Here is a 62515-nt window from a genome sequence, read left to right as displayed (position 1 = left end):
TGTTGTTTGGAAAATTGTGAAATCCTCAGACATGGTTTTGAATGCGGTCTGGTTGGTGACATTCGCGCCCTTTAGCTCCTCCAACTTGGGCTGTGTAAACTCCAAAATGTGTTTAAATTCCATTTAATCCTTAAACAGATCATCAACACTTTTATTGGTAGAATTCATAAAGTGTTGCAGGAAGAAATTACAATAATTTTCCTGCAGATCTATTAGATCATAATATAACTATTTTTGTTGATCGAGTAGTTCATGGAGTGTAGTGCTTGATACGTATTCCTCTTCCGTATTGAGCTTTGCAGCGTTTTTCTGTTTAGTATTAGCCATGCTACAAGCTTGTTGTGAGCTACAATGAGTTCACTAACACAATTCACACCCCGCCTCTCGAAAACAAACTCCGCCAGTGAAATGGCAAACACACACAAGCAACACAGACTTGATCACACATGCACCAGTACGATAAACAGAGAGAAGGCAGAGGACTTAGTCACTGTGTGGATCCTGGCAGCACTTCACTAAACGAGCGGGAGATCACCAACCAATGTACCCTTTGGGCCAGGTTATAACATGAAAAGAAACTACTGAAAACAACCTGTAGTTAATGGCAAGGTGTGCCTTACAAGTGTTCTTACCAGGTCGTAGTCTTTTAAGATCCACATATCAAAACCATACCAACCCTGGGAGTACCTAGGTTTTTTATTATACTGGCCCTGTGTAGTTACATGTAACAACAACACAATTTGTTATTAGCATGGGAGTACCTAGGTTTTTTATTATACTGGCCCTGTGTAGTTACATGTAACAACAACACAATTTGTTATTAACATGGTAATTACAGACAACTTTCAATGTGTAATTACAAAACATATTAGTTACATAGTGGAACAAGAAAAAAATCAGTAGTAATTGCACAAGTGGAATAACCTCTAGCAAGTGGATGTGTAATTGCACAGTCCTTGTTCCAATTGTGTAATAACTGATACCGCTAGACATTTACATTGACATTTTAGTAATTTAGCAGACGCTCTTATCCAGAGCGACTTACAGTTAGTGAGTGCATACATTTTTTTTCATAATATACCCTATTACCATGTAGTTACATAGCAATAGGTATGTAACTACTGTCATTAGTACAGTTATTACTGCGTAGTTACATGGTAATAGGAGAAACCTAATGTACAGTGTTACCAAATCATTTGGTTGCAAAAGTGAATGGCTCTGCCTTACACCATAGAACTATAATTACTATTGTGATGTATATGGTAATTTGGACTGTTCAGTTGAAATACAATTACTGTTGTGATGCATAAATCCCATGGTGTATATTTAAATATTTGAGAAAACAACAAAATGTATGACAATCTGTATATGTATGTAGAGACAGAGAGACAGAGAGTTAAAACAATATGTGAGAAGATGCTTGGTAAAGCAATGAGAGAGATCACCAAGGCAGCTTTTCTCCTGGCTCTTCTAATCAATGATGCCAATGGCTGGACTTTTGAGAACGGCAAAAACGTGTTTTACTTATTGCCAGAAGGAGAAGATATTGTTTTCACAATCTCAGCAGGACATGATTTATGTACTTTTGGCATGCCTACTTTGATTAAATTTAGCATTTGTGGAACTCATGGGGCCCCTTCTAACAACCCATTAGCGGAAAAGCTGGTGCAGGAGAAACGACTAGTAGTGGATAAGGACATGGCCAAGATCACTTGGAAGAACTTCAAGAACAGCGGTGCAGAACAAACAACAAGGTCTCACATTGGATGTCATACCATATTAGATCTTGCGGGGATACACTATCGGACATATCAGAGAGGATGGAAATTGCAACTAAATCGAGAGCGCTCAACATTCAGTGTGAGAGTGAAACCTTCAGTGAAGAAACATCAATCCAATGGCACTATGCACTTCCACAGTTTGGTTATAGCACGTTCATTCACCCAGCCTTATCCAAGGAACTATTCCAAAATGACCAGAGGAGCAATCTCTTCGTGATGAACGATGGACAGTCTTTCCTCATAACCAACCTCACCACTCAAGACAGCGTCACTTTCATCTGTGAGGTGTACAACTAAAGAAAATGCTCCAAAACTGATATTATCAGTTATTCCTCCATGTTTGTGATGCGTTCAGAAGGGGGAAGACACTGTGCTGCCCTGCATTCAACCAAACATGAATGGGACCAAGGTAGGCTGGGATGTCCCTGAGAAGGCTGGCCAACCAGTGTCACCACTTCTTGACCATCTGGGCCAGATGTACATGGTGGAGGGAGGATCTTCAGGGAACTCTCTGGTCATTCTGTTTCTGACTTTTTCCACATTTTGTTGTGTTACAAAGTGTACTTTTTTTTTGGTCATTTTTTTGTCAACTACTTAAACAAAATAATCTGTAATGTCAAAGTGTAAGAAAAAATTTATGAAAAATAAAACACTAATATATCTTGATTAGATAAGTATTCAACCCCCTGAGTCAATACATGTTAGAATCACCTTTGGCAGCGATTACAGCTGTGAGTGTTTCTGGGTAAGTCTCTAAGAGCTTTCCACACATGGATTGTGCAACATTTCCCCATTATTATTTTAAAAATTCTTCAAGCTCTGTCAAATTGGTTGTTGATCATCGCTAGACAACCATTTTCAGGTCTTGCCATAGATTTTCATGCAGATTTAAGTCAAAACTGTAACTCGGCCACTCTAGTGTAGATTTGGCCTTGTGTTTTAGGTTATTGGCCTGCTGAAATGTGAATTCATCTCCCAGTGTCTGGTGGAAAGCAGACTGAACCAGGTTTTCCTCTAGGATTTTGCCTGTGCTTAGCTCCATTCCATTTCTTTTTTATCCTGAAAAATTCCCCAGTCTTTAACAATTACAAGCATACCCATAACATGATGCAGCCACCACTATGCTTGAAAATATGGAGAGTGCTGCTCAGTAATGTGTTGTATTTGATTTGCCCCAAACATAACACAGCCTCCAGAATGGCGCAGTGGTCTAAGGCCACTAGAGATCCTGGTTCGAATCCAGGCTCTGTCGTAGCCGGCCGCGACTGGGAGACCCATGGGGCGGCGCATAATTGGCCCTGCGTCGTCCAGGGTAGGGGATGGAATGGCCGGCAGGGATGTAGCTCAGTTGGTAGAGCATGGTGTTTGAAACGTCAGGGTTGTGGGTTCAATTCCCATGGGGGGGCCAGTATGAAATTTTTAAAATAATGTATGCATAAGATAAGATAAGAGCGTCTGCTAAATGACTGAAATGTAAATTTATTCAGGACAAAAAGTGAATTGCTTAGCCACATTTTTTGCAGTATTACTTTAGTGCCTTGTTGCAAACAGGATGCTTGTTTTGGAATATTTGTATTCTGTACAGGCTTCCTTCTTTTCACTCAATTAGGTTAGTATTGTGGAATAACTACAATGTTGTTGATCCATCCTAAGTTTTTGTCACGACTTCCTCCGAAGCTGCCTCCCCTCCTTGTTCGGGCAGGCTTCGGCGTTCGTCGTCACCGGCTTTCTAGCCACTGCCGCTCCATATCTCATCATTTCATTTGTCTTGTCTTGTCAATGACACACACCTGGTTCATATTCCCCTCATTAGTACATGGAGTGGGCCAACGCGGCTCTTCTTTAGTTCCAGACCGCGTTGGCCCACTCCAGGGCTTTCCCCGAGAGGCAGGAGACGAGGGCGGACACCTTCTCCTGCTCCGATGGGGCCGGCCTGATGCTGGAGAAGTAGAGTTCCAGTTGGAGGAGGAATCCTTGGCAGAGAGCAGCTGTCCCGTCGAACTCCCGTGGTCGGGATATATATGGATCCCTCTGGGTGCTGGTGTGTGGGACAACTATGGGGAGTTCGCTCGCCTCTTTCGGGCTGTCTTCAATCACCCACCCGAAGGTCGAGAGGCGGGCGAGCGGCTGGTCCACCTGAGGCAGAACTGCACAGGACTTCGCCTTGGAGTTTCGGACTCTAGCAGCTGGGTCCGGGTGGAACGAGCGGGCTCTTATCGACCCCTTCCGGTGCCATCTGCGGGAGGATGTCCGAAGGGAGCTAGCCTGCCGGGACAGCATGTTGTCCTTCACGCAACTGGTGGACATGGCCATCCGTTTGAACAGCCTGCTGGCAGTCAGAGGACGTCCTGGAGGGTAACTGCCACCCTGGCCATCTCGAATCCCGAGCTGATGGAACTGGGTGGAACCGCGATCCGAGAGAGCGAAGGACGACAGCGCCAGTGTCACTCTGGTGGCACGAAGGGACATTACACCGCACGTTGTCGTCAGCGTTCTTTTGGGTTTGGAGGCGGAAGGCAGGGCACTCTCGCATCACCCTAGGTACCGAACACCCACACTCGTTCAGAGCCCTCTGCTGCGCACTGTACCCTACCCATCTACTTTCCTGATCACATGGTAGTTCCCCAGTGTTAGGCGTTAGTCGATTCAGGCGCAGCTGGGAACTTTATGGACAGGGCATTCTCACACAGTCTAGGCATTTCATTGGTTCCCCTATCCATTTCACTCCCCATCAGAGCACTTGATAGTCGACCATTATGGTCCGGGTTTGTTAAGGAAGTTACAGCACCAGTCACCATGATTACCCACGAGACTCATTGCGAGCAAGTCACTTTATTTTATTATTGAGTCTCCTGCTTTCCCTGTGGTATTAGTCACCGAGTCCCTGCGCCAGGGGTATATAGGAGTATATACGTCCCTCCACTTCACCTGCCTCCTCTAGTTTATTTTTTGTGAAGAAGAAAGACGGCGGTCTGCGCCCTTGCATTGATTATCGACCACTGAACAAGGAGACGATAATATTTAGTTATCCTCTCTGTTATGATGAGTTTCTCAGGTATCAAAGAATCAAGGATGCAAGGATATACTTAGACACTTTGTAGACAGGTAATGCAAATATTTAATGATCGGTACCGGGTTCGTTACAACAATGACCAGAGCTTTGCCCTTGATGTTACGAACTAACTTGAACAAAGAAGACACTCTACCTTATATACCCTTTATTACCCTCTTACTGGAATACATCTGGCAAGTCTCCATGGGCACTGCCTATCTTTGATGTTCATCACTCTTTACCCCAAGTCACTATCCTAAACATCACTCATGCTATCCTAAACATCACTAATCTCCTTTGACATAATGGAATGTAGACTTCATGGCCCCAAACCCCTTATATAGTAACGCTACCTCTGTCCTAACAATACTATGACATGACATCATTATACCATAAAAACATCATATCACTCTCCCCCTCATTCCTTCAGTGATCGAGTCAATGCATGGGGCGCGCTTCTTCACCAAATTAGATTACAGGAGTGCGTACAACCCGGTGCGTGTCCGAGAGGGGGATGAGTGGAAGACAGCATTCAGCACAACCACGGGGCATTATGAATATCTGGTGATGCCCTACGGTTTGATGAATGCTCCATCCGTCTTCCAGTCCTTTGTGAACGAGGTGTTTCGGGACATGCTTGGTCACGGTGTAGTGGTCTACATCTATGACATTCTGGTGTATTTTGCTACGCGCGCTGAGTATGTGTCCCTGGTTCGCAAAGTGCTGGCCCGACTGTTGGAAAATTACCTTTATGCCAAGGCAGAGAAGTGCATGTTTTTCCAGCAGTCCGTCTCCTTCCTCGGATACCGCATTGTCACCTCAGGTGTGGAGATGGAGGGAGATCGCATTTCAGCCATGCGTAATTGGCCGACTCCCACCACGGTTAAGGAGGTGCAGCACCTTCTTGGCTTCGCCAACTACTATCGGAGGTTTATCCGGGGCTTTGGCAAGGTCGCAGCTCCCATTACATCTCTGTTGAAGGGTGGGCCGTCCCAGCTCCGCTGGTCTGCTGAGGCTGACAGGGCCTTCAGTAACCTGAGGGGTCTGTTCACCTCAGCCCCGGTACTTGCCCACCCCGATCCATCACTACCGTTCGTAGTGGAGGTGGATGTTTCCGAGGTTGGGATAGGAGCTGTCCTGTCTCAACGCTCGGGCACACCACCCAAGCTCCGCCCCTGTGCCTTCTTCTCTAAGAAGCTCAGCCCGGCGGAGCAGAACTACGACATTGGTGATCGGGAGCTGTTGGCTGTTCTCCGAGCCCTGACCTTGTGGAGGCATTGGCTCGAAGGGGCGAAACACCCTTTCCTCATCTGGACGGACCACCGTAACCTGGAGTACATCCGGGCAGCGAGGAGGCGGAATCCTCGCCAGGCCAGGTGGGCCCTATTCTTCACCCGGTTTGATTTCACACTATCATACATCCCGGGTACGAAGAACGTGAAGGCAGACGCATTGTCACAGCTGTATGACACAGAGGAGAGGCCCAGAGACAACACCCCCATATTCCCGGCCTCCTGCATTGTGGCGCCGGTAGTATGGGCGATGGATGTGCCTGCTCTTATCCGTGATCGTCTGATCTACTTGGCACACACGTCACCCTCCTCTGGTCACCCAGGTATCAGTCATACAGTGCGCTGCCTGACCGGAAAGTACTGGTGGCCTACTTTGGCTAAGGACGTGAGGTTGTATGTCTCCTCCTGCTTGGTGTGCACCCAGAGTAAGGCACCTAGGCACCTCCCTGCGGGTAAGTTACAGCCTTTACCAGTTCCACAACGACCATGATCTCACCTGAGTGTTGATTTCCTGACTGATCTTCCCCTCTCCCAAGATAACACCACCATCCTGGTTGTTGTGGACCGCTTTTCCAAGGCCTGCCGCCTCCCTCCTCTGCCCGGTCTCCCCACGGCCCTACAAACTGCGGAGGCCCTGTTTACGCACGTCTTCCGGGCACTACGGGGTACCAGAGGATATAGTGTCTGAACGAGGTCCCCAGTTCACATCCAAGGTCTGGAAGGCGTTCATGGAACGCATGGGGGTCTCGGTCAGCCTGACCTCTGGTTTCCACCCCAAGTCTAATGGGCAGGTGGAACGGGTAAATCAGGATGTGGGTAGGTTCCTGCGGTCCTACTGCCAGGACCGGCCAGGGGAGTGGTCTGTGTTCTTGCCATGGACCGAAAATGCCCAGAACTCTCTCCGTCACTCCTCCACTAACCTAATGCCATTCAAATGTGTTTTAGGTTGCCAACCAGTTCTGGCACCGTGGCACCAGAGCCAGACCGAGGCTCCTGCGGTGGATGACTGGTTTCGGCGCGCGGAGGAGACGTGGGATGCTGCCCACGTCCACCTCCAATGCGCCATGCGTCGTCAGAAGGCCAACTCTGACTGCCACCGCAGTGAGGCCCCGGTCTTCGTACTGGGTGATCGGGTCTGGCTCTCGACCCGGAATCTGCCCCTCCGCCTGCCCTGTCGGAAGATGAGCCCGCGGTTTGTGGGGCTGTTCAAAGTCCTGAGGAGAATCAACGAGGTTACCTATAGGTTATTACTCCCCCTGATTACCGTATTAACCCCTCGTTTCATGTGTCTCTCCTCAGGCCGGTGGTGGCTGGTCTGCTCCAGGATTCTGAGGTGCAGGAGGTCCCTCCGCCTTCTCTGGACATCGAGGGGGCCCCGGCGTATTCCATCCGTTCCATCCTGGATTCGAGGCGTCGGGTGGGGGGCCTTCAGTACCTCATGGAGTGGTAGGGGTACGGAACGGTGCTTGGTCCCGGTGAGGGATATCCTCGATCCCTCCCTGTTGCGGTATTTCCACCGTCGCCATCCAGCTCGCCCTGCTCCGCCTCCTCCTGGCCGTCCCCGAGGCCGAGGTCGGCACACTGCTGGAGCTGCGCTTCAAGGGGGGGGGGGGGGGGGGGGTGCTGTCACGACTTCCTCCGAAGCTGCCTCCCCTCCTTGTTCGGGCAGGCTTCAGCGTTCGTCGTCACTGGCTTTCTAGCCACTGCTCCATATCTCATCATTCCATTTGTCTTGTCTTGGCAATTACACAAACCTGGTTCATATTCCCCTCATTAGTACATGTATAAGTGTTCCCTCTGCCCCCTTGTCCTTGTGGGTGATTGTTTCATGTGAGATGAGTGTAGCTCGGTGGAGTTACCTGTACGTTGTATTGCGGGGGGATATTTTCCCTGTGTGCCTGTATTTGTTCCAATAACAGGTTTTTGCTAATTTACTGTATATGGAAAATAAATCTTAAATATGACTTTTACATAAGTATTCAGACCCTTTACTCAGTACTTTGTTGAAGCACCATTGGCAGCGATTACAGCCTCGAGTCTTCTTGGGTATGATGCTACATGCTTGGAACACCTGTATTTGGGGAGTTTCTCTACCCTCTAAAATTGACTGAACATCAAATTTCCCTAATTTCTATCCCATGTGTGATCAAAGGTGTGATCATTGAAGACATCTTTCACAATGTAATCAAATAAAATAAATGAAAGAAACATAATGTTTAGCAGGCACTAGTTTGCATCAAGCAAGTCTTAAGCATTTGGCTATAGATCGCAGTAAATATCCAAATTGTTCATGTACCTGGGGGAAAACCTTTTGGCATGGCGAATCCAAGCCTGACATACTGTAGGTCTGGATTGAAATCAGTTCATGCCTCATCCATGGCCTGGAGGAGGGTGGTACGCTCATGGGGACGGCATTCATACATCTTCCATCTGTGTTGTAATTGTTTATTGTATTTGACAGTATTGTATTATGTGTGGACTGTTGTCACTTTGGATAAAAGTGTCTGCTATGTAAATGTCATATATTACGGTATTACAGTACTGTATTGGCCACTGCAATTTTAGTAAAGCAGACGATTTGTTACATACAGTACATCTCTGATCTTGTCAATATCAGATTTATTTTTTATTTACTGTGAAGTAAAATCATAATAGTCATCATCATCGTAATACATTTGAGTATGTATATAAACTTAGCAAAAAAAGAAACATCCTTTTTTCAGGACCCTGTCTTTCAAAGATAATTAGTAAAAATCCAAATAACTTCACAGATCTTAATTGTAAAGGGTTAAACACTGTTTCCCATGCTTGTTCAAAGAACCATAAACAATTAATGAACATGCACCTGTGGAACGGTTGTTAAGACACTAACAGCTTACAGAAGGTAGGCAATTAAGGTCACAGTTATGAAAACTTAGGACATCTCACAGCAAGAACTGGCAAATCGATGCTGTCCATAAGGAGATGCATTGCAGTACTTAATGCAGCTGGTGGCCACACCAGATAGTGACTGTTACTTTTGATTTTGCCCCCCCTTTGTTCAGGGACACATTATTCCATTTCTGTTAGTCACATGTGTCACGACTTCCTCCGAAGCTGCCTCCTCTCCTTGTTCGGGCAGGCTTCGGCGTTCGTCGTCACCGGCCTTCTAGCCACTGCCGCTCCTCATCTCATCATTCCATTTGTTTTGTCTTGTTTATTACACACACCTGGTTCATGTCCCCTCATCAGTACCTGTATAAGTGTTCCCTCTGCCCCTTGTCTTTGTGTGTGATTGTTTATTGTGGAGGTTAGTTTAGCTCAGTGGGATATTTCACCCGTGTGCCTTGTTGTTTCCCAGTGCGCCTGATTTACGCACTGGAGTGTTTGACGCATTGCTGCGGACCTCTGTTTTCGGAATAAACCCTTTTATTCTGTGATTTACCCTCCTGCGCCTGAATCACTCACCACAACATGTCTGTGGAACTTGTTCAGTTTATGTCTGTTGTTGAATCTTGTTATGTTCATACAAATATTTTCACATGTTAAGTTTGCTGAAAATAAACGCAGTTGACAGTGAGAGGACGTTTCTTTTTTTGCTGAGTTTATACATAATACTTTTTGTTTCTGCTTTACAGACATACATTTCATTATGTAGTTCTCAAAATCTGCAGTAGACAAATCAGTTTACATGTCAAATCTATAGGTTTACCAAACGGTTAAGTGATTATCAATTAAGAGCAGTCGGATTAAGTAATAGTAAGATGTATTTTAACAAATTAGAAAACAATCATATCAAAAGTAATTTGAGCATTGCATTGTGAAAAGCAATGACTTTATATGAACATGTATTGCAATGTGAAAGATGTATTTCTAGATTAAACTAATTAAGTTTGGTGAAAAAGTTACTGTATGATTTTGTGTGTTGTACTTAGTCAATTGAACATGTGCTTTGAGTTTTGAAACAACTGCCTTTTTGATTATCTGTTTTGAGTGAAAATGTACCACATACTTGTGAAAATTGCACCAAGGCTATAAAAAAACTGTAATCAAACTGAAATACTTGAATTCATCAATCCCAGTGTTGCTTCATTTAAGAAAAGTATGCTCTTCTTCAATACCATTCCTATCTCCTATGACATATATTCAGTGCAAATAGTAAGTAGGGAGGCCTACTATTGGTTATGAGAAGAAAAAAAAGAAATGTAACCCGTGTGTTTATTTTGTACAGTTAAAATGTTGTTGAGAAATAAGATGAGTCCCTCACTCTAAACATCAAATAAAACCCATGTATACAGTACATTATGAATGAGCCACAGATGGCGTGTCGAGGGAGGGAGGTGACAAAACCCATAGAACAGCCCTATAACATGACGAACAACATAAAAACGAGTCTGTTCGAAACGTACAGGAAACTCGAGAGAGCAGCAACTGACAAGCGTTCACATGACTTGTGTAGCCTAACGTGGATATTTCTGTGATAGCGCACCAGTCCAAAGACACAGGTAGGCTTTCACAAACGATAACGTTTTATAAACTTTTTCATAGTCACTAACCAGAACGATTTGATCTAGCTCCGCTACAGAAATTAAGGTAGGCGAAATTTATGCTGCTGTAAAATGAGATTGACAAGAAATGTCATGTGGTAGGCTTAACGTTACTTGACAGACGGTCACTAGTCGACGAGCATCAGTAATATATGTTCCTTATTGGGCGCAGAATAAGATCGATCTATATTATTAATTACTCCGAATATATTGTATTATTGGATAACGACAGACATAAACAGCTTAATAATACTTAATATATATATATATATATATATATATATGTATGTATATGCAGTGTGATACGTCATTGAAACGCGATATGCGTCACATTTTTAAAATAGGTAGGCCTAGAGTATGCTCTTTTTGAATAGTCTACTTTATCATAAACTATTATATTACTGTACCTGGACAAAAACTCTACAAGCACTGATCCTTCAGTCACTCTCACAGATGTGTAATTGATTTGGCTATTGTTATTTGCTTTGGGCTGTTGGAATTGTTCCACAGCATGAGTCAATGGAAACAAATTCAACAGCTCGAGATCAAATACCTGGAGCAGGTGGACTACCTTTATGATGACAACTTCCCTATGGACATACGGCAGGTGCTCTCCAACTGGATTGAGAGCCAGGACTGGTGAGTGTGTGTGTGTGTGTGTGTGTGTGTGTGTGTGTGAAAGAGAGTGTGTCTTTGTCTGTGTGTGTCTGTGTGTGTCTATCTGTATGTGTGCATGTCTGTGTGTATGTGTGTGTCTGTATGTGTGTGTCTGTGTGTGTCTGTCTGTATGCATGTCTGTGTGTGTGTGTATCTGTATGTGTGTTGGTGCGTGTGTGTTACTGTACAGTAATAATAATAGATATCAAGTTGGGTTTCCAGTGAGCATGTTCAAGAACTAAAACACAGCATGTAGGGGCCCCGTGTAGCTCAGTTGGTAGAGCATGGTGCTTGCGACGCCAGGGTTGTGGGTTCAATTCCCACGGGGGGCCAGTATGAAAATGTATGCACTCACTAACTGTAACTCGCTCTGGATAAGAGCGTCTGCAAAATGACTAAAATGTAAATGTGGCTACCATAACTGGTAGCACTTTACTTGAAGGGGCTATACATAAGGCATTCATAACACCTTTATGAGACCAGCCATGACACCTTAATGAATGTTGAAGTATTGTGCTGTATTAATTCATTATGGTAATCCAGCTCTGACTGACATGTAGCCTATTCATGTATTGGTTCGTTCCATTAAATGAGTCCCTTTGATATTTTAAATATAAATTGTGCACCAATATTAGATTTTAAATGCCTGTTATATTAAATTAATTGCCCTTTAATATAGACCACATGGACAATTCAATTTATCTGATTTTTAATTTGAATAAAAATGTATTATACATTTTGACATGTCCCTCTCTGTACTCTCTGTGACTTCTCTGAAGATTTTAACCCAGTTAACCATTAAATGTTTTCACCATCATTGTAAAGCCCTTTTTATTTTGTTGCTTTGATGGAAGATTATTATTTATTACATGTGATTAGGGATTAATTTTAAGGTAAAAAAATAAAAAAAATAAAAAATAAAAGAGTTTTGGTGAAACGATTCCTTAAAAAAATAATGTTTTTCAAAATAAACATTGAACATCTAATAGTCAAATCATAGTGTTAAGGCAGGTGAGCTGGTTCTACTCTCTTTGGGCATTTTCTGGTGTTTTGTGGTGGAAAACTGAGTGGGTCGAGCATAACACGACATAGATAGATAGCTTTTTTGTGAAGCTTGCATGTAGCTACCCTTTTCCTGCAGTCGAATTACCAAAGCACCCTCTAGTGGCCTCATGGGTGGAATGTTATTAATATTTTTCATAATTTCATAATTAATAAACATTTATTATTTCTACTGCCGAAAAAGTGTAATATTGGGATGCAAACTCAAAATGTAATACATTTAATCTCTATGTCTGACATGGTACAGGTGTCTTCTTTTTTATAAGCTATAACCATGTGTGTTAGGTGTATACTTTTGTTTCAAAGTAGATTTGTTTAAGACTACCAAGAAACACTATGTGTGTCCCTGATTTAGCCAACTGCAGAAATTAATTTCCCCTCCCTGTTACACACAACAAGCTTCCATTCCCCCTGTCACAAGAGGATTTATGGCGGATTTAAGATGAAATCGTCAACCCTGTTACGGTCAACCCTATTACTTTATTTGGCACTTAATAGGCACTTAGTATAGTCTTTTTCGCCACCAACTTACACTAGCCAAAAGGGACTCATTTCGTGGAACCACCCTATTGCACTTGTACAAAACAGCAAAATAAGCATTTGATGATATGACATGCTGAAAAATATGAATGGGTGATTCACCTTTTCCCTTGTACATTATAACATGATATGTACAGTATGTTCTACATGTTCTTATTAATAACTTTTTGATTGAGCACTGAAAACTGTTAAATTAGATACAAAGCTAAGACAAAGTGTGTGTGTTTTTTCCAGGGATACTGCCGCAAACCATGAGTCCATGGCGACAGTTCTCCTCAGCAATCTCCTGTCTCAGCTGGACAGGCAGTGTTCTCAGGAACAAAACTTCCTACAAAGACACAACCTGAAGATCATCAACCAGCAGTTACAGGTGCCACAATAACCTCCCTTACAATATCATACACCTAACCTGGTTAAAACCAGAATGAACTCTGCGCTAAATCAGTTTGCCAGGCAACCATATACACTGCGTATCCAACATTGATAACATTAAACAGTCTCTCCTTGTCATTGATGCATTTAAGCATTGAGGTGATTTAGTACAACCAACCCACAACTTCCCGTAAATGGGGAGTGGCACTGTGTAGTATGTTGTGACAGTGTGTATGTGTGTGTGTGCGTATGTGTCACGCCCTGGCTCTGGGGACTATGTTATGTTGAGCCAGGGTGTGTAATTCTATGTTTGATTTTCTATGTTGGGCTGAGTGACTCCCAATCAGAGGCAACGAGTGTCCGCTGGGTGTCTCTGATTGGGAGCCATATTTAACTGTCTGTCTTTCACTTTGTGTTTGTGGTTTCTTGTTCATTTCGGTTTGTGTTAAACTGTAGACGTCACGTTATCGTTTATTGTTTTGATCGTGTGATCAGTAATAAAAGGATATGTTCACCTTCAACGCTGCGCCTTGGTCCTCATCTCTAACCAACGAGCGTGACAGAAGAAACCACCATAACAGGACCAAGCAGTATGAAGAAGAGAGAGGATGGACTTGGGAGCAGTTGAGTAGGAGTCTCGACTGGGCCAAGCCAAGAGAAGAGGAGAGAGGTTGGAGTTTGGAGCAGTGGGGTGAGAGTCTGGCGAGAATGATGGAGGCCTGGCCCACGGGGAGGAGAGACCCCCAGAAATTTTTTAGGGGGGGGCTCACGACGTCGGGGCAGCAGGAGGCCGCTATGGAGCGGTCCAGCGGGGTTGCAGAGGAGGCCGCCAGGTTACGGGGGCCACTGGTAGAAGAGGGGATGGAGGGTGTAGAGGCACGGCGAGAGGTACTGGCGTGTGTTGCCAGTCCGGTCCGGCCCGTTCCAGATCCCGGTGTAGAGCCAGTGGTGTGTGTCCCCAGTACGGTCCGGTCTATTCCTGCTCCCCGCACCAAACCTACGGTGTGCGTCGACAGCCCAGCCCGGCCCGTTCCTGCGCTCCGCACCAAGTCTGTGGTGCGCGTCGCCAGCCCAGTCCGGCCCATCCAAGCTTCCCGCACCAAGCCAGTGGTGTGCGTCGTCAGTCCGGCACGGCCCGTGCCTGCTCTCCGCACCAAGTCTATGGTGCGTTTCGTCAGCCCTGTCCGGCCCGTTCCTGCTCTCCGCACCAAGTCTGTGGTGCGCGTCGCCAGCCCAGTCCGGCCCATCCAAGCTTCCCGCACCAAGCCAGTGGTGTGCGTCGTCAGTCCGGCACGGCCCGTGCCTGCTCTCCGCACCAAGTCAATGGTGCGTTTCGTCAGCCCTGTCCGGCCCGTTCCTGCTCTCCGCACCAAGTCTGTGGTGCGCGTCGCCAGCCCGGTCCGGCCCGTCCAAGCTCCCCGCACCGGGTCAGTGGTGCGCGTCGTCAGCCCGGTCCGGCTCATTCCTGCTCCCCGCACCAAGTCAGGGGTGCGCTTCGTCAGCCCGGTCCGGCCTGTTCCTCCTCCACGCATCAAGCCAGGGGTGTGCGTCGTCAGTCCAGCACAACCCGTGCCTGGGTCATGTCCGGAGCCGGATCCGCCGCCGAGGCGGAGTGCCCACCCGGTCCCTCCCCTGTTGTGGTTGTTTGGCGTGGCCGGAGTCCGCGCCTTTGGGGGGGGGTACTGTCACGCCCTGGCTCTGGGGACTATGTTATGTTGAGCCAGGGTGTGTAATTCTATGTTTGATTTTCTATGTTGGGCTGAGTGACTCCCAATCAGAGGCAACGAGTGTCCGCTGGGTGTCTCTGATTGGGAGCCATATTTAACTGTCTGTCTTTCACTTTGTGTTTGTGGTTTCTTGTTCATTTCGGTTTGTGTTAAACTGTAGACGTCACGTTATCGTTTATTGTTTTGATCGTGTGATCAGTAATAAAAGGATATGTTCACCTTCAACGCTGCGCCTTGGTCCTCATCTCTAACCAACGAGCGTGACAGTATGTGTTCTGTGTGGAAAAGGAAACGAAAGACAAGATCTGTTCATTTGTTTTTTTTTGTCACCTTTAGGGATTGGCTTATGGGTTTGTCGGCGTTCCTCAAACTGAGCATCCTTTCACTTGTAATAAGTGTTGTATGTCATTTTTTTCACAGACAATTTCACCTCTTACCCTATTCAGGGGAATCAAAATTATATGATGCTCTCTGAGGTCTCAGGACATTGACTGGCAGTATATTTATTAGACTCTCTGAGAATTGTACCTTAAAACACATTAACAGGAACAGGAAATAGCTGTTTGAGGCTGATGACTGGGGCCGGCTAGGCCATATTTCTGTATAACACAACTGATGTAGGAAAGACACATATCTAATCGGAACCTTGTGGTTTCCAGAATCTCCCTTTTGAGTGTATGTGACTGTGTGTGTGTGTGTGTGTGTGTGTGTGTGTGTGTGTGTGTGTGTTTGTGTGTGCAGATGGTGTGATGTTTCTCAGAGGAAGTAGTAGCTCAAAACAAGAGGGGAACATCAAGAGGTTTGTTTGGGGTGGCGCTTGGAGATGTGCGTTTTGTTGTTGTTTAGGTGTGCTGTCTATTATGCACAGAGGACAGATGGAAAGTGTCTCTTTCCATGCAATCATTTGTGCTGAGTCTACCTTGAAGGTATACAAGCATTGTTTAAGGTCCATTTTTTTGAACTCAGTCAATTTAGGGAATTCAATGGAAATGCATTTCATGAATTGAATAAACCCTCCTCCAGTGGTTCATACCTGAATTGCATTTTGTTGTGAGGGATCTGACCCTAAACTGACCCTAAAAATATGGCACTAAATGAAGAAAATGTTCAACCCACTATGCGAATACATTAGTACTTAGTACTGGAAATAAAGATTGCAGTGCTTATGTCTCATCTAATGCTAGGAAAGGCTGAGTGGTTGGGGATTTCTCAGTCCGAGGGAGGATCTGAATACAGTGGACCAAATGACGCTGCTGAATGCTGCTGAACTGACGCTGTTTGTTTGTGATGTAGTCGTCATTGTGATGGTGTTAAAGGGTATCGCGTAGGTTTTCAAGATTGAATCACCCTTCTTCTGTCTTTGGTCGCACACTCAAATCAGTAGTCACAGACAAACACTGAAAGAGAAATCAGGTTTCACATGTTCACATCAGAACTTTCCCTTGTGTCACAGAGGCTTAGACAGAATCTGTGGCATTTCGTCAAAAACAGACAAATATGTCAAGATGCACGTGGTGTTTGAGACACATGTTTTGCACAGAACTGGGTTCAGATCCCAGAGACAGACAAAACGCTAACTAAAGGGACAAATTATGGGTTCAGAGGGCAAGTCCATCCATGGTTGTATTCCTTAGGGATCATCGTAGCAAACAAGGACTTCTTATTGGGGTTCGTGTAGTACCACACCGTTTCACTCAGTTTTCTTCATTTTTTTTGCCTAATAAACATGTTCCATGTCTGTAGGCCTTTTTACACTGAATGTCTCCTTGTTTGGACTGTCATAGTAAATTACTTTTGGTTTTGTTTTCATACTGAGTCTGTACCTGGTTCAGCCGCATTCTTTACTATGGAATGATTTTTTATTTTATTTATTTATTTATTTCACCTTTATTTAACCAGGTAAGCCAGTTGAGAACAGGTTCTCATTTACAACTGCGACCTGGCCAAGATAAAGCAAAGTAGTGCAATAAAAACAACACAGAGTTACATATGGGGTAAAAAAAAAACATAAAGTCAGAAATACAACAGAAAATATATATACAGTGTGTGCAAATGTAGCAAGTTATGGAGGTAAGGCAATAAATAGGCTATAGTGCAGAATAATTACAATAGTATTAACACTGGAATGCTAGATGTGCAAGAGATTATGTGCAAATAGAGATACTGGGGTGCAAAATAGCAAAATAAATAACAATATAGGGATGAGGTAGTTGGGTGGGCTAATTTCAGATGGGCTGTGTACAGGTGCAGTGATCGGTAAGGTGCTCTGACAACTGATGCTTAAAGTTATTGAGGGAGATAAGAGTCTCCAGCTTCAGAGATTTTTGCAATTCGTTCCAGTCATTGGCAGCAGAGAACTGGAAGGAATGGCGGCCAAAGGAGGTGTTGGCTTTGGGAATGACCAGAGAGATATACCTGCTGGAGCGCAGACTACGGGTGGGTGCTGCTATGGTGACCAATGAGCTAAGATAAGGCGGGGATTTGCCTAGCAGTGATTTATAGATGGCCTGGAGCCAGTGGGTTTGACGACGAACATGTAGTGAGGACCAGCCAACAAGAGCGTACAGGTCACAGTGGTGGGTAGTGTATGGGGCTTTGGAGACAAAACGGATGGCACTGTGATAGACTACATCCAATTTGCTGAGTAGAGTGTTGGAGGCTATTTTGTAAATGACATCGCCGAAGTCAAGGATCGGTAGGATAGTCAGTTTTACGAGGGCATGTTTGGCAGCATGAGTGAAGGAGGCTTTGTTGCGAAAAAGGAAGCCGATTCATGTTGTTTCTTCACACACCTGATGGCATACTTTCTCTGTGTGGTGTGTCGGTGGAGAGGTTGGAGAGAAATGACAGTGTGTTCAGGTTACTCAAGAAGGTACAGTGTCTGAAAAACACCTTTCAATGCTTCCTTATTGGCAAATTTACACCATACATTATAAGGAGAAAGTAGAGCAAACCTAAGCCTCCCTGTTCTCCCCAAACTCTTTTGCATTTCCGAGAAACCATCTAACTTGAGAGAACAAGCTTTCAAAGAGCTCTTAGAAACTCACACAATTCGCACAATTCAGTAGACAGACACTCATACAGGCAGGTCAGTTAAAATGTTGTTGTTTTTTAAAATATATTTTAAAAGTATTTTCTGCTTTTATTGACAGGGATAGACATTAAATGAAGAGGGAGACAGATGGTGGGCATAATGTTTAGAAGTGCGCTGGGACCAGGATTCGATCGCACGCAGGCAGGGGACTGCATATGTCAAAAGGTGCAGACAGCAGCAGCATAATATTGCAGCGATTTCGGGGGGGTAGCCAGGACCAGGACTCGAACTCAGGTCCTGCGACTGTCAACCCAACACATTAACCGTTTCACAGAGAGATTCAAGTCTCTTGATAAGGTCTCTAGGTGTTTGACATCTCCATGCCTGCCTGTACGCATGTGTCTGTGTGTTCATATGCAGTGGCGTAAAGTACTTAAATATAAATACTTTAAAGTACTACTTAAGGAATTTTTTTGGGTATCTGTACTTTACTTTACTATTTATATTTTTGACAACTTTTACTTTTACTTCACTACAATCCTAAAGAAAATAATGTACTTTTTACTCCCTACATTTTCCTTGACACCCAAAAGTACTCAAAATCAAATCAAATCAAATCAAACTTTATTTACAGTGAAATGCTTACTTACAAGCCCTTAACCAACAATGCAGTTCAAGAAAAAATATTTACCAAATAAACTAAAGTAAAAAATTATAAAAAGTAACACAATAAAATAACAATAACGAGGCTATATACAGGGGGTACCGGTACCGAGTCAATGTGCGGGGGTACAGGTTAGTTGAGGTAATTTGTACATGTAGGTAGGGGTAAAGTGACTATGTATAGATAATAGACGGTGGGTAGCAGCAGTGTAAAAACAAATGGGGGGGGGGGGGGGGGGTCAATGTAAATAGTCATGGTGGCCATTTGATTAATTGTTCAGCAGTCTTATGGCTTGGTGGTAGAATCTGTTAAGGAGCATTTTTGTCCTAGACTTGGCGCTCCTGTACCGCTTGCCGTGCGGTAGCAGAGAGAACAGTCTATGACTTAGGTGACTGGAGTATTTAACAATTTTTTTGGCTTTCCTCTGACACCACCTATTATATCGGTCCTGGATGGCAGGAAGCTTGGCCCCAGTGATGTACTGGGCCGTATGTACTACCCTCTGTAGTGCCTTATGGTCAGATGCCAAGCAGTTGCCATACCAGGCGGTGATGCAACCGGTCAGGATGCTCTCGATGGTGCAGCTGTAGAACTACTCGTTACATTTTGAATGCAAAGCAGGACAGGAAAATGGTCCAATTCACACACTTGTCAAGAGAATACGTGGTCATCCCTACTTCCGCTGACCTGGCGGACTCACTAAAAACAAAACATTGTGTGTTGGAGTGTGCCCCTGGCTAAATTTTTTTAACAAGAAAATGGTGCCGTCTGCTTTGCTTAATATAAGGAATTTCAAATGATTTATACTTTTACTTTTACATTTGATACTTAAGTATATTTTATCAATTATATTTACTTTTGATACTTAAGTATATTTAGAACCAAACACTTTTACTTTTACTCAAGTATTATTTTACTGGGTAACTTTCACTTTTACTTGAGTAACTTTCTATTAAGGTATCTTTACTTTTACTCAAGTATGACAATTGGGTATTTTTTCCACCACTGTTCATAAATCCATGTTCTTTTTCAGATTAAATACAAAGCCAACCCTCTGCTGATGGCCGGGGTCATTTCCACTTGCCTCAGAGAGGAGCGTCGTATCATCTCCACAGCCAGCATTCAGGAACAGGTGAGTCTCTCTGACTCTGTTATGTCATCAGGAAAGTCCCTTCAGAAAGGTCTCTGTGTGTGTGTGTGTGTGTATGCATATGTGTGTGTGGTTTACTTCACCTTATCATCATCTTGACAGGGCCCATTGGAGAAGTCAATGCAGAATTCGGTGGCCTTCGAGAGACAGAAGAACATGGACAACAGGGTGGCGGTGATCAGGAGTAGTGTGCAGATGATGGACCAGGCAGTGAAATATCTAGAAGACATGCAAGATGACTTTGACTTCCGCTATAAAACTCTCCAGTCTCGAGGTGAGCCATACACCCAATCTGAAATCCAATTGCAGCCCCTACCCTTATGGACTCCCCTAAGATCTGAGATGATTTGACAGCTGTCATATAATATTGGATAGCTGTAAGTAATATGGCAATAGCTGCACCTTGCCATCTGATGGCCTTATTATTGAATAACTATCTTAGTTTGTAGTATCTTTGCTTAAACCCTGCAGGTATAATGCAATATGATGTGCTTATAATGCATTGTAAGACTTGTCATAAGCATGTATGACCCCTTTTTAATGTCTTCTTATCATCTCATTATGATCCTGACTGAATAACAACCATAGGCTTTAAAGGGGCAATAACATTTAAAAAAAACTATGTTTTATTTCACCAAATTGTAACATTCTGTCATGATGAGCACATGTTCAACTTAAAGGTCCAATGCAGCCATTTTTATCTTAATATCAAATTATTTCTGGGTAATAATTAAGTACCTTACTGTGATTGTTTTCAATTAAAATTGTCAAAAACAAACAACAATTGCTTCTTAGCAAGAGCAATTTCTCAAGCAAGAATTCTGCTAGGACCATCTGGGAGTGGTCTGAGTGGGGAGGGGAAAACGGAACACTAGCTGTTATTGACAGAGAGGTTTGGAACGCTCTTTATTGTTAGCATAGTAACCAATTTACCGTCTGGTGATGTCGCCAGGCAGGCCAAAACTCCATCCCACCAAAACAGGCCGAAATTTCAGGCGGTCTTTTCAAACATCTTTTCAAACAATCATAATTTTCACAATGTCACAGTATTATTCCAACCTCATAGTGTGGAAATATATATAAAACACAGGAAAATCTAGTTTTTGACTGCACTGGGCCTTTAATAAAAAACATGTTTTCCCATTTCAAGAGGTTGAATACAAAAATTACTATAGTAAGTGGTAATGGAGTTGACCATACCAGGGTTGACGATTTCATCTTAAATCAGCCAAAAATCGTCAGAAATTACTTTGTCGAAGCAACAAAATAACTAAGGCTTTACAATAATGGTGAAAACTTTTGGGATTAAAGGGGTTAAAATCTTCTGAGAGGTCACAGGCAGTGGATTTATTTAGCAAATCTATATTCAAATAAAAAATCTGATTTATTGAATTGTCCATGTGGTCTATTAAAGGGCACCACATTTAATATAACAGGCTTTTAAAATCCGATATTGGTGCACAATTTCTACTTACAATTTCAAAGGGATGCAAAAGGGACTCATTTCATGGAACGACCCATGTACCAATCCCAGATTGCACCTTTTATAGTGTTACCACTATGTTTTATCCTCTGTCATGCTGGATGTATTTTTGTCCCTCAGATCCAGCGGACAGGAACACAGCGGTGATGAAACAGGAAGTGACCCGACTGCAGGAGATGCTCAACAACCTGGACTTTAAGAGGAAGGTGTGGGAACACTACATACATTAGATAAACCAGCTATCAGCTATGGTTGTTACTACAGGCCTAAGCTTTGTGTGAAGCGTGTAAACAGTTGAAGCCCTTATCTGTGATGCCTTATCTTTGAGTTTATATGCATTTATTTGAATTGGGGCCACCGTTTCTGTCATGCAGTTGCTGTCTTACACAATTTTAGTCTATACAATTCTATATGAATATTTACTATATAGATACAATGGTTAAAACGTTTCCTTTTTTGGGGCCTGCGACGTGTGGAGAGCACCGTGGCATCCAACACGATATTGCAAATTAGATTTTCGTCTGACACTGCAAGACAGTCGAGTGAGTTTAGATATCAAAGTCGTGAGGATATTTATTGAATTCGCTTCAGGGACTACACAACAAAACACACTTTGATGTATAATATTAAAATATTTGGCATTTAACAGACACTTTTATCCAATGTAACTTATATCAATAGTACAGGGGTTCCCAACCAATGTTTTGTGGGGGGGTGTGGGACCTTCCTTGATTTGAGGGTAAAAAAAAAACTATAATTGTATATATTTTTTTTTTTTTTACAATTCGTGATTGTTTATACCAATCTAAAATGACACATACATCCGCGTTGCTTCAGGCTAGAAACAAGCAGTAAAATGCCAGAGGAAGACGCAACTCTGATGCAAAGGGGAATTTCTTTGGTTTTTCTCTATGACATTCAGAAGCTGAGCTACAACCTTCTAAAGTCGAGGAGTCGAAGACATTGGACTGGCTTGGAAAGTAAACTCATACAATGTGTGGCTCTGTCGCTATGAATTGATCTAATCACTTTCTGTAAAAGAGAATATGTACAGTATAATTAAATTGAGGGTTCATATAAATTATCCTAATAAAACATATTTGGTAGCGGAATAGCATTTGGGGAAATCGGGTCTAGACTATTTTCCCTATCCATTATTGATGGGATTATCATTAAATAACCTACCTAAAAGATGTCATGAGTCTTGTTAAACCACATATAATTGCATGAAATGAGCATTAAAAAAAAAACAAGGTCAATCATATTAAAGCAAAATCAATCTGGTGGTGTATTTAATATAGCCTATCTCAATAAACAATAATACATTTAAAAAGGATTGGGAGCCCCTGTTCTAAGCCAACCCTGCCTTTTTTGCTCCACGGTTGTGCATGCATCAGTTTTGTTCAGGGCCGTGCAGACCTTTTGGGGGGCATGTGCTCAAACTAAAAAAGGGCATCCCAACAAAAAAATATTCCCACAACCCTGGTCACAGACTCCTTGAGCAATTATTGCAAGAACAGTGGAAAGCAGCACTATCCGATTAGTAAAGTATTTTGCTAAATTGTTTTGAACTGGAATAAATGCTGCACTTACAGTAATAACAATGACCAACACAATTCCAGTCAAATTAGAAGATTGTAAGAAATACTGTAGCCTACCATTACTATATCCAACCCAACTCCATTTGTTGCCATTATCATGTATCCAAGTTGTTTTCAACGTTTTTGACCTGCGACCCCCAAAAAGAAGTGGCACAAAACTTGCAACCACTCGCACATGCACATATTATTATTATTATTATTATTATTATTATTATTATTATTATTATTATTATTATTATTATTATTATTAAATAGCCTACCTAAAAGATTACATGAGTCTTGTTAAACTATGTAGAATTGCAGGAAATGAGCTTCAAAACAACAACATTTTCAAATGTGAAAAAGCGGGCCCTGGGGAAAAAAGATTGTCAAACCCTGAATTAATGCATAACTATTCGTATGAGTGGCCCCAGTGGGAATTGAGCCCACAACCCTGGTGTTGCTAGCATCATGCTCTTACCAACTGAGCCACACAGGACCAGCAGTGAGTTGTTGTTATTGTTCCCCCACAGGAGAACCTATCTAAGATGAGTGACGTGATAAAAGAGATTGATGGTCTGATAGTCTCCCAGCTGAACCCAGAGCTGATGGAGTGGAAACGCAGGCAGCAGATCAACTGTATAGGTGGCCCACTGCTCACTGGACTAGACCAGCTCCAGAACTGGTAATGCAACCAATCATGCTTACACACACACACACACACACACACACACACACACACACACACACATTCCTCATAACTCTATCTTATAAGTTATAACTATATCCCAAAATATAGGTAAACCTCAATTAATGCGCTCACCCTCTCTCTCTCCCAGGTTTACTCTGATAGCCCAAAGTCTGTTCCAGATGAAGCGTCAACTGGACAAACTGGGGGAGCTTATATTAAAGGTGACGTATGAGAGAGATCCCATCCCCCTGCAGAGACCGCAGATGGAGGAGCAGGTCAAATATCTCATCTACCACCTCATCAAAAGGTACTGACCTCAACAAAACTGAACACCTACTCTAACCAAATGCATGAAATATCCATATCACAAAGTGATTTCCCAAAGAACTGCAAGCATAGGGAAGCATGAATGGGAAGTCATGGGAAGTCTTGATGACAGTGAAATGGACTTGACTGTTATGTTGCCTCCATCCAAAACTAGGTGGTATACACAACTGCTATTATGCTATTGTAATTCTCTTGTGTGCCATCGTTGTGTCATCCTTTGTACAATGTCCACAGCTCCTTTGTGGTGGAGAAGCAGCCATGTATGCCAACCCATCCCCAGAAACCTCTTATCATCAAGACTGGGGTGCAGTTCACCACCAAAGTCAGGTATGTGTATTAAGATGCAACACAACTCAATACATGGTGCTTATCAATCCGTTGTGTGTGTGTGTGTGTGTGTGTACATCATAAATATACACTCACCAGACAATTTATTAGGTACACCCATCTAGTACCGGGTCGGACCCCCCTTTGCCTCCAGAACAGCCTGAATTCTTCGGGGAATTCTACAAGGTGTCGGAAACGTTCCACAGGGATGTTGGTCCATGCTGACGTGATGGCACCATGCAGTTGCTGCAGATTGGACGGCGGTGCATTCATGCTGCGAACAGCCGGTTGCAACTAATTCCAAAGATGTTCTATTGGGTTGAGGTCTGGGGACTGCGCAGGCTACCCAAGTAAACTAAACTCACTGTCATGTTCCAGGCAATGTTTTTCCACTCCTGAATTGTCCAGTGTTGGTGATCGCGTGCCCACTGGAGCCACTACTTCTTGTTTTTAGCTGATAAGCGTGAACCCGGTGTGGTCATCTGCTGCAATAGCCCATCCGTGACAAGGATCGACAAGTTGTGCGTTCCGAGATGCCGTTCTGCACACCACTGTTGTACTGCACCGTTATCTGTCTGTTTGTGGCCCGCCTGTTAGCTTGCACGGTTCTTGCGATTCTCCTTCACCTATCTCACCACCAAGCTGTTTTCGCCTACAGGACTGCCGCGGACTGGATATTTTTTGTTTGTCACACCATTCTCTGTAAACCTTAGACACTGTCGTGTGTGAAAAGCCCAGGAGGGTGGCCGTTTCTGAGATACTGGATCCAGCGCGCCTGGCACCGACGATCATACCACGCTCAAAGTTGCTTAGGTCACTCGTTTTGCCCATTCTAACCTTAAATCGAACAGTAATTGAATGCCTCGATGCCTGTGTGCCTGATTTATATAGCAAGCCAAGGCCAAGTGACTCACTATCTGTACCTAATAAACTGTCAGGGGAGTGTATGTTTTTGCTAAATATTTATGTTTGGTCACTTTTCTGTCTAGATTGCTGGTCAAACTTCCAGAGGTGGATTACCAACTAAAAGTGAAGACAATATTTGACAAGTGAGTATTAGTGTAATGGAACACAGCAATATGTGGCACATTTACCTCAAAGTGGTCGCTCTTTGCAAGCTCTGTTACACAAACTGACAACATTGTGTGAACATGAATATATTTCAGAAACGTAATGTTTCATAGACATCAAGATATGCTTCATTGACATTTATAATCAAGCTAGCACTACATTACTGAGTAATGTAACGTATTCTCTTCCCTGTGTGTAGGGACCTCCCCCCTGGCAGAGTGTGAGTATACCCATGCAACCTCAATGTGGGATGTTTGTGGGGATTTCCTGTTGTTGTTATTTAAGCCAATATCGAAGCTTCTCATGTGGCATGTGTGTACATGAGGGTTCCTCAATGGTTCTTTGGGAAGGGTGATGGTTCTATGTGGAACCATACTGACCCAAAGAACCCTTTGAGCCCTTCAAAAGTTCTTTGCAGTTCAAAAAAGGGTTCATTCCTCTTTTATTGATAATTAAAATGTAGGGTCGGTGGCTCATTAGAATATTTTGGGGCATGGTTTTTGCACAGCTCTTTTTGTGCAACCATGAGTGAGAGTGTCATTCTAGTTTATCTCATCTGTTGTGTTATGCTCTTTCATGTTATACAGTGCTGTAAAAAAGTATTTCTGATTTTCTAAATGTTTGTATATTTTTTATACTGAATGTTATCAGATCTTCAACCAAAACCTAATATTAGATAAAGGTAACCTGAGTTTACAAATAACAAAAAAAAATGGGTGCTTATTTTATTTATTTTATTAACAAAGTTATGCAACACCCAATTCCCCTGTGTGAAAAAGTAATTGCCCCCTTACACTCAATAACTGGTTGTGCCACCTTTCGCTACAATGACTGCAACCAAACGCTTCCTGTAGTTGTTGATCAGATCTCTCACGTCGCTGTGGAGGAATTTTGGCCCACTCTTGCATGGAGAACTGCTTTAACTCAGCGACATTTGTGGGTTTTCTAGCATGAACTGCTCGTTTCAAGTCCTGCCACAACATCTCAATTGGGATTAGGTCTGGACTTTGACTGGGCCATTCCAAAACTTCAAATGTGTTGCTTTTTAGTCTTTTTCATGTAGACTTGATTGTGTGTTTTGGATCATTTTCTTGCTGCATAACCCAGCTGCGCTTCAGCTTCAGCTCACAGATGGATGGCCTGACATTCTCCAGTAAAATTCTCAGATACAGAGCAGAATTCATGGTTCTATTAAGGCAAGTCGTCCAGGTCCTGAGGCAGCAAAGCATCCCCAAAGCATCACATTACCATCGCTACGCTTGACCGTTGGTATAAGGTTCTTACTGTGGAATGTTTGGTTTTCTCCAGACACAATGGGACCCATCTCATCCAAAACGTTGACTCAAGTTTGCCAGAAAGCACCTGGAAGCACCTGGATGATCATCAAGGATCTTGGAAGAATGTTCTATAGACAGATGAGTCAAAAGCATAACTTTTGAAAATGGCTAAAAATCAACTAATTTGACGTTTTGGAATGGCCTAGTCAAAGTCCAGACCTAATTCCAATTGAGATGTTGTGGCAGGACTTGAAACGAGCAGTTCATGCTTGAAAACCCACAAATGTGGCTGAGTTAAAGCAGTTCTGCTTGGAAGAGTGGGCCAAGATTCCTCCACAGCGACGTGAGAGACTGGTAAAAAACTACAGGAAGCGTTTGGTTGTAGTCATTGCAGCTAAAGGTGGCACAACCAGTTATTGAGTGTAAGGGGGCAATTACTTTTTCAAAGCACTGTATATGACTATGGCCAGTGACGGTGTCTTGTGAAAGACTCACGTATGGCCTTGTGTCAGTTGAGAATGGTTGACTAAGTCAGTAGTTCTCAATTCTCTCCTCAGGGACCCCCAGCTGTTCCAGAGCTAGCACACCTGATTAAACTTGTTAATAAACACAATAATAAAACTATGGAATTTCGACAGTATAATATGGCTCTTAAACCAGAATAATCTTTATAGAACCATTCTCCTTAAAGGTTCTATAAAGAACCATAAAAAAGGGTTATTTCTATATAGCCCCAAAAAGGGTTGGAACCATAGCGGAACTCTTTTTTGGTGCTATATCGAATATTTTTTAATGGTTATTTATAGAATCTTAGGAAAGCCCCATACATGTTCCATTTAGAACCTTATGAGCATGGTTATTTTTATAGAGCCTTCAAAAAAAGGTTCCATATAGCACCAAAAAGGGTTCCGCTATGCTTACAAGCCAAATAACCTGTATTTGGCACTATGTAGAACCATTTGTTTTTAGTGTGTAGGGAGAACAGTGACAAAGAGAGAAATATGAGAAGTCATGTTTGATTACAAATCAGATGACACAGTTTAAGTGAGCAGACTAATTCCCTTTTTAGCTGCCTGGAATCCAACTTGAATTTGAGTTGTTTCTACCACCACATGTGTTTGCCATGTACAGTATCTTAGTTCATTTTGTTGTTGTTGCTGTGCTATGTTTGTGCGTGTGTGTGCTTAGTTCAGACTACTAACTATGGCTTTGCCCCGTCCATCTCCATTCAGAAATCGTCAGTTCTTCATCCTAACTACCAACACCAAAGTAATGGACGTGGAGGAATCATCCAATGGCTGTCTGTCTGTGGAGTTCAGACACTTGGTAAACTCTCACTTTCACTGTCCCCACTAACACACCAACATTTTAATAATAATTCAACCTCAATCTGTTAATCCACAGGTTTAGTGAAACATTTTAGTGGAATCAAACTAATTTGGTTCAATGGGGCTGGCTGGCAACAGCCATATTGGAAATAACACACAACTGTTTGCAATGACCCTATTAAATAGCAAAACTGTTTTATTGAGATCACCCTGCCCTAGCTGTACATTACGTTGTGTGAATAGTTCATTTGATATTAATGTAAGTATATTTATTATGCATTGATTTAATATTTCTATCTTCTTCAGCAGCTGAAAGAGAAGAAATATGTTAATGGGACCAAGGTGAACGAGGTGAGAGAAGTAATATGAAAGTTGAACAAAACTTTTAGTTTTTCCATGGTTAAGGGTCAGTGATGCATGCCTATCTAAGATTACACTTTAGCAAAGTGACCTTTAGTAAACCTTCACCTTTGAAACATGAACTTCAGATTTATTTGCCATGGTAGAACTGCTTTGTCGAGCCAAAGATGGTGGATAAATGAAGATGTCCCGCTCAGGCCGTTTACCATTGAAAAAAATTGTCAGTTCCAGTCTGCTTAACGGGTTGGCTCTCCCATAGGCTCCAATGCATTAGCAGCTGGGTCTGCTCTGCTTAGTTTATTGACTGTAATGTAACCAGAAAGAATTAGGGAGTGGGATGTCTTACTTCTTCTTCTGTCTCTTTGTAACAACTTCAAAAGAGATTAATTCTGGTCAACCAGAGATCATTTGATTAGAAGTCATTGGACACAGAGGTGAATTAAGAGTTTAATAATTATGATTTATTTAGAGGTAAATCCTTTGTTTTACTTTGCTTGAGGTTATATATTTTTAAAAGATGAACTCAAAAACACTTCCATTAAGAAAGAGGTAGCTGCTTTCTTAAAACAGTAGAGGGCAACATTGCCAAGGATTTACAACGTTTTCCCCTTAATTTGAAGTTTGAACTCCTTTTCAGGACAATGGCTTTTGTTTGCTTACGTTTTCAATCACAGATGGAAAACCTTGTTAACTCCCTAGTAAACTCCTAATTGAAATAACATGTGCTCTTTCTGAGAAAGTTTGATCATAGATTAACTTTTGAATATAAGAAAGGAGTTTATTTTGCCTTTTTATTCACGTAGCTCAACAAAAGTCATGGCAAGTCTTCATTGACATGCTTTAGACACTTGGATACAGGATCCTTATCTTATCACAGAAAATGACTGAATGAATACTGCTATCAAACTTCCCCATATTGCTCATATACTGTAGAGGGAATATAATTACTTCAGTGCCGATTTTAGCATGTAAATCTTGGAGGGGCAAAAAAAACAAAATGTGGGATGCACGCCAGCAAAGCCACTACACAAAACTAAACAACACATTAATTGCATTATAATGGTGACAAACGGTGCCCACAAACTGTTAGGGCCTATATAAAGCTGTCCCAACAGCAGAGTCCCAACAGCAGTCCCAACACCTTACCACTGCTACACCTGGCTATCAGCGGAGCCTTGTCTGGCAGTGAAACAGTTCATTCAGCCACATTTACTGCCTTAAAAAAAAAACATAGCTGATATGGCTGACTTGCTTAAACAAATGTGGTTTCTACTGACAATTGAGATGTACAAACTATGGCATAAGGGGACGACAAGCGAAAAAAAGGCAATCCGTAATTTCGATTAAGACATTAATGAGCGAGCTAGGACGGACGTAGTTAATATAACTATTTGTTCAGCACTTTTGAAATGTACAGCGACAGAATTCAGAACATGAGCCGTTCTTACAGTGTTCTCCCTGTACACCAAGTCAGAACCGTAGGATAAAGGGGGCTTATAAGCAGACAATGAAAGCTCTTACAATATTCGCTGATTATATTTCTCTAAAACAGGCTATAGGCTACATGTGCACCACCAAGTCAGAACAGTAGGCGAAAGTATACCAAATTATTAGGGTGAGGCACATGGGCTACTAACAGTTTACTACATACACTTAGTATTACTTTCTTAGCTACAGTATACATATCTCCCTGGCATATTACATAATTTATGCAGCAGCATACAATACATTTTTGGACTCACCTTGTGATGTGCTCACTTGAACAGGAAGGTGGTGCGGCGGTCCTTCGTGGGCAAATTTTGTCATCAAAGTCTGGCATTCTCTGGATTTATGGTGCTTTCAAGACATTTACATGACATTTACGTCATTTAGCAGACACTCTTATCCAGAGCGACTTACATTTACATTATTCTTTTTAATTTTCATACCCCATGGGAATCGAACCCACAACCCTGGCGTTGCAAACGCCATGCTCTACCAACTGAGCTACCTCCCTAAGACAACTGGGAACTCGGAAAAAAGCAAGGTTGAATCATGATGATGTCAGTGATCTTCAGGTCGTAGCTCTAGAAAGAGGCCCGAGTTCAATTCCGAGTTGGATGACCGTTCAAAACGTATTTTTCCCAGTCTAAGCTCGTTTTTTCAGAGTTTCCAGTTGTCTTGAACTCACTGAAGTCAGATTTCACAGTTCCGAGTTAACAGTTGTTTTGAGCGCGGCACAAATCATCCTTCATTGACAGCATGGCCAATGTTGAATGTTTATAATTTTAAGCTTGGAAAAGAGACCCTTAATCCCAGATATGGGACAACATAGCCACTCCACTGAATAGCAGGCTAGTGATTGATTTGAAATGCTTGCAGTTAGCCACTGATTCCTTCCAAACCACTCATTGTTGAATTTGCGAGTTCCAACTTGTTGTGTAATGTTTATGTCCAATGGCCGATGAGCACCGATACATTTTATCTATAATTTCTCTTCATAATTTCTCTTCATATGACAAGGATTAAAAAAGGATTTGCCAGTAGATTGTCGACTTGATTCATGATGATGACTGCTTGCTAAGATTTTGAAAGTATGATTCTGACATGATCAGTCCAATCAAAGCTACTGTAGATATAATGTGATTTGATGTCATTTTATCTGTGGCCTATGACCTTGAGCCTTCTTGGATGGGCTCTTCTAATGTAACTCTATGGCAGCACCCAAGGTGCTTGAATTCTCGAGCTCTACCCTTAGACTTGGTGGTGACGTAGTGTACCCATGAGTGACAGAACACTGAGCCAATCACGGCGCAACTAGAGAACATTACCAACACCTAAGCTCCGTATTTTCTGCTGGCTGCCCCACCACCACAGAAAGCACTGAGCTAGGCTGAAACACCTGCATTTTGGAGCTGCCTTACTCAAGAAAGCAAAAAAGCGGCTTTATTAACTCAATTACTTTATTTTTAATGTTTTATTTATTGCTTGCAAACTGATATGTGACACGTATTAATGCCATTTCTTAGCTAAAAATGTGGGGCTCAAAACAGGTGGGGCTCTTGCCCTGAATGACTAGTCGCCACTGAATTACTTCCTTGAAGATCGGGTCCTTATATTTTTCCCAGCCTTGTTATGGAATGCTGTTCTTTGGTAAATAGGGCAAATTCCTTGGTGGGTCACTCACTGCACAAAAAAGTTTTTGTAGCCCTCTGCTACTGTATTTAATGTGTTCTGAGAAAAAGGTTTAGTGAAGTGTGGTGTAGTAGAGTGTTTGTAAGAGGAAGGCATTTAGTAAAGTGTGTGTGTGTCTTGTGTGTCATGTGTCTGTGTGTGTGTGTGTGTGTGTATTCTGCTGGTTCCAGGGTCCTCTCTCTGTGACGGAGGAGCTCCACTCCCTCAGCTTTGAGGCCCAGTTCAACATACAGGGCATTAACATCGACCTGGAGGTCAGTCAATTTCTACACTCTCCTTCACATTTTCTTTACATTTACATTTTAGTCATTTAGCAGACGCTCTTATCCAGAGCGACTTACAGGAGCAATTAGGGTTAAGTGCCTTGCAGATTTTTCACCTAGTCTCCTATATAAGACACACACTCTCCCACACACACCACACATATTCTTACAATACTCCACACCGTCCCACACCACATATAACCCCCACACAGTCTTCCTGGCATACATTGTCAGTCATTATTAGTCATTGTGTAAGCATATACTGTATGCGTGTGTGTGTGTGACTGTGTGTATGTGTGCATGCATATGTGTCTCTCTCTCTGCAGACCTGCTCCTTTCCTCTGGTGGTCATCTCCAACGTTAGCCAGCTGCCTGGAGGCTGGGCATCTGTCATGTGGTACAACCTGCTGACTGACGAACCCAGGGTGAGCTGAACACACACACACACACACACACACTACCACCATTCTTTTAGGTGTTTTATCTTTTATCTCTCTCTCTTTCCTCTGTGCCGCTCCCTTTTTTAGAACCTGGGCTTCTTTGCCAGTCCTCAGCGGGCCAGTTGGGGCCAGCTCTCTGAGGTACTGAGTTGGCAGTTCTCCACCTTCACTGGGCGGGGCCTCAACAGGGAACAGCTGTGCATGCTAGGAGAGAAACTCTTGGGTATGGTGGCCTAGTGGAACTCTTTTCATGAGGGCATAACAGTGTTGGAACAGCATACCTACATCATTTATTTGCACAGGTCATGAGGAAAAGCGCTCCCGTCCTTCACAAGTATTTTCAATTATGAGAGAACAGGAATGTGAATTGTCATGCGATTGTTCACAATCTGTCTTTGGCTTCCAACCACCACAATAGTATGGACTCTCTCTATATTATCTAAGGTGGTGCTATTTCTGTCCAAGAATACTTTAATATTCATTCTTAGTGTATGAATTTGTAATGTTTTTTTTTAAATAATCATAAATCTATTAATCATCTTCACTGTAGGTCAGCAAGCCTCCCAAAATGAATGTCAGGTATCCTGGTCCAAATTCTGCAAGGTAGGTCCTACTGCTTCCTATAGTCCTACTACTACAAGTCTTAAACACAAGATGAAGGATGTCATGTCTTACTAACAAATTGCACCACTTCCCCTCAGCCTACTTCCAGTGGTCAAATTAAATTGATAATTTGAGGCTGTCTTTTTACTGAAAGATGCCATGAAAACTTTTAAGGGTAATTCTCATCTCTCTTTCCCATTCCGTCTGCTTTTTCCAGGAGAATATTCCTGGGAAGAATTTCAGTTTCTGGATGTGGCTGGATTACATCCTGGAGCTCATCAAGAAGCACCTACTTCCCATCTGGAACGACAAGTGAGACTTAAGGCCTGGTCAGAAACAACCCCCACCCTAGGGGATACCCTTTCCCCTAGGCACTATGCCATATGTGGACAATTATTAGGGGGACAGATGGAGTTATTACCATGTTGCTTCTACAATATTCTCAGATCTACATAAATGCTTAGGGGATAGATGCTAGGGGCTACAGGTTGCTTTGTGTACCCCCTGCTGATCCTCAAGCTACCCTTTGCTAAACTACAATGTTGGGTTCAGTTCCATTTCATCTCAGTTGTAAATCAAGAAGTGAATCATTAGGTTCAGTTCCATTTGAATTGATCTAATGGACTGGATTGATCTATTCACTGATGAGGGCTATAGACCACAGTGTACTGTTAAATCAGTGGGTGTAAATAAGTAATGTAACGGTGGTGTAACTGATGATGTGGTTTGGGTGTGCTTCCTTCAGCTGCATCATGGGCTTTGTCAGTAAGGAGACGGAGAGGGCCCGTCTGAAGGACAAGGAGCCTGGGACTTTCCTTCTGCGCTTCAGCGAGAGCCACCTGGGCGGGATCACCTTCACCTGGGTGGAGCAGTCCGACAGTGGTGAGGCCTGCTCGCCTGTCAATTACTGTGGTGTCGTGAAAAAATTATCTTCACTATATGGAATTTTTGCATCTCCTCTTGAGCCAAAGGGGGTCCCCTACATGGAGAGAAATATTGTCCAGAAATTACCTGATTAGACATAAAGGGTCACACCTCTCCACACCCATTAGTAAAGTGATATTGTTTGCCTAAAACGAATTATTTGTTTGGTTTCATAAGATAATAAATTGATTCATATTTGATCTGAACCATGCAGTCAACATTGAAATCCACAAAACAATTAGCACCTAAACTTCCACAGTGTCTTTAACATTGATTCTGTAAACATTCAACTCTGATTGGCGCTATGGTTGTGTCTGTGTCAGCAGGAGAGGCCAAGTTCATCTCGGTGGAGCCGTACACCAAATCTCGCCTCAGCGCTCTCCCATTTGCCGACATTATCCGTGACTACAAGGTCATCGCAGACGGAGAGGTCCCTGAGAACCCTCTAAAGTTCCTCTACCCAGACAAACCCAAAGACGAGGCCTTCGGACGACATTACAACAGCCAGCAGAGCAAAGGCAAGATGTCTGCCAAGACATGTTTATGATAGAAAGGGTTTTGGCTTGTACTGTATATAAAATAATTCTGACCACCTAGGTCTACCTGTGTGTTACCTAGTTACTGGGGGTTGGTGCACAACATGCAATTATCGCTCATAACCAATCCAGCAAACCGGGAACATTCCCAGAACATTAGCTAAGATTCACATTAGGATAATAACATCCCAAAAACATTCAAATATAGTTTTTGATAAGAAAATTTATTTTTTATAAAAATAAAAATAAAGAACTATCCTTGGAACGTTCTCCTAACAACCACCTCAGAACATTCCCCAAAAGTTCTCATTATGTTTCCAGGTAATGTAATAACACAATGTACCAGTAATGTTTTTAGAACATACTGTTGCAACAAAATGTGAGAGCAATAGAAATGGTTCTGAGAAAACATGGGAACGTTTTGCTAATGTTGATGGAGATGTTATTAAAAACACCCATAACAACACGCAGGGAATATTCCCACAATGCTAAAGTTATAGTTTGATGTTAAGGTATGATTGTTCCAATAACGTTCCCTAAACATTCTTCAGCAATTATGTCTGGATTCAATTAAATTGGTTCTGAGAAAACATTACTGGAACGTTTCGCTAACATTAATGGAGATGACATCCGAGACACCTAGTATAGGATCTTAAATTCACCAATTTCTCACAGCAGGAAAATAATCCTGCAGCAAAAGGAAATTTGAATTACTATGTGGATTATAATGAATACATTTTTAGTATGGATTGATAAATATTTCGTTAGGGCAAATTAAGTCTGACATTTAAAAGTTGAAATTACAAACTTTAGAAGCATTTTTAAACCTCAAATACGCTACAAGTTTACATTTCCTATGGCACAGGAACATTTATCCTGCAATAGGTGGTCAAATTAAGATCCTGTATAGGCCTAACAACCAATGATGTGTATTGATAACAACCAGCAGCCCAGCAAACCGGGAACATTCCCACAACATCAGCTAACATTCCCATGAAGTTCTAGTTAGGGTTTGAGCTAACATTAGGATGATAACGTCCCACAAACATTCAAAGAATGTTTTTGATCAGCAAATATTTTTTTATATAAAAAGGTTTGAAATGAATTATCCTTGGAATGTTCTCCTAACATTCACTAAAATGTTCTTCACGATATCTGTAAAAACTACATTTACATTTTACATTTTAGTCATTTAGCAGACGCTCTTATCCAGAGCAACTTACAGTTAGTGAATACATTTTTTTTTTTTTTTATACTGTCCCCCGTGGGAATCGAACCCACAACCCTGGCGTTGCAAACGCCATGCTCTATCAACTGAGCTACATCCCTGCCGGCCATTCCCTCCCCTACCCTGGACGACGCTGGGCCAATTGTGCGCCGCCCATGAGTCTCCCGGTCGCGGCCGGCTGCGACAGAGCCTGGATTCGAACCAGGATCTAGTGGCACAGTTAGCACTGCGATGCAGTGCCTTAGACCACTGCGCCACTCAGGCCACAGAACATTCCCCTAAGTTTCCCATTAGGATGCCAGGGAATGTAATAACACAATGTTCCGGTAATATTCATAGAATATACTACCGCAACAAAATGTGGGAGCAATAGAAGTGGTTCTGAGGAAACATTACAGGAATGTTCTGCTAATGTTGATGGATATGTTATTCAAAACACCCATAACAACAAGCAGGGAATATTCCTACAATGGTCTCATAAAGTTATAGTGTGACATTATGACATGTTGGTTCTACTAATGTTCCCTGAACATACTTCAGCAATAAAATGTTGGAGCAATAGAAGTTGTTCAAAAAAACATTCCTGGAATATTCAGTTAATGTTGATGGATTGTCATGTGATTCTGAATAATTGTCATATGTGTTTCCACATGGGTTGTTGTACAACTAATTTCCTCAACAGTAAGATAACACAAACACATGAAAGAAACCTCCATGGACTGTTCAAAACGTAATTTTATAATTCTGGGAAAATACTAATACAATTCAAAGAACATTGAGGGGATGTTTTGTGCACCCTGATACAAACATTCTAAGAATGTCATCACAATTGGACATTCTAAGAATGTCATCACAATTTTGTGTTTTGGGAACCTATCTCTTGTCATATCCCCACAATGTTCCCACAACCTAAAGAAATGTTTTAGAAACTTTTAAAGAAGTACAAAAAATGTGTTCTGGGAATGTTCTTGCAACATCAGGATAATGTATTTTCAACCTAATAGAAACATTGTAATCATTAGCACAACTGGACGATTTTTTTGTTTTGGGAAATATCTCTTGTCATGTCCCCGCAATGTTACAAACAACCTACAGAAATATGTTAGGAACTTTTAAAGAACATAAAAAATGTGTTTCTTGTAACAACAGGTGAATGTTTTTTGCACCCTAAAAGAAACATTGTATAATCACCCGCACAACTGGAAAAGGTTTTTGTGTTTTGGGAACAAATATTTTGTGATGTCCCAACAATGTTCCCACCAGACTGTTCCCAGAACCTAATGAAACATTCTGGGAACCTTTAAAGAAAAGACTAAATGTGTTCTGGGAATGTTCTTCCAACATCAGGTGAATGTTTTATACAAACATTGTATAATCATCAGCACAACTGGACAGTCAAATGTTCGGGGAACTGGGAAGCAGGATTGATATTGTCAACAATTTGAATGGTTGTTTACTAACATGCCCATAATCTCCAATTTTTTTAATCTTCTTGCAGTCTTTCCATACATATCATCTATGCTGATCCCCATCTCCACTTTGTAGTGAGTACTTAACAGTTTAAGTTTGTTAAGATCTTATAATATGTGCATACCAGGAGTTGCATGCAGACCTGCGCTGAAGATGTGTATCTGAAATATTAGGCTATATTAGGCTAATTAGATATCCTTTGTTTCTATAGTCTAAACCATTCCCTTGACTTATATCTCTCTCTCTCTCTCTCTCTCTCCACTCCTGCCGCCCCCGCCCTTAGTACCACGCCTCCCCCCTGCTCCTCCCCAGAACCTCCCATGTCCCCTGGGATGTTTGACATGCTCAACCAGCACCTCAGCCCCTTGGAGATTGAGACTGCCGTGAGTACAGTAACCGCCCAACCTAAACAGACACACTGCATCTAGCCTAGTCCCAAACTGTAGACCTATCTAATGGAGCCAACTCTTCCATTGCAGAGACGCAGTTGCCTCTCTAAGCCAGTAGGTGCTGGTATACAATAACTGTTGTCTCAATTTTGGTGATAATACAAGAAATGCATTTTCAACTCTGTTACACTTGTATCAGTGGAGGCTCCTCAGAGGAGGAAGCCGAACGAAATGGGGCTAAACCTACCTGAATTTGTCCAATAAAAACTATTGTCTGCAACTGTTTTGACTAGTGTTTACACCCTAGATCAGCTAGATGCAGGCAAGAGTGTGCAATGCGGTATTGAATGTGTCACTGTCTGCCACCTTGATTACTCCAATTTGTCTTTCGACCTGTGCACCTACGTTATAAACTTTAATTCGTAGGCTAGGTTGTAGCAACCTCATGATGGGTATAGGGAACATTTGAGTATCATGTAGTAGCCTAAACCTATCGATGTTCATTGAGCTGGGTGAATGGAATATGAAGGACATTCATCCAATATGCTGTAATAGAAATAAGGCGATGCGCATAAAAAAGTCTTAAACAGCACTGACCGCCACTGACTTGCATGGTGTATAGTAATGATAGAAGAGTTGGCTATAGAACACATAATATACAGTATGGGAGTAGGCTACACCACAGCAAGGTATTAAAACACTCTGGAGATGAACTAGGTTCAGAAGCCTAGGTTGACTTTATCTCTGCTCTGGCCTTGACCTTAAATAAGTATTGTAAGATGAAGTGCCTTTGTAAAATAAATGAGTTGTCGTGAAGACTCCTTGTAATTCTCTGTGGTGATTGGACTGAACCTGCAGAAACAATCTTTAACTTTTACAGATGAGTTCTCCGTACTCCGAGTAACACAAGATGACCTGCAGAGTATGCCAAGTAACTCACTCTTCTCTGACTAGTGGCCTACAATGTGTAATTTTCTCTTACATCTGATCACAATACATTGCTCTTCTACCCAACTGTTAGTATTGTCTTTGAGCCATTTGTCATGAATACAAATGTATAATATGATGTTATGAGCGTAAAGTACAGTGGGGAAAAAAAGTATTTAGTCAGCCACCAATTGTGCAAGTTCTCCCACTTAAAAAGATGAGAGAGGCCTGTAATTTTCATCATATGTACCCGTCAACTATGACAGACAAATTGAGATTTTTTTTCGCCAGAAAATCACATTGTAGGATTTTTTATGAATTTATTTGCAAATTATGGTGGAAAATAAGTATTTGGTCACCTACAAACAAGCAAGATTTCTGGCTCTCACAGACCTGTAACTTCTTCTTTAAGAGGCTCCTCTGTCCTCCACTCGTTACCTGTATTAATGGCACCTGTTTGAACTTGTTATAAGTATAAAAGACACCTGTCCACAACTCAAACAGTCACACTCCAAACTCCACTATGGCCAAGACCAAAGAGCTGTCAAAGGACACCAGAAACAAAATGGTAGACCTGCACCAGGCTGGGAAGACTGAATCGGCAATAGGTAAGCAGCTTGGTTTGAAGAAATCAACTGTGGGAGCAATTATTAGGAAATGGAAGACATACAAGACCACTGATAATCTCCCTCGATCTGGGGCTCCACGCAAGATTTCATCCCGTGGGGTCAAAATGATCACAAGAACGGTGAGCAAAAATCCCAGAACCACACGGGGGGACCTAGTGAATGACCTGCAGAGAGCTGGGACCAAAGTAACAAAGCCTACCATCAGTAACACACTACGCCGCCAGGGACTCAAATCCTGCAGTGCCAGACGTGTCCCCCTGCTTAAGCCAGTACATGTCCAGGCCAGTCTGAAGTTTGCTAGTGTGCATTTGGATGATCCAGAAGAGGATTGGGAGAATGTCATATGGTCAGATGAAACCAAAATATAACTTTTTGGTAAAAACTCAACTCGTCGTGTTTGGAGGACAAAGAATGCTGAGTTGCATCCAAAGAACACCATACCTACTGTGAAGCATGGGGGTGGAAACATCATGCTTTGGGGCTGTTTATCTGCAAAGGGACCAGGACGACTGATCCGTGTAAAGGAAAGAATGAATGGGGCCATGTATCGTGAGATTTTGAGTGAAAACCTCCTTCCATCAGCAAGGGCATTGAAGATGAAACGTGGCTGGGTCTTTCAGCATGACAATGATCCCAAACACACCGCCCGGGCAACGAAGGAGTGGCTTCGTAAGAAGCATTTCAAGGTCCTGGAGTGGCCTAGCCAGTCTCCAGATCTCAACCCCATAGAAAATCTTTGGAGGGAGTTGAAAGTCCTTGTTGCCCAGCGACAGCCCCAAAACATCACTGCTCTAGAGGAGATCTGCATGGAGGAATGGGCCAAAATACCAGTAACAGTGTGTGAAAACCTTGTGAAGACTTACAGAAAACGTTTGACCTGTGTCATTGCCAACAAAGGGTATATAACAAAGTATTGAGAAACTTTTGTTATTGACCAAATACTTATTTTCCACCATAATTTGCAAATAAATTCATTAAAAATCCTACAATGTGATTTTCTGGAGAGAAAAAAATATCATTTTGTCTGTCATAGTTGACGTGTACCTATGATGAAAATTACAGGCCTCTCTCATCTTTTTAAGTGGGAGAACTTGCACAATTGGTGGCTGACTAAATACTTTTTTTCCCCACTGTAGATATTAAATGCAGTGGTACATCCAGCTTGTTATTTTTTGGAATATAGCGTCCTATCAAGAACCAAGTTTTGTACAAATAATAAATGTTTATTATCGCTTTAATCGTTTATTGTCTTTTCATTAGTTTACCAATTTGATATTTTTGCACTTAGAGTCCAAGGCATAATGGTCATATTTTCATTGACGCACCTCTCCACTAGAGAAAGGGTTAAACAAAATATGATTTCCCCCTTTCAACTGTCTTTACTACTGAAGAATGGTATACCTGTAGGTAATATTAATAAATAATAATTTATTAAACTTTAATAGCGCTATTCATTACATGATAGTAGGGTTGAATAGCAGGAACCCGGTTACCGAGATTTACCGGGATTTACCGCCCAAATCCACTCCCTTTTCGCCTGGATAAATAACTGCAAGAAACCGGTCGTGAAATGGAACTGTTAAATTATATGCGATGACAGACAGCCCATCTCAGTATGGAGCTCAGTTCACAATGCATGTAGCTCTATCATCTCATCATGGTCACTTATTTTATTGTGAAAGGTAGGCCTGCATTTGCTGCAGCATAGCCTATGCAACAGTACTATAAAGACCGAATGCGCGTCTAATTTACCCATCTCCATCTGGCTTTCGGGGGTCACCTTGTTTTTTAATTGTAAAGAGTATAATTTTTTTAATTGTATAGGGGATTTTTCAGTAGACTGATAAACATAGTAAATTTTTTCAGACTATAAGTTAAACACATTTTTCAGTAGACTATAAATTAAACTATATGTTAAACATAGTTAAATATGTTTTGACTATAAAGTTAAAACATAGTTAATCACAAAGACAAGCAGTAAGACTAAGTGATACAGATTGTGGTACAGAATGAGGAGGCCTGGAACAGAGCCAGGAGACGGACCTGGGAAAGGGCCTGCTCATTCGTACTGTGTGGGAAATATACTCTATGCATGAGAACTGTTGTGGCGTGTGATTTGGACGGAGTCAGGTGCAGGAGGGTAAATCACAGATAAAGGTTTATTCCGTACATAAGACGATACAAAGTACAATGAGCTCCACCGAGCTCATATAACCTCCACAATAAACAATCACACACAAAGACAAGGGGGCAGAGGGAACACTTATACAGGTACTGATGAGGGGAATTGAAACCAGGTGTGTGTAATAATCAAGACAAAACAAATGGAATGATGAGATGAAGAGCGGCAGTGGCTAGAAGGCCGGTGACGACGAACGCCGAAGCCAACCCAAACAAGGAGAGGAGGCAGCTTCGGAGGAAGTCGTGATAGTTTCGCCCACTCGAGCCAGTGCCTCCACACTATCAGCGCTATGACTACAGCCAACAGCTCCCGATCACCAACGTCGTAGTTCTGCTCCGCCGGGTTGAGCTTCTTGGAGAAGGCACAGGGGCGGAGCTTGGGTGGCGTGCCCGAGCGTTGAGACAGGACTGCGCCTATCCCTACCTCGGACGCATCCACTACGAACGGTAGTGATGGATCGGATGGGCCAGTACCGGGGCTGAGGTGAACAGAACCCTCATGTTACTGAAGGCCCTGTCAGCCTCAGCAGACCAGCGGAGCCGGGACGGCCCACCCTTCAACAGAGATGTGATGTGCTCTCTATGGGTCCTTTGGGTAACCATTATGACTGGTGCTGTAACTTTCCTAACGAACCCCGACCCTAATGGTCGACTGTCAACTGCTTTGATGGGCAGTGGAGTGGATAGGGGAACCAATGGAATACCTAGACTTAGAGCTAATGACCAGTCCATAAAGTTCCCAGCTGCGCCTGAATCGACCAGCGCCTTACACTGGGAAACTACGGGATAGTCAGGGAAGGTGACGTGTATAGTGCAGTGTGCAGCAAAGGGCTCTGACCGAGTGTGGGTTTGTGCTACCTGGGGTGATGTGAGAGTGCCATGCCTGCCGCCTCCAGTCCCGGAGGAACCCTGACGACAGCGCACAGTATAATGTCCTCTTCTGCCACAAGAGTGACACTGAAGCTGTGCTCCTCCATTCTCCCGGATCGCTGCCCCACCCAACTCCATCGGAACGGACTCCGAGTTGGGGGGGAGGTGAAACGGGCAGTCCACTCCCAGGACGTCCTCTAGCAGCCAACAGGTTGTCCAACCGGATGGCCATGTCCACCAGCTGGTCGAAGGTTAATGTGGCATCCCGGCAGGCTAGCTCCCTTCGGACGTCCTCTCGCAGGCTGCATCGGAATCTGTCGATCAGGGCCCGCTCGTTCCACCCGGACCCAGCCGCTAGGGTCCGAAACTCCAGTGCGAAGTCCAGCGCGGTCCTCTTCCCTTGCCTCAGTTGGACCAGACGCTCGCCCGCCTCTCTTCCTTTGTGCGGGTGGTCGAAGACTGCACGGAAGAGGCGAGCGAACTCCGCGTAGGTGTCCAACACGGATCCTCATTCTCTCCAGACCGCGTTGGCCCACTCCAGGGCTTTCCCTTAGAGGCAGGGGACGAGGGCGGACACCTTCTCCCGCTCCGATGGAGCCGGGCTGATATTCACGAAGTAGAGGTCCAGCTGCAGGAAGAATCCCTGGCAGCGGGCAGCCGTCACGTCAAACTCCCTCGGTCGGGATAGATTAATCCCTTGGGGTGCTGGAGTGTGGGTGGCCGGATCCGGTCGCTCAGCTGATCCCGTCGGGTCGGGTCCTCTCCTCTCCAGGCGTTGGACGACCTGGAGAACCCGATCGATCGCTTCTCCCAAGCTGGCTAGCATCCTAGAATGCTTGTGGACCCGTGCCACGACTCCAGGCATGGTCTCTTCTCCTGCTGACTCCATGGCGGGTGTGTGATTCTGTGGCGCGTGATTTGGACGTAAATCACAAAATAAAGGTTTATTCCGTAAATAAGTTGATACAAAGTACAAGGAGCTCCACCAAGCTCATATAACCTCCACAATAAACAATCACACACAAAGACAAGGGGGCAGAGGGAACACTTATTAAGGTATTGATGAGGGGAATTGAAACCAGGTGTGTGTAATAATCAAGACAAAACAAATGGAATGATGAGATGAGGAGCGGCAGTGGCTAGAAGGCCGGTGACGACAAACGCCGAAGCCTGCCTGAACAAGGAGAGGAGGCAGCTTCGGAGGAAGTCGTGACAACTGTATATGGTTGAGAATTGATTATGCTCAGAAAATGGACCTGCCATGTTTAAACCATGTTTAAGTATTGATTGATATGTTTTAGAATAAACAGAGCAGAGCCAGATGATGGCTCTGTTATTTTTTACATGACAGGGCTTGGTCCCACCACTATTGTTTCCAAACTGAATACATAGAAGGAGGAGAAGTCAGATTTCGCCACTATCATAAACTAAGAACGTGGGCGGAGCGGTCAAAAGGTGAAGACGTGGAAACAATGGTGGAGGAACTAAACAGGGAGGGATTAAGCTAAAAAGTATGTAAAATGTGTAGGAATAGAACTGTATATAAACTGAGGGCTGAGTGTTGGGAAGTTAGTTGCTCTGCAGACCAGCTTGGCTCTATTGCTTGTGTAATAAAGTCTATCTTAATTCTCCAAAAACTCTGGAAGTACTTAGATTTTTTAAGAAGTATAAGGACAATTTTCTACAACAACTGCAGCTGCAGTTTTAAAACAGCCTATCACTTGAATATTGTTGCTTTAAATCAGTGCACGTGCGAGCACTCTCTTGCAGTCTTTCTCTCTCTCCAATCAACTCCATTCAAATTGCATCCAAAATAGATAATCCTGTTCAAGATTGATATATAGCCCTATATATAGATGTCCTAGCCTACCTCTTTCAGGTAATGAATTCAATGCAGTATTAGCCTTATATTTAGCTAATTAATGATGGGTTATGCATAATAAGCTTCTAACTTATAGCCTCTCTCTTGCGCAATACGCAAGCACCGGTGCTCAGCTGGCCTCTCCTTAAAAAATGCTCCTTAGCTCTTGGAGTCCCATGCAGGAAAAGCTAGACTAGAACAGCTTGCTGGACTGTGTTTTTTTTGTTGCATTTCTTATTTTTTGCTGAATGTTAAATAAAGCAGCCAATAGAACTCACGACGGCGGTAGGCTATAGCAGTTATTTATTCAGACCCATAACCATTCAATCAATCTTCGGGAAGATTCTAGACCTATATTATTCAAGGATGACATTTGAATGATGAAGATAAGGACAACGAAACTTATTTCATTTAACTGTTGAAAGCGAAGAAGGAATGAAGCAACATTAGAGAGAGAAAGAGGAGGTAGGTTAATAACATAAGGGAAAATATTATGAAAGGTATATAAACTCAGCAAAAAAAGAAACGTCCTCTCACTGTCAACTGTGTTTATTTTCAGCAAACTTAACATGTGTAAATATTTGTATGAACATAACAAGATTCAACAACTGAGACATAAACGGAACAAGTTCCACAGACATGTGACTAACAGAAATTGAATAATGTGTCCCGGAACAAAGGGGGGGGGGGGTCAAAATCAAAAGTAACAGTCAGTATCTGGTGTGGCCACTAGCTGCATTAAGTACTGCAGTGCATCTCCTCCTCATGGACTGCACCAGATTTGCCAGTTCTTGCTGTGAGATGTTACCCCACTCTTCCACCATGGCACCTGCAAGTTCCCGGAGATTTCTGGGGGGAATGGCCCTAGCCCTCACCCTCCGATCCAACAGGTCCCAGACGTGCTCAATGGGATTGAGATCCGGGCTCTTCGCTGGCCATGGCAGAACACTGACATTCCTGTCTTGCAGGAAATCACGCACAGAACTAGCAGTATGGCTGGTGGCATTGTCATGCTGGAGGGTCATGTCAGGATTAGCCTGCAGGAAGGGTACCACATGAGGGAGGAGGATGTCTTCCCTGTAACGCACAGCGTTGAGATTGCCTGCAATGACAACAAGCTCAGTCCGATGATGTTGTGACACACCACCCCAGACCATGACGGACCGTCCACCTCCAAATCGATCCCGCTCCAGAGTACAGGCCTCGGTGTAACGCACATTCCTTCGACGATAAACGCGAATCCGACCATCACCCCTGGTGAGACAAAACCGCGACTCGTCAGTGAAGAGCACTTTTTGCCAGTCCTGTCTGGTCCAGCGACGGTGGGTTTGTGCCCATAGGCGACGTTGTTGCTGGTGATGTCTGGTGAGGACCTGCCTTACAACAGGCCTACAAGCCCTCAGTCCAGCCTCTCTAAGCCTATTGCGGACAGTCTGAGCACTGATGGAGGGATTGTTCGTTCCTGGTGTAACTCGGGCAGTTGTTGTTGCCATCCTGTACCTGTCCCGCAGGTGTGATGTTCAGATGTACCGATCCTGTGCAGGTGTTGTTACACGTGGTCTGCCACTGCGAGGACGATCAGCTGTCCGTCCTGTCTCCCTGTAGCACTGTCTTAGGCGTCTCATAGTACGGACATTGCAATTTATTGCCCTGGCCACATCTGCAGTCCTCATGCCTCCTTGCAGCATGCCTAAGGCACATTCACGCAGATGAGCAGGGACCCTGGGCATCTTTCTTTTGGTGTTTTTCAGCGTCAGTAGAAAGGCCTCTTTAGTGTCCTAAGTTTTCATAACTGTGACCTTAATTGCCTACCGTCTGTAAGCTGTTAGTGTCTTAATGACCGTGCCACAGGTGCATGTTCATTAATTGTTTATGGTTCACACTCAAAAAGATTAGCCTACTGGAGCTAGTTTAATTTATTTACCCAAGAGAGCATATACAGTTGAAGTCGGAAGTTTACATACACCTTAGCCAAATACATTTAAACTCAGTTTTTCACAATTCCTGACATTTAATCCTAGTAAAAATTCCCTGTCTTAGGTCAGTTAGGATCACCACTTTATTTTAAGAATGTGAAATGTCAGAATAACAGTAGAGAGAATGATTTATTTCAGCTTTTATTTCTGTTATGATGAGTTTCTCGGGTATCAAATAATCAAGGATGCAAGGATATACTCAGACACTTTGTAGACAGTTAATGCAAATGTTTAATGATAGATACCAGGTTCGTTACAACAATGACCAGAGCTTTCCCCTTGGTGTTACGAACTATCTAACAAAAAAGACACTCTACCTTATATACCTTCTGTTACCCTCTTCTTGGCATACATCTGGTAAGTCTCCATGGGCACTCCCTGTCTTTGATGTTCATCACCCTTACCCCAAGTCAGTATCCTGTCCATCAATCATGCTATCCTAAACATCAGTAATCTCCTTTGACATAATGGAATGTAGACTTTCTGTCTCCTAACCTCTTATCTAGTAACTCTAACCTGTTACCCACGATACTATGACATGACATCATTACACCATAAAAAACATAATATCAATTTCTTTCATCACATTCCCAGTGGGTCAGAAGTTTACATACACTCAATTAGTATTTGGTAGCATTGCCTTTATATTATTTAACTTGGGTCAAACGTTTCGGGTAGCCTTCCACATGCTTCCCACAATAAGTTGGATGAATTTTGGCCCATTCCTCCTGACAGAGCTAGTGTAACTGAGTCAGGTTTGTAGGCCTCCTTGCTCGCACACGCTTTTTCAGTTCTGCCCACACATTTTCTATAGGATTGAGGTCAGGGCTTTGTGATGGCCACTCCAATACCTTGACTTTGTTGTCCTTAAGCCATTTTGCCACAACTTTGGAAGGATGCTTGGGGTCATTGTCCATTTGGAAGACCCATTTGCGACCAAGCTTTAACTTCCTGACTGATGTCTTGAGATGTTGCTTCAATATATCTACATAATTTTCCTTCCTCATGATGCCATCTATTTTCTGAAGTGCACCAGTCCCTCCTGTAGCAAAGCACCCCCACAGCATGATGCTGCCACCCCCGGGCTTCACGGTTGGGATGGTGGCTTGCAAGAACCCCCTTTTTCCTCCAAACATAACGATGGTCATAATGGCCAAACAGTTCTATTTTTGTTTCATCAGACCAGAGGACATTTCTCCAAAAAGTACGATTTTTGTCCCCATGTGCAGTTGCAAACCGTAGTCTGGCTTTTTTATGGCGGTTTTGGAGCAGTGGCTTCTTCCTTGCTGTTATGATGAGTTTCTCATGTATCAAAGAATCAAGGAAGCAAGGATATACTTAGACATTCTGTGGAGATTTCATACCAAGTATTTATTGAATCACGAGCTCGTGGGTTTATCTAACAAACGGACATGGCTTTGTCCTTCGTCAGTTGAACTACCTAACAAAGAAGACACTCTACCTTATATAGCCTTTATTACCCTTCTACTGGCATACATCTGGCAAGTCTCCATGGGCACTCCCTGTCTTTGATGTTCATCACTTTTTACCCCAAGTCAGTATCCTAAACATCACTCATGCTATCCTAAACATCACTAATCTACCTTGACATAATGGAATGTAGACTTCATGGCCCCAAACCACTCATCTCTTAACTCTTCCTCTGTCCTCACAACACTATGGCATGACATCATTATACCATAAAAACATCATATCAATCCACTCTTTTTTTTCTTTCTTTTGTGGTAAGTGACATGACTTAACCCCAACAATTCACATATAACTTTATATAAAAATACAATATTCTCCCATCAGTAGTACACACATCTGTGACTAGATCCTAAACTATGCTAGATAATTGAGAATTGATTCCTTCCACCTTTCATACCTGAATCCAACTCGATTCTCCATATATTTAATCAACAAAGGTATAAATTCTCAGTCATCTATCTTAAGCGATATCAAACTCTCAAACTTCTATAAGCTCAGTCTGAGTAAAAGATAAACACATAATTAACTACTATATATTCATGCTAATAATCTATGTAGTCAAAACCTTATTAAACACCAACATTGTTTATTAAATCATAATAAAAATGAAATTAAAAAGACAACCTTTGATAATACCTCAATTTACTTCTATCCCGTAAAGTAATCCATGATTTAGTATAATTAACTATCAACAGGTATCCCTCATTCAGGATAGCTCCCTCTCTCTAGTTATTTTATTATATAGCCCAAATAATATATATTAAAATCAAATTATAAACCACTTCACAATAGTCCGTTTTAATAAATTACCCTCAACTCAGTAAAATGACCTATCTTAAATTTCTCAGCCCTTGTTTCTAGGATTACTAGTGTGGATGATCAGATCACACCAGCAAGTCAGAACAGAGTTCAGAGGTCATTGAAATCATTCAACGAATTGTTCCATCAAATAGTATACTAATCACTACCAACATTCAAAACATCTAATACATGTTATGAACCCCAAGTGTACATAAAATCCTCATGACATTTACTCTCATAAGAAATCATGTATACCCAAAACTCAGTCAAAAATAAAAAAAACTTCATAAAATTCACTGTGTGTGCTCCTTTAAGACTTATCACCATTGACCTGTTGAAAACCCCCTTACATAAAAATAACAACATTTTATAACATCATCCTAGGTGTGTTGTGTGTTTATTTGAAAGACCCATTTGGAAAACAAATAAAACAAACAAGGCCTTATTTAATTTGGTAGCTCCCTATTACAACCTAAAAATAAGACTACTTAATTTTACTAACTAGTTCCACCCTAGCCCTGGGCAATATTCCAATGAGATAAAGAAATCCCCTTTCTCCTGGAATAGAAAGTATACAGTGGGGGAAAAAAAGTATTTAGTCAGCCACCAATTGTGCAAGTTCTCCCACTTAAAAAGATGAGAGAGGGCTGTAATTTTCATCATAGGTACACGTCAACTATGACAGACAAATTGAGAAAAGAAAATCCAGAAAATCACATTGTAGGATTTTTAATGAATTTATTTGCAAATTATGGTGGAAAATAAGTATTTGGTCACCTACAAACAAGCAAGATTTCTGGCTCTCACAGACCTGTAACTTCTTCTTTAAGAGGCTCCTCTGTCCTCCACTCGTTACCTGTATTAATGGCACCTGTTTGAACTTGTTATCAGTATACAGTGGGGGAAAAAAGTATTTAGTCAGCCACCAATTGTGCAAGTTCTCCCACTTAAAAAGATGAGAGAGGCCTGTTATTTTCATCATAGGTACACGTCAACTATGACAGACAAATTGAGGGAAAAAAATCCAGAAAATCACATTGTAGGATTTTTTATGAATTTATTTGCAAATTAAGGTGGAAAATAAGTATTTGGTCACCTACAAACAAGCAAGATTTCTGGCTCTCACAGACCTGTAACTTCTTCTTTAAGGGGCTCCTCTGTCCTCCACTCGTTACCTGTATTAATTGCACCTGTTTGAACTTGTTATCAGTATAAAAGACACCTGTCCACAACCTCAAACAGTCACACTCCAAACTCCACAATGGCCAAGACCAAAGAGCTGTCAAAGGACACCAGAAACAAAATTGTAGACCTTCACCAGGCTGGGAAGACTGAATCTGCAATAGGTAAGCAGCTTGGTTTGAAGAAATCAACTGTGGGAGCAATTATTAGGAAATGGAAGACATACAAGACCACTGATAATCTCCCTCGATCTGGGGCTCCACGCAAGATCTCACCCCGTGGGGTCAAAATGATCACAAGAACAGTGAGCAAAAATCCCAGAACCACACGGGGGGACCTAGCGAATGACCTGCAGAGAGCTGGGACCAAAGTAACAAAGCCTACCATCAGTAACACACTACGCCGCCAGGGACTCAAATCCTGCAGTGCCAGACGTGTCCCCCTGCTTAAGCCAGTACATGTCCAGGCCCGTCTGAAGTTTGCTAGTGTGCATTTGGATGATCCAGAAGAGGATTGGGAGAATGTCATATGGTCAGATGAAACCAAAATATAACTTTTTGGTAAAAACTCAACTCGTCGTGTCCATAAAAAGACTATATAAAACCTTTCACAAAATTAAAACCACTCAAAATTCCTCTGAGTTTACAATGATTATGTTGAATTGATTACCCTTCAGATCATATCCTCTTTAAATCTCACCATCATTATTGAACCCCTACATCTGCTCCTTGTGATCCCATATCAAATAAAGCATTATCGTTTACAGTATCAACAACCTAGGAAATATCAGTTACCCCCTTTTTATTACATTTACATTTACATTTACGTCATTTAGCAGACGCTCTTATCCAGAGCGACTTACAAATTGGTGCATTCACCTTATAGCCAGTGGGATAACCACTTTACAATGTTTTTTTTTTTTTTTTTTGGGGGGGTGGGGTGGGGTGGGGTAAGGGGGGGGTAGATGGATTACTTTATCCTATCCCAGGTATTCCTTAAAGAGGTGGTGAGTGACTCCGCTGTCCTGGCGTCGTGAGGGAGATTGTTCCACCATTGGGGTGCCAGAGCAGCGAACAGTTTTGACTGGGCTGAGCGGGAACTGTGCTTCCGCAGAGGTAGGTGGGGTAATGGGGGATAGGAGGATTACTTTATCCTATCCCAGGTATTCCATAAAGAGGTGGGGTTTCAAGTGTCTCCGGAAGGTGGTGAGTGACTCCTTTGTCCTGGCGTCGTGAGGGAGCTTGTTACACCATTGGGGTGCCAGAGCAGCGAACAGTTTTGACTGGGCTGAGCGGGAACTGTGCTTCCGCAGAGGTAGGGGGGCCAGCAGGCCAGAGGTGGATGAACGCAATGCCCTCATTTGGGTGTAGGGACTGATGAGAGCCTGAAGGTACGGAGGTGCCATTCCCCTCACAGCTCCGTAGGCAAGCACCGTGGTCTTGTAGCAGATGCGAGCTTCAACTGGAAGCCAGTGGAGTGTGCAGAGGAGCGGGGTGACGTGAGAGAACTTGGGAAGGTTGAACACCAGACGGGCTGCGGCATTCTGGATGAGTTATAGGGGTTTAATGGCACAGGCAGGGAGCCCAGCCAACAGCGAGTTGCAGTAATCCAGACGGGAGATGACAAGTGCCTGGATTAGGACCTGTGCCGCTTCCTGTGTAAGGCAGGGTCGTACTCTCCGAATTTTGTAGAGCATGAACCTACAGGATCGAGTCAGCGCCTGGATGTTAGCGGAGAACGACAGGGTGTTGTCCAGGGTCACGCCAAGGCTCTTTGCACTCTGGGAGGAGGACACAACGGAGTTGTCAACCGTGATGGCGAGATCATGGAACGGGCAGTACTTCCCCGGGAGGAAGAGCAGCTCCGTCTTGCCGAGGCTCAGCTTGAGGTGGTGATCCGTCATCCACACTGATATGTCTGCCAGACATGCAGAGATGTGATTCGTCACCTGGTTATCAGAAGGGGGAAAGGAGAAGATTAGTTGTGTGTCGTCTGCGTAGCAATGATAGGAGAGGCCATGTGAGGATATGACAGAGCCAAGTGACTTGGTGTATAGCGAGAATAGGAGAGGGCCTAGAACTGAGCCCTGGGGGACACCAGTGGTGAGAGCACGTGGTGCGGAGACAGATTCTCGCCACGACACTTGGTAGGAGCGACCGGTCAGGTAGGACGCAATCCAAGAGTGAGCCGCGCCGGAGATGCCCAACTCGGAGAGGGTGGAGAGGAGGATCTGATGGTTCACAGTATCAAAGGCAGCAGACAGGTCTAGAAGGACAAGAGCAGAGGAGAGAGAGTTAGCTTTAGCAGTGCGGAGAGCCTCCGTGACACAGAGAAGAGCAGTCTCAGTTGAATGACCAGTCTTGAAACCTGACTGGTTTGGATCAAGAAGGTCATTCTGAGAGAGATACCAAGAGAGTTGGCTAAAGACGGCACGCTCAAGAGTTTTGGAGAGAAAAGAAAGAAGAGATACTGGTCTGTAGTTGTTGACATCGGAGGGATCGAGTGTAGGTTTTTTTAGAAGGGGTGCAACTCTCGCTCTCTTGAAGACGGAAGGGACATAGCCAGCGGTCAAGGATGAGTTGATGAGCGAGGTGAGGTAAGGGAGAAGGTCAACGGAGATGGTCTGGAGAAGAGAGGAGGGGATAGGGTCAAGCAGGCAGGTTGTTGGGTGGCCGGCCGTCACAAGTCGCAAGATTTCATCTGGAGAGAGAGGGGAGAAATAAGTCAAAGCATAGGGTAGGGAAGTGTGAGCAGGACCAGCAGTGTCATTTGACTTAACAAACGAGGATCGGATGTCGTCAACCTTCTTTTCAAAATGGTTGACGAAGTCATCCACAGAGAGGGAGGAGGGGGGAGGGGGGGGAGGGGGAGGAGGATTCAGCAGGGAGGAGAAGGTGGCAAAGAGCTTCCTAGGGTTAGAGGCAGATGCTTGGAATTTAGAGTGGTAGAAAGTGGCTTTAGCAGCAGAAACAGAGGAAGAAAATGTAGAGAGGAGGGAGTGAAAAGATGCCAGGTCCGCAGGGAGTCTAGTTTTCCTCAATTTCCACTCGGCTGCCCGAAGCCCTGTTCTGTGAGCTCGCAATGAGTTGTCAAGCCACGGAGCAGGAGGGGAGGACCGAACCGGCCGGGAGGATAGGGGACATAGAGAGTCAAAGGATGCAGAAAGGGAGGAGAGGAGGGTTGAGGAGGCAGAATCAGGAGATTGGAGGGAGAAGGTTTGAGCAGAGGGAAGAGAATAGGATGGAAGAGGAGAGAGTAGCAGGAGAGAGAGAGAGCCAAGGTTGCGACGGTTGCATTACCATCTGAGTAGGGGCAGAGTGAGTAGTGTTGGAGGAGAGCGAGAGAGAAAAGGATACAAAGTAGTGGTCGGAGACATGGAGGGGAGTTGCAGTGAGATTAGTAGAAGAACAGCATCTAGTAAAGATGAGGTCAAGCGTATGAGTAGGGGGGGACGGTGAGAGGGTGAAGTCAAAAGAGGAGAGGAGTGGAAAGAAGGAGGCAGAGAGAAATGAGTCAAAGGTAGACGTAGGGAGGTTAAAGTCACCCAGAACTGTGAGGGGTGAGCCATCCTCAGGAAAGGAACTTATCAAGGCGTCAAGCTCATTGATGAACTCTCCAAGGGAACCTGGAGGGCGATAAATGACAAGGATGTTATGCTTGAATGGGCTAGTGACTGTGACAGCATGGAATTCAAATGAGGAGATAGACAGATAGGTCAGGGGAAAAAGAGAGAATGTCCACTTGGGAGAGATGAGGATTCCTGTGCCACCACCCCGCTGACTAGATGCTCTCGGGGTATGCGAGAACACATGGTCAGACGAGGAGAGAGCAGTAGGAGTAGCAGTGTTTTCAGTGGTAATCCATGTTTCCGTCAGCGCCAAGATGTCGAGGGACTGGAGGGTAGCATAGGCTGAGATGAACTCTGCCTGTTTGGCCGCAGACCGGCAGTTCCAGAAGCTGCAGGAGACCTGGAACTCCACGTGGGTCGTGCGTGCAGGGACCACCAGGTTAGAGAGGCAGCAGCCACGCTTTGTGAGGTGTTTGTATAGCCTGTGCGGAGAGGAGAGAACAGGGATAGACAGAGGCATAGTTGACAGGCTACAGAAAATGGCTACAATAATGCAAAGGAGATCGGAATGAAATGAACTAAACATCTGGGAAAGCGAGAGAGCGGGGCCTCCCTCTCTTTCGTTTCACTTAAACACCCAAATATAACTCTCCCAACTTCCACCTCAGAAACTATAATTGATGTAAACTACAGTGGTTCAATGTTTTCTAGGAATAGACTAACTTAGTTTATTCAGCTAGCTAACTTGGTACAGTATTCTTCCGTGAAAAACCGTCCAGGGCACCGAATCCTATGACGCCACAGCCAACTAGCATGCCAGCCTCCAACAACAGGGTTAAGCACCAATACTCGGCCACAACAAACCACCAGTGTGTCAACACGCCAAGCAGATCATACGTGTCCGTGTCTAACATTGTGGGTTAGTCCCGACAGCTTGAGCGAGTCCGTCGTCAACTTATTCAGCCAGTTAGTTAGCTAGAATAGTTAGCATACTAGCTAGCCATTGCTTTCTGGCAACGAAAAAAAAAACTCCACCCACGGCACGAACACACAGAGAGAGCCAAGCTAACGTTAACAAGTCACCCATGTCCCGAATTCCCTTGAACGACTCTGGCTACCAGTATGTAAAAAACAAAACACAAATGTAGGTTTTAACTTACCCTTAGCAGCTACTGTTAGCTAGCCAAGTGCAAAGCTAGCCACTGGATTGACTCAGCCAGTTCGCGTCTGTTCGCTAGGTCGTTCCAGCTATTGTTTAGTTAGCTATCCAGGTAGCAACAAGCTAGCTACATTTTGAGCACAGTAGCTACTTACTACCTAACGTTAATGCTTCAGACAATGAGGTTAGAAAAACAGCTGAATGGTAGGCATTATTGTATGTAATTATTGTAGGCAGCTAGCTGGAGTAATTACAGGCACTCTCAAGCGTGAAACAACTATCTACAGTTGCTAATAGTTACCAGTAGCTACCCGCTAGCTAGTCCAGGTAGTGGGTTAGCTAGCCTCGTTCTTCACCGGGCTCAGACGAATACAATACCTACAATAATTACATACAATAACCCACGATAACTACCTACAATGCCTAACTACAATCTAACTACATAGTTTAAGCTTTACTCGACACCATATAAGCCATATAAGCCAAGCTTACCTCCCGCCAGAGAGAGACACAACCTCACCTCCACGCCATAAAAGGACGTTGAGAACTTATTGTTCCTAACTTCCCTCTAAATGTCAAATTCCATACATTATCCAATACAATCACGTACTCCTCTTAAGTAAGACTAGATATCTTATCCCCAGCATCGATTAAAAATTGTTTGATACGTTGTGTCCTACTTTACCCCTAACATAATATTATAGGAGACTTCCATCAATCCTGGAAAAATAACTCCCACTTAGAAGACACTAGATAATAACATGTTTTATTAAGTTAACTACACCTTCTACTATAAACCTATAACCCCTTTCTAGTAATTTAATCATCGCAAACTGTTGCATTGATGTTATTCAAATATAAACCTACTGTTTCATAATCCAAAACCCACAAAAAGATGTCTACTTAATCCATCAGGCCAACAGCAACAACTATCGTTCAACGTACTATAAACAGATTATCGTTATCTGAAGTAATGAACCGTCTGCATAACTCACTGTTGTTTAAAAAAATGAGATAATGTAATAATAATAATTACCAATGATCAAATAATGCTCCATATTCAACTATCTAGACATGTGCTCCACATTACCCTCTGCGTCCTGTACATCTCAATATAACCCAACTAGCACCACTTTCTTTTTCATCCTGTCTTACAAAATCATGTCATTAGTAAATTCCATCCACAAATCACTACTACTTATAAACATATTTTCATTCACCTAACTAGAAAGCATTATTTTAATACCACTCTACTCAAACCATCCAATTCAACATTTCTCATCTCCCAATGAACTTCCTTACTTTGTAAACCCTCTACAATATCTATCATACTCTATCGTTAACTTTCCACATAACGGTACCTCAACAGATGAGAAATTATTTTAAATTTATAGTCAAAACCAATAAAACATCCAATTCAAACCTATGCAACTTTAATTACTATGTTATCCTATCCGACATTGATTGGTAGGACAACATCTTTCCTATAATGTTATCAATGAAACCAGTAATTCACGTCAATAGCATCAATGTAAAATATTTGCTTTCTGTCCCTTACTGGGCTCGAACCAGGGACCCTCTACACATATCGACAACATTCACCATCGACCCACCATACAAAATCTGCGATTCTTGCAAAGCAACTACTTCCAGTTCATAGAGCAAGTGACGTCGTCTAATGAAAACCTAGCCCTAGCTCTCACCGCTAACTAGCTAGCCATTTCCTGCCGATAATATTCAACCCCCAATGACTTCTTACAAAATACGCGATCCTTGTACACCTAACGTAACCCATAATGTCCCTTACAGCGCTCTCACGTTTCAGCAAGCCCCAATGGTTAACACCCGCAGACAAAAATGGAAATTCCTCCATTTTTACTTGCAGACCTAATAAAACACCCTTCCAAACAGCGTTCTGCATTTATCTCTATCATAGGGTTTAAACGAACTTAACAACATTAACCATCCTAAATTGCCGTAGTAACGTCATTTTTGGTTCAGTTTATCTATTACCATATAAGACATTCACTTCTCCATGCGTCGTAAACTATATCCTGTTTCTCTTGTAATCAACTAAAATCATAGCCACGCAATGTAACCATCACTCCGCCATTATCAGAATGAATGAGATCTAGTCAACTATCCTTCCTAAGTAGGCTACAAGTAACACCAAACACTTGCTGTAGTTTACCATCATATATTGAAATCATCCATTTATCACGATCCAATTTATTTATAGACATATTCCACCATTCTCACTCGTTTAATCTAGCAAAACCTTATTCAAAGCCCAAAAAAATTACTATCACGCACTCTTCTCTCCATCCCCGTTAAAATGTTTACATTTTAGTAAGTTAGCTGACGCTCCTATCCCTAGCGACCCACAATTAGTGAACTCATACATTTTTTATAGTTATACTAGCCCCCCTTGGCAATCGAACACACAACCCTGGCGTTGCAAGCACCATTATTATTCAAATTATTATTTTATGAAATCTCTAATAATCATCTACCCATACGTAAAATGTATCATATTTCCACATTTGTCACAAACTCCATATAGACCGTTAGAAACTTCTAGATAATAATAATAATAATATGCCATTTAGTAGACGCTTTTATCCAAAGCGACTTACAGTCGTGCGTGCATACATTTTTGTGTATGGGTGGTCCCGGGGATCGAACCCACTACCTTGGCGTTACAAGCGCCGTGCTCTACCAGCTGAGCTACAGAGGACCACGTATCATACCCAAGAAGACTCGAGGCTGTAATCGCTGCCAATGGTGCTTCAACAAAGTACTGAGTAAAGGGTCTGAATACTTATGTAAATGTCATATTTAAGATTTATTTTCCATATACAGTAAATTAGCAAAAACCTGTTTTTGGAACAAATACAGGCACACAGGGAAAATATCCCCCCGCAATACAACGTACAGGTAACTCCACCGAGCTACACTCATCTCACATGAAACAATCACCCACAAGGACAAGGGGGCAGAGGGAACACTTATACATGTACTAATGAGGGGAATATGAACCAGGTTTGTGTAATTGCCAAGACAAGACAAATGGAATGATGAGATATGGAGCGGCAGTGGCTAGAAAGCCGGTGACGACGAACGCCGAAGCCTTCCCGAACAAGGAGGGGAGGCAGCTTCGGAGGAAGTCGTGACAGCACCCCCCCCCTTGAAGCGCAGCTCCAGCAGTGTGCCGACCTCGGCCTCGGGGACGGCCAGGAGGAGGCGGAGCAGGGCGAGCTGGATGGCGACGGTGGAAATACCGCAACAGGGAGGGATCGAGGATATCCCTCACCGGGACCAAGCACCGTTCCGTACCCCTCCCACTCCATGAGGTACTGAAGGCCCCCCACCCGACGCCTCGAATCCAGGATGGAACGGATGGAGTACGCCGGGGCCACCTCGATGTCCAGAGAAGGCGGAGGGACCTCCTGCACCTCAGAATCCTGGAGCAGACCAGCCACCACCGGCCTGAGGAGAGACACATGAAACGAGGGGTTAATACGGTAATCAGGGGGAGTAATAACCTATAGGTAACCTCGTTGATTCTCCTCAGGACTTTGAACAGCCCCACAAACCGCGGGCTCATCTTCCGACCGGGCAGGCGGAGGGGCAGATTCCGGGTCGAGAGCCAGACCCGATCACCCGGTACGAAGACCGGGGCCTCACTGCGGTGGCAGTCAGAGTTGGCCTTCTGACGACGCATGGCGCATTGGAGGTGGACGTGGGCAGCATCCCACGTCTCCTCCGCGCGCCGAAACCAGTCATCCACCGTGGCTCTGGTGCCACGGTGCCAGAACTGGTTGGCAACCTAAAACACATTGGAATGGCATTAGGTTAGTGGAGGAGTGACGGAGAGAGTTCTGGGCATTTTCGGTCCATGGCAAGAACACAGACCACTCCCCTGGCCGGTCCTGGCAGTAGGACCGCAGGAACCTACCCACATCCTGATTTACCCGTTCCACCTGCCCATTAGACTTGGGGTGGAAACCAGAGGTCAGGCTGACCGAGACCCCCAGGCGTTCCATGAACGCCTTCCAGACCTTGGATGTGAACTGGGGACCTCGTTCAGACACTATATCCTCTGGTACCCCGTAGTGCCCGGAAGACGTGCGTAAACAGGGCCTCCGCAGTTTGTAGGGCCGTGGGGAGACCGGGCAGAGGAGGGAGGCGGCAGGCCTTGGAAAAGCAGTCCACAACAACCAGGATGGTGGTGTTATCTTGGGAGAGGGGAAGATCAGTCAGGAAATCAACACTCAGGTGAGATCATGGTCGTTGTGGAACTGGTAAAGGCTGTAACTTACCCGCAGGGAGGTGCCTAGGTGCCTTACTCTGGGTGCACACCAAGCAGGAGGAGACATACAACCTCACGTCCTTAGCCAAAGTAGGCCACCAGTACTTTCCGGTCAGGCAGCGCACTGTACGACTGATACCTGGGTGACCAGAGGAGGGTGACGTGTGTGCCAAGTAGATCAGACGATCATGGATAAGAGCAGGCACGTCCATCGCCCATACTACCGGCGCCACAATGCAGGAGGCCGGGAATATGGGGGTGTTGTCTCTGGGCCTCTCCTCTGTGTCATACAGCTGTGACAATGCGTCTGCCTTCACGTTCTTCGTACCCGGGATGTTTGATAGTGTGAAATCAAACCGGGTGAAGAATAGGGCCCACCTGGCCTGGCGAGGATTCCGCCTCCTCGCTGCCCGGATGTACTCCAGGTTACGGTGGTCCGTCCAGATGAGGAAAGGGTGTTTCGCCCCTTCGAGCCAATGCCTCCACAAGGTCAGGGCTCGGACAACAGCCAACAGCTCCCGATCACCAATGTCGTAGTTCTGCTCCGCCGGGCTGAGCTTCTTAGAGAAGAAGGCACAGGGGCGGAGCTTGGGTGGCGTGCCCGAGCGTTGAGACAGGACAGCTCCTATCCCAACCTCGGAAACATCCACCTCCACTACGAACGGTAGTGATGGATCGGGGTGGGCAAGTACCGGGGCTGAGGTGAACAGACCCCTCAGGTTACTGAAGGCCCTGTCAGCCTCAGCAGACCAGCGGAGCTGGGACGGCCCACCCTTCAACAGAGATGTAATGGGAGCTGCGACCTTGCCAAAGCCCCGGATAAACCTCCGATAGTAGTTGGCGAAGCCAAGAAGGCGCTGCACCTCCTTAACCGTGGTGGGAGTCGGCCAATTACGCATGGCTGAAATGCGATCTCCCTCCATCTCCACACCTGAGGTGATAATGCGGTATCCGAGGAAGGAGACGGACTGCTGGAAAAACATACACTTCTCTGCCTTGGCATAAAGGTAATTTTCCAACAGTCGGGCCAGCACTTTGCGAACCAGGGACACATACTCAGCGCGCGTAGCAGAATACACCAGAATGTCATCGATGTAGACCACTACACCGTGACCAAGCATGTCCCGAAACACCTCGTTCACAAAGGACTGGAAGACGGATGGAGCATTCATCAAACCGTAGGGCATCACCAGATATTCATAATGCCCCGTGGTTGTGCTGAATGCTGTCTTCCACTCATCCCCCTCTCGGACACGCACTGGGTTGTACGCACTCCTGTAATCTAATTTGGTGAAGAAGCGCGCCCCATGCATTGACTCGATCACTGAAGGAATGAGGGGGAGAGTGATATGATGTTTTTATGGTATAATGATGTCATGTCATAGTATTGTTAGGACAGAGGTAGCGTTACTATATAAGAATACTTCAGTTAGTTTAACAATCCTCATTCAACCCAAATCAGCCTCTCCTTCATTCTCTCAGCGGAACCAAAATACATACTGTAATTTCCAAGGACACTGCCATGCCTGTCCCAGAAAACACAGACTCTTCCAATACTATCTAAAATAACATCAAGCTCTATTTACCCCTTTTAACTACTCTCCTGAGGATATTCATTATCATCCTTGCAATGTTAGTAACATTCAATGTTAGTAATTTAAATACTTGCATCAAATCCACTTCTGATAATGTATTAACATTTATTTCGCCTTTTAATGTCATTTTGGTGCTATGAATGTCATTTTGATGTTACATGTCATTGGCTCCATCTCCTGGTCGTTTTGAGTATTACAAAGGCATTTATTCTCCCTTCTGTTTATGACGATTTACCACATCAAAGGTCCGTAACCTATTCCTCTCTTTACCTATTTACTCCTATGATGATACAACACATCAGAGCTTCATCTATTTTACTCCTATGATGATACAACACATCAGAGCTTCATCTATTTTACTCCTATGATGATACAACACATCAGAGCTTCATCTATTTTACTCCTATGATGATACTACACATCAGAGTCTCATAACCTAATTTACTCCCATGATGATACTACACATCAGAGTCTCTCTTTACCAATTTATGCTAATTACTGTTAACACACCTTGTTTTGAATCATAGCATCATGTCATTGTGCAATTTAATATTTCTCCTTACATCCCTTTACATAATTCAATACCACTCATCGTCCCCCTTCAAAAAATATTGAATTTTAAAGTTCGTTACAGTTCAGCTTTACCACAGATAAGCAGATTTTGACATAATTCAAAAAATGAAAGTCTGCTTACCTGTTAGTTGAGCTGTGAACTGCATCCTGTTCGTTTAGACGCCAATCTGTTATGATGAGTTTCTCAGGTATCAAAGAATCAAGGAAGCAAGGATATACTTAGACATTATGTGGAGATTTCATACCAAGTATTTATTGAATCACGAGCTCGTGGGTTCATCTAACAAACGGACATGGCTTTGCCCTTCGTCAGTTGAACTACCTAACAAAGAAGACACTCTACCTTATATAGCCTTAAGTCTCCATGGGCACTCCCTGTCTTTGATGTTCATCACTTTTTACCCCAAGTCACATCACTAATCTACCTTGACATAATGGAATGTAGACTTCATGGCCCCAAACCACTCATCTCTTGACTCTTCCTCTGTCCTCACAACACTATGGCATGACATCATTATACCATAAAAACATCATATCACTTGCTGAGCGGCCTTTCAGGTTATGTCGATATAGGACTCGTTTTACTGTGGATATAGATACTTTCCTCCAGCATCTTCACAAGGTCCTTTGCTGTTGTTCTGGGATTGATTTGCACTTTTCGCACCAAAGTACGTTCATCTCTAGGAGACAGAACGCGTCTCCTTCCTGAGCGGTATGATGGCTGCGTGGTCCCATGGTGTTTATACTTGCGTACTATTGTTTGTACAGATGATCGTGGTACCTTCAGGCGTTTGGAAATTGCTCCCAAGGATGAACAAGACTTGTGGAGGTCTACAATTTCTTTTCTGAGGTCTTGACTGATTTCTTTAGATTTTCCCATTATGTCAAGCAAAGAGGCACTGAATTTGAAGGTAGGCTTTGAAATACATCCACAGGTACACCTCCAATTGACTCAAATGATGTAAATTAGCCTATTAGAAGCTTCTAAAGCCATGACATCATTTTCTGGAATTTTCCAAGCTGTTTAAAGGCACTGTCAACTTAGTGTATGTAAACTTCTGACCCACTGGAATTGTGATACAGTGAATTATAAGTGAAATAATCTGTCTGTAAACAATTGTTGGAAAAATTACTTGTTCCATGCACAAAGTAGATGTCCTAACCGACTTGCCAAAACTATAGTTTGTTAACAAGAAATTTGTGGAGTGGTTGAAAAAAAAGTTTTAATGACTCCAACCTAAGTGTATGTAAACTTCCGACTTCAACTGTAGCTAGCTACATCTATGGGCTTTTATGTTTTTCTGTCGTGCATAATGTGCAGTAGCCTATATCATATATGTATTGGATAACAGCCCAATCATTTGGGCTTTTTTGGGCATGGGCTCATTAAATGTCGTTAATGTAGGGCTCATAAAATGTAGGCTATTTAATATATGGCTCATCAGGCTCAGGTAGCATCAGGTTTGGATTTTCATGCTGATAAAAGCTCTAATCAAATCCAGACATATTTATATGCTTTATAATGGTTTTGAATGACACTTCCTGTTTTGGTGGGAAATACTGGTTACCCGGGAGAAAATGTATTCATTCTCAGGATGGAACATTTGTAAAATACCGGGAAAATATTCAACCCTACATGATAGCAATGGTCCATGGTCAACACTCACAGTGGATGTATAAAATATTGCACTGGACAAAGCAATAATTGTCATCAGATTTTCTCTCCTTGAATAAAGGTCATGACCTCTTTGGAATATTAATTTCCTTTGATTTTATTAATTGATTGCAAGATTATAGTACAATACAGACAGACAATCAAGTATAAAGTCTGGAATGTCCCAATTGGAAGGGCTTGATCTTTTTCTGGTGCAAAGGTACGGTGTTGTTGTCATCAACAAGTGGCTACTATTGCAAGCTCTCTGATAAAACACTAGAAATGAGTTTGGTATTTTCCCCCCCATGAGTGTTATACTGCCTCTACCAACATCATTTGTGGCACAGGTGGTTATGCACGGACCTATGAACTGCAAAAGAAACAAGTCCTCCAAATTGGGACTTTCCA

General features: G+C 43.3%; 1 protein-coding gene across 1 annotated transcript; it reads left to right on the top strand.

The window, feature by feature from the left end:
* The first annotated feature begins 10494 nt into the window (after nucleotides 1-10494).
* On the top strand, nucleotides 10495-40119 carry stat4 (signal transducer and activator of transcription 4). The gene is made up of 23 exons (XM_084162543.1): nucleotides 10495-10609; nucleotides 11162-11290; nucleotides 13145-13280; nucleotides 19741-19839; nucleotides 19960-20131; nucleotides 21461-21546; nucleotides 23454-23605; nucleotides 23760-23918; nucleotides 24173-24265; nucleotides 25255-25314; nucleotides 25536-25556; nucleotides 27846-27939; nucleotides 28248-28292; nucleotides 31646-31729; nucleotides 32065-32163; nucleotides 32266-32401; nucleotides 32729-32781; nucleotides 32999-33093; nucleotides 33527-33663; nucleotides 34029-34223; nucleotides 36968-37013; nucleotides 37223-37322; nucleotides 38209-40119. The coding sequence occupies exons 2-23, from the start codon at nucleotides 11163-11165 to the stop codon at nucleotides 38230-38232; spliced, it is 2214 nt and encodes a 737-aa protein (XP_084018669.1). The 5' UTR covers nucleotides 10495-10609; nucleotide 11162; the 3' UTR covers nucleotides 38233-40119.
* Nucleotides 40120-62515: the final 22396 nt, after the last annotated feature.

The sequence above is a fragment of the Coregonus lavaretus genome, assembly GCF_964263955.1.
Source record: "Coregonus lavaretus genome assembly, chromosome: 5".
Taxonomy (NCBI): Eukaryota; Metazoa; Chordata; class Actinopteri; order Salmoniformes; family Salmonidae; genus Coregonus; species Coregonus lavaretus.
The sequence above is the reverse complement of the archived record's forward strand: the minus strand, read 5'-3'. Positions and strand labels throughout refer to the sequence as shown.

What these genes read in the sequence shown, in the direction of transcription:
- stat4 (XM_084162543.1), top strand. Translation starts at nt 11,163, where the DNA reads ATGAGTCAATGGAAACAAATTCAACAGCTCGAGATCAAATACCTGGAG. An exon ending in CAGTTCACCACCAAAGTCAG is followed by an intron (nt 24,266 to 25,254) that starts GTATGTGTATTA and finishes TTTTCTGTCTAG; the next exon opens with ATTGCTGGTCAAACTTCCAG. An exon ending in TGCTGACTGACGAACCCAGG is followed by an intron (nt 32,164 to 32,265) that starts GTGAGCTGAACA and finishes TCCCTTTTTTAG; the next exon opens with AACCTGGGCTTCTTTGCCAG.